The sequence below is a fragment of the Lycium barbarum genome, chromosome 1 (assembly GCF_019175385.1).
Source record: "Lycium barbarum isolate Lr01 chromosome 1, ASM1917538v2, whole genome shotgun sequence".
Taxonomy (NCBI): Eukaryota; Viridiplantae; Streptophyta; class Magnoliopsida; order Solanales; family Solanaceae; genus Lycium; species Lycium barbarum.
Window position 1 is genome coordinate 10,307,093 of NC_083337.1, and position 72,089 is coordinate 10,379,181.

At 34.7% G+C, this 72,089-nt stretch overlaps 2 protein-coding genes, 1 long non-coding RNA gene and 1 pseudogene across 6 annotated transcripts; 1 reads left to right on the plus strand and 3 right to left on the minus strand.

The window, feature by feature from the left end:
- Positions 1-5,541: 5,541 nt before the first annotated feature.
- Positions 5,542-45,180, minus strand: LOC132609388 (uncharacterized). The gene is made up of 3 exons (XM_060323364.1): positions 45,145-45,180; positions 11,493-12,550; positions 5,542-5,644 (listed from the first exon to the last, which is right to left on the minus strand). Exons 2-3 carry the CDS (start codon positions 12,368-12,370, stop codon positions 5,542-5,544), a joined length of 981 nt encoding a protein of 326 aa, XP_060179347.1. The 5' UTR covers positions 12,371-12,550; positions 45,145-45,180.
- LOC132627512 (equilibrative nucleotide transporter 3-like) lies at positions 19,143-30,334 on the minus strand (annotated as a pseudogene).
- On the plus strand, positions 21,982-26,166 carry LOC132627593 (uncharacterized). 2 transcript variants are annotated; one of them, XR_009577930.1, is made up of 5 exons: positions 21,982-22,284; positions 22,426-22,509; positions 23,097-23,184; positions 25,147-25,396; positions 25,745-26,166. It is a non-coding gene; the product is annotated as an uncharacterized LOC132627593 (long non-coding RNA). The 2 variants fall into 2 exon arrangements; XR_009577932.1 differs by having other exon boundaries at positions 25,147-25,287; positions 25,745-26,165.
- Positions 33,902-38,560, minus strand: LOC132631655 (equilibrative nucleotide transporter 3-like). Of its 3 annotated transcripts, none has more exons than XM_060347325.1 (10): positions 38,192-38,560; positions 38,019-38,119; positions 37,659-37,763; positions 36,955-37,110; positions 36,724-36,867; positions 36,340-36,454; positions 36,050-36,225; positions 35,563-35,726; positions 34,532-34,790; positions 33,902-34,432 (listed from the first exon to the last, which is right to left on the minus strand). In XM_060347325.1, the coding sequence occupies exons 2-10, from the start codon at positions 38,064-38,066 to the stop codon at positions 34,322-34,324; spliced, it is 1,278 nt and encodes a 425-aa protein (XP_060203308.1). In that variant the 5' UTR covers positions 38,067-38,119; positions 38,192-38,560; the 3' UTR covers positions 33,902-34,321. The 3 variants fall into 3 exon arrangements, with proteins under 3 accessions (XP_060203308.1, XP_060203302.1, XP_060203315.1); XM_060347319.1 differs by having other exon boundaries at positions 38,288-38,559; XM_060347332.1 differs by having other exon boundaries at positions 36,340-36,445; positions 38,019-38,556.
- Positions 45,181-72,089: the final 26,909 nt, after the last annotated feature.

Here is a 72,089-nt window from a genome sequence, read left to right on the forward strand (position 1 = left end):
AATGTACGCAGACCTTACTCCTACCAAGGTAGGATGGCTGTTTCCGAGAGACCCTCGGCTCAATAGAAGCATAAAAAGGGGGGTCAGATAAGATTAAAAGATTTAAAACGATATTGCAATGAAATAATGCAAGCGACACAGTAAAACAGGATAATCAAGGAATTCAAAGCGATATGGAAATGCAAATCACGAAAGCGGCACAGATAAAATAGAGTAATCAAAGTACAGAAAGTAGCAAATAATAACATAAATCAAAGCACAAGAAATTATAATGCGCTAATGCACCTACTAATGAGGAAAGATAACGAGACTTATATACTAGCCTTCTACCCTAATGTGGGTCCTCCACACCTTCCTATCTAAGGTCATGTCCTCGGTAAGCTGTAACTGCGTCATGTAACTGGGTAAATGAAATTGAATGTTGTTATTTTTTATTTTGGCATAACTGTGTTGCATTCTCCAATGATTTTGTTGTGTCTCATATGTTTGTCTAAAGAGATTGTAATTTTTTTTTGTTCCACATGGATATTTTGGATTCCATTGTTTCAACACGAATGCCATATTTCAACAATAATTAGTTGTGCGTGTTTCGTCTCTTTCAACGGTAATTTGTTAAATTGAAAAACAAGAGAAGCACATCAGTTGTCCATTTTGCTAAAAAGGTGGAGACTGAAAGGCAAGGGGATTTGGATTTAAGTGGTTCAAAAGGAAATTAGAGTCAATAATAAATCTTTTAAACTAATTTTTGTTGTTTATGAATTGTAATTTAGATAGATAACTTCTCAAGGGAGACCACTTGTTTGTTAGAAGGCTCGAGAGCAGCTTAAGGATAATAACTAGATATGTCAAATTTAAATTACGAAGATATAATTATCTGTTGAAAAGAACAGATATAATCATCTCAATCTGTTAAGACTTGGAATAGCTTAGATTGAAAATATACAGGAAAATTAGTCTATTATTCAAAAGTTACTCCTAAACGTGAAATTCTCTTGAAGAACGATTAAAATGTCATATATCTAGTCTAAGTTATTACATATTCACATATTTTGATTGAGAGAATGACAAAAATGATCTCGTATATTCGGGAGTATGTTCAAAATAGTCCCTAAAGTATGCTTTGAATAGTTTTGTTATATTAAGTTCGCCAAAAAATAACACATGATTCCGTTAAATACTTAACGATCTCGGATAGATTTGATGGGAACAAAAATGGTCCCTTAAGATACCAAAACTCTCTATTTCGATTGTGTGAATGATCAGAACATTATAATGCTTCCAAAGAAAGCAACTCTAAGCAGAAGGAACATTATAATGCTTCAACTCTAAAAACAAGAAGGACCTGAGCGACTAGATAAATATATTAACAAAGAAATTCTATGAGAATTGTAAATTTATGCACTTTGAATGAACATGAAAAAGTGGTAACAAGTCCAACAGAAATCTATTATTCAATGAGAATCTGGACTTTTAATGAACATGAAAAAGTGGACAAGTTAGATCCTGGATTTTGTTTCTTTCACCGTTTCAATTTGTCAATAGGAAAGGGAAAATCTTTTGTAAAAGTTTTGTTTTCTTAACACGATTCAGTGAGAAAATTGTTGAACAAGTATGTTGTAGAGCATCGACAACAAACCTACTACTGTAAATGGGCAAATCACATAGAGAAAGTGTATCTTCCTCTTCTTCACCTGTAACCAGATGAGACCATTTTGGGGCTTGTAATTCTTTGCTATATTACACCAGATTATAAGTGGGACATATATGAGCTGTCATTAGATTATTTAACTACGGTAAGTTACATTGGTTTGATGTAAACTTTGGTGTAAACACCTGGTGTGAGTAAGTATTTACCATTAACATTTAATCTTTGTTTCATAATTTTATTGCAATACTTACATATATTTATTTTGTAGATGGCGGGTGATAAAAGGGGTAAGACTATTGCGAAAGCCCCAAAAAAATCAAAAAAGAAGGGTCTGTATATACCACCAGAGGGCATAGAGCCAGGTCCCCTTCGGATTGAAGCTAGAGATCCTGCGCCTTGCCTCCCACCATTTGGCCCTCCAATGTCACAATTTGCAGATGGGTTGGCATGGAGTCAGCCGACTGGCCATGTCGCAGTGCCCCTATTTATTTGGCCTCACGGCCAGACAGAGCCACAGGCACGACGATCTCAGTCCCCTATCACACCTTTGACGATCTCGCATGGCCTCCCTGAGTTTTATCATGTATTACATCGAGCGACTATGCGCGGTACTCCGACAGCTACTCCTAGCTCGACTATGTCACAGCCATCGACATCATCTACTCCACATGTCGGGACGTCGGAGCATGAAGAAAGTAGCTCCGATTCTGACGAAGAGCGTCCCAGAAAAGGAGACCCTCCCACCGCTTTTGACTGTTGATAAGCATGGTCGTCTCATAATCGAGTCAGTTGGATACACGTAAGTTTATTTAATTTTCACAAGTTATTTACGTTATTTTAAAACATCTAATTTTATAGCATCTAATTATCTAATTGTTTTGATGCAGCTTTTGTTGACACTTAACTTTTGGCCTCCCATAATTTATTTTAATTGCTCAGAGTACTTGAATGTTAAATGGAGTAAAATGTGTATTCTTTTTAGAAATCAGAATGATTTATAAACTATGCAGGTAATATTTTACCCTTATTATCTGGTAAAATAATTTCTATAATAAACCATTTGGAAATTACTTTACAACAATTGTGATGCATTTTACTAAATTCAATCAAGAAAATAGTTTAAAATAACTATTTATTTAATTGTTCAAATTATCCGAAATTTATCACCAAATATTTAATTCAAGAAAATTGATTAATTAGAATAAATGGCCATTTTTACCCCTCAACTTTAATTTCTATATAACCATATTATTTGATAACTTTCAAATTAATTGTAATTGATTTAAATAGTTAATTATGGCTATATTTGTAAATTTGTGAAATTGACCGTGTCTTAATTAATTGTCTAATTTGTTTTAATTTGGTTATAATTTAATTGCTTTAATTGACCCTTTTAATCTTGCCCAATTTGTAAATTTTATCCATTTTTCTATATACATGCACATATATATATATATATATATATATATATATATATATATATATATATATATATATATATATATATATATACACACACACGAAAATGGGCTTTTTCTTCCTTTTTTAAAAATGGACCGAGTCGGCCCAATCGGACCAACCCGACCCAAATCATTTTCTAAAGGGGCAACGCCCCACTTCTATTTTCAGTTGGAACCAAACGATCCTTAAGAGTTGAGAAAGGGTTCCCTTGAGGGAAACCCTAGCCGCCGCGGGGCCACGCTCTCTCTCCTCTCGTCATCTCGCCATTTTTGGCAATGATTTAGAGGTGTAAGGCCTTAACAGGCCTGGTATGGACGATTTAGGGCAATGCATTTATTGTCTCCTCCAATTTTCACCAAACTCCACCCAAACAGGGTGTTATCTCGTCCTTTTTACTATTTTTCCTATATTTTCCTGAGTCTCAAACGGTAATACTCTGTTATCCCTTAATTATTTTTGCTTGTTTGTGGATTTGAATCCATGGATCTCATTGGTTCATGAAGAACCGAACGGATCGAGTCGTTAAGGGTGAAATCTGACCCTTTATTCGTTTTGCATCTAATCCTAACCCTACAACATGGATGTGAGGAGGAAACCCCTAAAATGGGGAGTTATCCCACATCAGCTAAACGAGGGTTTCGGGGTTTTCTATTTAAGGGATCCAATTTCTTTGTTGTAGAACAAGTTTTGAGCATATGAAAATTTGAATGTACTCATAGAACTCGAAATACTTAAGGTTTCAAAAAATATTTGAGATCTTTAACTTTTCTGAGTCAAGTAAAATTTTAAAACTTGTTTTCTATGTTTTGTGGCTGAGTTTTTGGGATTTGGAGGAGCAAAAAATCTCCCAAGTTCAATCTCGATATAAGGCTGCCCAAAAAAGAGGTAATTCTCCCTTATTCTTTATGTTTTCCTTTCTGTTTTCATTTCTTTGGGCTTATCATGTGTTATTAGGGTATTTTTGTTAGCTTAAAAGGGAGACCTATTTGTATGCTAGTATTTGTTCTGGATTTAGTTAGTCTTGTATGTTAGTGTAACTTAGTAGGTCCTTCTAGTTTAAGTCAGTAGTTAGATAATATGAATGTGTGCCAGTTAATTTGGTCTTCTAAAACATGTTGGCTATGTTGTGTTTAGTTTAACTTGTATTAAGTACACTTATGGGTGTTAGTCTTGATTTGGTTGTTAAGCATGTCTCAAGTATCACAGCTGTCTTAACATGTCTTGATTGAATTTGTGCCTATATCAGCAGGCTCAGTTTGTCCAACCTGCTTATATTAGTTTTAGTATACTTAGCTAAGTAGTTGATTAAGTTTTCTTAAACCGAATTTGTTTAGTCTAGCTTAGTTCATTCTAATCTATTGATGTATTCTGGATAAGTATATTGCGTTAGCTCAAGCATGGTGCTTGGTTTAAAGTTAATCATGTATATATGACAGTTTAGCTTGATTTGTACAACATACTTGTGATACCTTGATTTATCTACTTTAAGCATGAAATTCAGCCTGTTTAATTGAACATATTTTGCCTAACTTGTTTCTTTGGTGTAAATTGCTTACAAGTTAGTCCTTACAAGTATGACCATGTCAGATTAGATTAGTCAAACATGATAGTTAGTTCATTTGAGTACCCTTAGGTGTCAATCAACTAAGTTAGATGTTTATCTAGTCTCTTTTTGTATTGAGTTAATCTATGCAGCTATGCATGTTCATGGGATACATCAGTTTGTTAATTTGAACCTGTTTTTACATAAAGTCAAGGGATTTGAATTGGTAACAATGGCATGGTCAAGACACAGTTATGCTTGAAATCTTGTTGCTTTAACCCAGTCTCTGCTTCCTTGTTTATCTGAGTATGAAATTTGATCTTGGACTGTGTCAGATGTAGTTTTTAGTTTGGTTAAAATGGGACAATGTCCCTACAAATGGTTTTTTGAGTGCAATGGTATGAAAAGTCTAAGTCTGTTGAAATCATGTCTTTATTTTGCTAAAGTTAAACCCTGATCAAAATATGCAAGCCTTTGCTTCTCTAATATTGCTTGTTAAGATAACTGAGGAGATGCTGGTTTGAAGTCATACTTTGGCCCAGAAATCTGCTAAGAGTTTTGACCTGGTTAACTCCTATATATGTTTGATCATTTGATTAACTATTTTGCTTACTTATATGAGAGATTGGTCTATCCTAATCTGAATGCATCTTAAGCATATCTGCAAATTTGTGTGTTTTGACATCCTAATTGGCACATAAATTGATACATATCCTTGAAGTCTTGCCTGTATTTGGCTAATGTTTAAGCTTAGGGACCTGTCTAGGTATCGTGATCCCTTTGAGTCTAGTTCTGTGTTTCTTAAAATGTATGTGTGGTCTGATACATACTCATGCTTAGAACAATTGATGATTACTTGCCTCTATGTTTGTCCATGCCTATTTATTTGTTAGTTAAGTTTGTTGTCTGGTTTCCCATTGGTGTATGGTGAATATTCTGCCAACCTATCTGTTACACCTCGGAAAATTTTCCGTTGATGCACAGCGAATAGACTAAAGAAGAGCACAGGTATACGGTATTTCAATAAGTAAGGAATGACATTTGATGACCCTAATTAAGATTTCAAAGACGTTCGAGATAGGGGAAGAAAGTTTGCCAAGAGAAGGCGAGGCATACGATAAGTATCAAAAGGGAATTACGAGTAATAAGTTAACGAGGATTTAATAATTCTTTGGAGAAGAGTTATAACGTCCCTTAGATTGTTAATGAGGTAATAGACAAGTGTTAAGAAAGTTCTGTAAGGATTGGAGATCAAACGAGTCGACGAGAACGAACTTCGGAAAACTAGGCATTATACTGCCAAACATACTGGCCGTATAAAACATACGGGCCGTATGTTCCACCGTATAATCAGCCCAGATTAGCACCCCTCTCTGGACCAGATCTACAGCGCACCTCTGCAGTTGGGTACGGATAACCCTGAAGCCTTGGTAGGGCCAGGTATGTGTAACCCTGAGCCTTGGTAGGGCCAGGTATGTATGATAACCGAGCCTAGCCATGGTCGGGTACGTGAAACACCGAACCTTCGTGGTCGGGTATGCTATGTAAATGCTATGTATATGATATGGATATGTATATGATATAGATATGAGCATGATACGAATACGAATAAGAACATGTATATGAATACGACTATGAATACGAAATGTAAATGAGTACGGACATGAGTACGAATACGGATATGGATGTATGTACACAATTACGTGTTAGAGATGGAAAGTCCCTATGAGAAGCAAGTGCTTATGACGATGATACTACTATCTCTCATCCTATGCTATTTCTATGTTGTCTATTATGCTTTCATAATGATATTGATCATGCTTTACATACTCAGTACATTCTTCGTACTGACGTCCTTTTGTTTATGGACACTGCGTCATGCCCGCAGGTGGCCAGGGAGACAGGCTTGATCCATAGCTATATTTCTCAGGGACTACATAGCGGAGCTCCATTTCATTCGGAGCTATAGCTTTTGGTATTGATTCTTTTGTGTACATATTTATAGGCTTAGCGGGGTCCTGTCCTGCCTATATGATATGACATACTCTCCTTAGAGGATCGTAGACATGTGTATATGGTTAGATGTGTTTGGCCTTGTCGGCCTATATTTTAGATGTCATTTTGTTAGCCTCGTCGGCTTATGTACATTGCTATGAGCATTGCTATTAATGGTGATATGTATATATGTATTGTTGCCCAATGGAAATAGTATGAATGATGGATAGAAAGTATGATTTAATATGTGGCTCACCTAGATGTAAATGTAAAGGTATTTTAAGAGGTGCCCGGGTGGGCTAGCACCAGGTGCCCGTCGCGGCCCTTCGGCTGGGTTGTGACACTATCAATCACAGTTTAATATACAAGCATGTTTTAGATTAATTTAAAGATCACATGTGTTTTAAAGGGGTATGAGATGAAAGTAGCTTAGACCCAACATGATATCCTTTAAGATACTTGTTGTATGCCTATTAGATTGATGAAGTTCAACAGGTTACATGAATGTCTTAAGCTCAGTTTCAGAAACTGTGTACATGAAACTTGGTGTTTACCTCAACTATGTTTAATTTGCAGTGATTAATCAATCACTTATGTTTAGGTGTGATTAGTCCTTTTCTGCATCTGTTGGGAGGTCCCTATTTGCCTAAAGAGTATTTTCAATCAATATCCCTACTTGGTTTGGTTCTGCTTTAGTCTATAGGATTTGTTCTTTAAAAATAGCATCATCTCATAGTATGATGAAGAGTAATCTAAACTTGCATATAGGGATCAGAGTTTGAAATTTTCCTAGTTGTCCTTTAAAATAAATGAATGACAAAATATGAGTTGGTGGCATATTCCTTATTTATGTGGTATTATATTGAATCTGATAAGAGGCATGTCCACTATGCTAGCCAATTCCCTATGTAAAAAACCATGTCTATTTTGTTCTCATATTATCATGCCAATTAGTATGGTTTGTTTGATTCTAGACTTGGCATGAGGAGTAAGCTAGAAGCAGACAGATACAAAAACCTGTTGTGAAATTACTTTCCCTTCTTTTATTGTTTTGATTGCAATCTCTATTTGGATGTGTTGTGTATCCTTACTTCATTCCTGCCTTTACATAAAAGCTTGGGTTAAGTGTTTTGATCGTTTGCTCTCTCTTCTTGCCTCCTCTGGGTTTTGAATTCTCCAAACCTAGGAGGTATACATCTGGTATATAAGGTGTATCCAACTTCATATACACTCCAGTGTATATGAAGTGGCATAGTTATTGTATACAGATGTATACCCACCCTCCTATTTCCTTTAAAATAAATTGGTGATGTATAGTACTTATGTCATTGCATGACTGTTAAACCTCTTTTGTGTGTGCTTACTTAGAAAATGTCTTCCTGAAAGTTGGACAAGTATTGATGCTATGTATATAATATGTATACTGGTTCTGAGTCTGTGTAACCATGGATTGTTTCTTACCTTGTCTTGGCTGTGTGACAAAATTATTCAACTTGATATAGCCAAATCTGTTAGATATATACTTAGATAGCTTATTAGGGATTGCTTGTTGTCACCATTAGGTATACACCTCTTCTCCTATATACTATGAGCTTAACACATAAATGGAGAGGCAAAAATAGAACTTAGGGATTAAGCTTGAGCCTTCCCTGGTGTCTACCATGCCAGGGGTTCCTAGAAACCCCTTGGATCTTGTGTGACATCAGGAACAAGAGGGTGAAAGCTTTCCTTTTGGAGTTGTTCTAGTGTCTCCATGGGTGTGTATATCAATTGTATATTGGCTAATAGCTGTGTATATTTATTTGTGTAGCATTGCCTATTTTTTTTTTCTTGAGAAAATGATTCTATGGGCCTGCTATTTTTTTTTTCGCTTATTTCAATTTTGGGTTTGCTTCTGTGCTGTTACAATTTTTGTGGGCTTTAAAATTATAAGCCTACAGTTGTTCACATTTTGGGCCTGTTTCTTTGCTGTTTTCAATCCATGTGGGTGTGTATGTTTAGTTGAGTTTCTATTTCATCAAATGTAGTGTTTTGTTAGAATTATATGACCTATAGGTATTTATTACATCAAGTTTACATTAAGTCTTAGTTTCTTTTTTAGATGCTATCTAATCCATATTCCCCTTTTCTTCTTTGTTGCATGAAACAACCTTGTTTGGGTCGCATCGTTGCATGAAACCTGTTAGGCTAGAGGCCCAACTACCCTTTTTTTATTCGAGTCTGATGAAGAGAAATGGAAGCTAATATGTTGAAGGTCCAGTCATGAGTGAAAATGACACTGGTGGACTTGGGTAGGCCCATCAGTCAAAATTTGCCTTACTCCGCTCCTACTTTGCATTATATATATATATATATATATATATTCTTGTTTATATGTATTGTTGTAAACAACACTTGAATATTGGAACCCCTATGAATGTTAGAACTTATGACAATAATTAGAGTTTTAGGAAAGTCGCCTAGACACTTTTTTTTTTTATATAAAAATTCGAATAACTTAAATCTTTTTTGCATGAAATGGAGCCTAATCCAATTTTTAGTTAAGTTTAAAAAACTTGGCTGATGTTTAAATAAGGGCAAAAAATGATTTCAAAATAGATTCAATCGGTAAAGGGATTTGGGCCCTCCGCCCCTTGTTGTGAAACTTATTATCTTGAAGTAATTGGACTGTTTTTGGGCCTTAAGCCCACTGGTGATACTGGACTACTTACAAAGAAAATAAAATTCAGGAAGTAGCCTAATACAACAACAACAACCCAGTGAAATCCCACATCGTGGGGTCTGAGGAGGGTAGAGTGTACGCAGACCTTACTCTTACCAAGGTAGGACGGCTGTTTCCGAAAGACCCTCGGCTCAATAAAAGCATAAAAAAAAAAGTCAGATAAGGTTAAGAGATTCGGATAAGAGATTCAAAGCGATATGGAAATGAAATAATGCAAGCGACACAGATAACACAGGATAATCAAAGCACAGGAAATAACATATAATAGCAGAAATCGGAGCAGATAACACAAGATAATCAAAGCACAGGAAATAACAGATAATAACAGAAATCGGAGCACAAGAAATTATATTGCAATAACGCGACTACTAATAAGAACGGATAACGAGACTATCTACTAGTCTTCTACCCTAATTTGGGTCCTCCAAACCCACCTATCTAAGGTCATGTCCTCGGTAAGTTGTAGTTGTGCCATGTCGTGTTTAATTACCTCTCCCCAATACTTCTTCGGCCTACCCCTACCTCGTCTGAAACCATCCATGGCCAACCTCTCACACCTCCGCACTGGGGAATCTATGTCTCTCCTCTTCACATGCCCAAACCATCTCAATCTCGCTTCTCGCATCTTGTCTTCCACCGAGGCCACCCCTACTTTATCCCGAATATCCTCATTCATAATCCTATCACTCCTGGTGTGGCCACACATCCATCTCAACATTCTCATCTCGGCAACTTTCATCTTTTGAACGTGAGAGATCTTAACTGGCCAACACTCCGTCCCATATAGCATAGTCGGTCTAACCACCACTTTGTAAAACTTTCCCTTAAGTTTTGGTGGCACCTTCTTGTCACATAGCACTCCAGAAGCAAGCCTCCATTTCATCCACCCTGCCCCAATACGATGTGTGACATCATCGTCAATCTCCCCGCTGCCTTGCATAATAGACCCAAGGTACTTGAAACTACTTTTCTTCTGGATGGCCTGGGTACCAAGCCTTACTTCCAAGTCAGCCTCCTGAGGTGCTTCAATGAACTTACACTCCAAGTACTCTGTCTTGGTCCTACTCAGCTTAAACCCTTTAGACTCCAGAGTATGTCTCCAACACTCCAGCTTAGCGTTAACTCCTCTACGAGTCTCGTCAATCAGGACTATGTCGTCTGCGAAAAGCATACACCATGGCACCTCACCTTGAATTTGCCGTGTCAATCCATCCATCACCAAGGCAAATAAAAATGGACTAAGAGTCGATCCTTGATGCAACCCCATCACAACTGGAAAGTGCTCTGAGTCTCCTCCTACTGTCCTCACCCTGGTTTTGGCTCCCTCATACATGTCCTTGATCACCCTAATGTACGCCACAGGTACACTTTTAGCCTCCAAGCATTTCCATAGGATCTGTCTTGAAACTTTGTCATAAGCCTTTTCTAGGTCGATGAATACCATGTGTAAGTCCCTCTTCCTCTCCCTATACTGCTCCACCAACCTTCTCATAAGATGGATGGCTTCTGTAGTTGAACGTCCCGGCATGAATCCGAACTGGTTTTCTGAAATAGATACACCTCTCCTCACCCTCATCTCCACCACCCTTTCCCACACTTTCATAGTATGGCTTAGCAGCTTGATACCTCTATAGTTGTTGCAACTCTAGATATCTCCCTTATTCTTGTATAGAGGGATCATTACACTCGCCCTCCATTCTTCGGGCATCAATGCCGTCTTAAAGATGACATTAAACAACCTAGTCAACCACTTCAAACCTGTCGGGCCCGCGCTCTTCCAGAATTCCCCCGAAATCTCGTCAGGTCCGGCCGCTCTTCCCCTGCGCATCCTACGAACAACACCCTTAACCTCGTCAACCTTAATACTCCTGCAATAGCCAAAATTGCGACGCCTTCCTGTATGTTCTAAATCACCCAACACAATGTCTCTGTCCCCTTCTTCATTCAAGAGTTTGGAGAAGTATGACTGCCATCTCCGTTTAATGAGAGTCTCCTCTAGCAATACTTTTCCATGCTCGTCCTTGATGCATTTTACTTGATCCACATCACGTGCCTTTCTCTCCCTCGCCTTGGCTAGCCTGAACAATTTCTAGTCCCCTCCTTTCTCTTCTAGTTCAGCATACATGTGTTCAAAAGCTGTCGTTTCTGCCATCGAAACCGCCAACTTCGCCTCCTTCCTCGCCATCTTATAAAGTTCTGTATTCTTCCACTTCTCCACCTCATCCTTGCTTTCTATCAACTTCGCATACGCCACCTTCTTTGCTTCCACCTTCCCTTGAACTTCTCCATTCCACCACCAGTCCCCTCGATGCTGACCATGACTACCTGTCGAGACCCCCAACACTTCCCTTGCTACCACCCTAATGCAACTAGCCGTCTTATCCCACATACTGGTCGCATCCCCACTACTATCCCAGGCCCCCATATCCTTCAATTTCTCTCTCATCTCCAGGGCACTAATAGTGGTCAAACTCCCCCATCTGATCCTAGGTCGGTCCTCCACGACCCTCTTCTTCCTCATCATCTTGATCGCTAAATCCATCACCAAGAGCTTATGTCGGGTTGTAAGATATTCGCTCGGAATGACCTTACAATCCTTGCACAGACCTTTATCATCCTTCCTAAGGAGTAAAAAGTCTATTTGAGTCTTAGCCACCGAACTGTGGAAGGTTACCAAGTGTTCCTCATTCTTTGGAAAACTCGAATTGGCTATCACCAACCCAAAAGCTCTTGCAAAATCCAAAAGTGAGACTCCTCCTCCATTCCTGTCCCCGAAGCCGAAGCCTCCATGCACATCATCATAACCTCCCGAAATAGGTCCGATGTGTCCATTGAAATCACCTCCCACGAATAGCTTCTCAGTAGGCGGTATGCCTCCCACTAATTCGTCCAAATCCTCCCAAAAGCGCCTCTTCTCCTCGTCGCCTAAGCCCGCTTGCAGCGCATATACACTAATAATGTTCAAAGTGAGTCCTTCAACAACCACCTTAATCGACATCATCCTAACAGTGACTCTCCTAACCTCTACCACCTGATCCCTTAATTCACTATCTACTAAAATGCCCACCCCATTTCTATACTTCGACCTACCAGAGAACCACAGCTTATACCCGTCTACCTCCTTAGCTTTAGGACCTACCCATTTGGTCTCTTGGATACAAGCTATATTAATCTTCCTCTTCTTAAGAATCTTAACTAGCTCTATGGACTTCCCGGTTAACGTTCCAATGTTCCAAGATCCTACTCTCAACCTAGACGCTCCTTTAACCCACTTACCCCTCCTAACCCTCGCCCCCGTCCCCGAACGAGAACATGACCCTAGTCTACCATCACTAAGCAAAGCCACGAAAATGAGTATGAACTAATAAACTATTCAAAAGTCTAAAGTTAGCAAAAAATGCAACTGCAAGTGTATGGACAAATAATGGATATGGAAACCGGAGGTACCAACTCCAGTTGAAATGAACCTGATCGCCGTCGGAAAACATTGTTCAACGTTCGAGTTACTGTTCACTGTTCACTGCCGGAGTTACTGTTCACTGCCGGAATTATTCTCACAGAGACCTGAAACAGTAGCAGAGAAGAGGGGGACAAGAAAAGAAAAAGAAAAAAGAAAAAAAAGGAGAGAAAGAGAGGGCTGGCCGGAAAATGGTGCCGGAAAAAGTCTCCGGCGATGACGCAGCTGTGTTCTGGCAGCGCCAGGAGCAGCTAAAAAAGGGGAAAAGGAGAAGAGAAGAAGAAGAAGAGGAGAAGAGGAGAAGAAGAAAAGGAAAGAGAGAAAAAAGTAGATCTGGCCGGAAAAGTGGCTGGCATTACCTGGTCGCCGGAGTTACCTGGGCAGTGGTGCGGTCTGGTCGCCTGACGGGGTGGCGGGTGGGGTGGGAGGAGGGAGGGAGGAGATGTTACCGTTGGAGAGTTGGAGATCAGAGGAGAGAGAAAGCAGAGGAGAGAGAAAGCAGAGAGAGGAAAGAAATTATAGGGAAAATACATAAATTAGTCTCAGGAAGTAGCCTAATATTGTCTGAAATGGTGGAATTGTTTCATTTTGTAAAAGATGTTCTGAATACTTTGAGAAAAATCTGGGTTTTGGTAAGTTTAAAGTCTTGATCTTATTTGGGATAAAAACGGACTGCTTTTACTTTGACTTAAAAGGATTTGGAGATTATTTGGATCAAAGGTTTGTGAACTGAGGACCAAAAAAAAAAAAGATACTTGGGCCTGGAAGCCCAATACTGCATGCACTGATAAGAAGAAATATTTTGGACCAAAATTGAGATGATGGAATCTGGACGTGGAACACAGTTTGACCTTATGGGCTTTAAGAAAAAATAATAAAATTTGGACTTGATAAGATCTTTTTTTCCCTCTATATATATGTATAAATATAGGAGAATGCTCCATATGTTGTTATATAAAAGTTAATAAAAACCCGTAAGAACTAAACTCATCTTAGTAGGACTAGAATAGTAGCTACTCTATTCGGGAGGAATCCCGGGTGTCCTAGTCCGGCAATAAAGTGAGTTGAACACTTACGTGGATTTTCAAACCCAAAAATCCCTTTATAAAGGGGACTTTTGGCCGAATTTTTTAAATTATGATATGAACAAAAAATGACATTTGTGTGGAAAGTTAAACATTTTTTAAACAAATAAATACAGTTAAATCACACATTGAAGCTCGTAGGTCAACCGTACTCTACGGATCTTTAATACTAGAGTACGTAAAATAGGGGGTTACCAGAACCCTTACCTCGAACTTTGGTCCAAAAGATTTTTAATTATTTTGAAAAAATCTTTAAACCCGATTTTCCTAGTTTTCCATAATAAATTAGGTGGTGACTCTAAAAAAATACTAAAATCCAATTAGAGGACCAACAACATCGTAGTAACTTTTATGCCTTACCCGCAAAAGCAAACTGTAATAGCTTCTTTCCAGGCAAAGCAACTTAAAGGATTTCAAAGACAACCAAAGGACTTTATAGAGGCGTCGTTCCGTCTTGGGGCAAGGTGCCAGTGAAACTGAAGAAGCAGATGTTTATAGAGTTTAGGGTATTTATAATTTGTAGTAAAAAAATATAACTGTATCTTGATTGTTTATGGGATATTCCTTTAATATGCATTTCAATCATTTTAATTTCTTTGCAGACAAAGTATTCTTGGAAGCCGGAACATGAGGATTTAGTAGCGCAGAATTTTGAGAAAAAATGGGGGAAAATACTTAAGGATGTGTTACTTAGAGCCCGTCATAATTGCCTGCAGCCTGACTGGATCCAAGATGACTGGTGGAAGGACTTACTGCACTACTGGGCAACTGATCCGACGTTTTTGAAACGAAGTGCAAATGGGAAGGCCGCCAGAGCCTTAGTGAAGGGTGGATCGCTACACACTAGTGGGGCCACGAGCCAAGTGGACTTGATGAAGCAGCTGGTATGCCTCCTTCTATAGCTTTGACAAATGACATTTCTTATTCTTAAGTCTTGGTTCAGATTTTGATTTAGTTTTTAGGTTTAGTTTTGTTCAGTTTTGGTGCATGTTTTGTCCAGTTTTCAGTTCATGTAGTGTTTATTTTATGTGCAGTCATAATCTTCAGTTTTGGTTCAGTTTTTTGACTGTTTTGGTTCAGGTTTTTTTACAGTCTTGGTTTAGGTTTTGTTTAAGTTTTTTAATCAAGTTTTTTATTCATGTTTTTGCTTAGTTTTGACATGGAAACTTCTTAGTTTGAGTAATAGTAAATCCACATTTGAGTTTGAGTAAGTTGTTAATACATGGGTGGTTATTATGTAGCAAAGAAACGATGTTCTTGTGAGATACGTAACAACTAAGGAAAGTATTTTATTAGGGATTCTACAATCTGAGGGAAAGTTGGAACTCATGGTGTGGATAGAATAGAAGGATAGGATGGAATATCGACAAATCTTAAATGGAGAATGAGGACACAATATTAACATGAATTAAATAAAATGTGAAGTGGATGAACACTCAAAATTTTCAATTTTCCAATTGTTAAAAATAATTCCCTCAACAGCTTGGGTGATGCCAGTTTCACTTTTAGCTTCTTTTTTCCTTTAAATTAAGGACAGGTGATCTGCAAAATCTTGTCGATAGTAATTAATATTTCTTTAAGTGTTTAACAAAACAAAAAGAAAACAAACCACAAATTACCTTGATGAGTACATAAGTGAGTTAAAAGATTGTTGCGGTGTTGACACTTTATGTGTGGTGCATGGTTTATATTGCTACTTTACTGTGGCATAAATTGCTAGTATTTTATATCAAATGAACGTAGGGTAACATTATTGATCTGGAGATTAAGATTGATGTAGTGTTAATTGGAGTGTATCTTTTTTCACTTTATATACTTTATTTTTGAGACTGTCAATTGTCATAATCTTTCTTTATTGAGTGCATGAGGTTCGGATTGCTACACTTCGTAATAACTAATTAATCAGCTTTTCGTCGATACAAAGTGTGCTTGATTCTTTGTAACAAACCAAAGGGTTTTAAGTTGTCAAGCCAAAATCTTTATTTATTTCTTTCAACATCTTTTAACTTAAAATTATGTTATCTATGAGTGTTAAACAAATTTCTACTTAATAAGAGTGGTAAACTAAATTGCAAAGTCCTATCCAATATAAATCCCATAAGATCACATTTTAAAATTTAGTTGTACACCTTTATATGGTACAACATCACTATAAATTAAATTAAATAACAACTTGGCTTGGCCCTCCTTACTCAAATACTTCAAGACAGTAGCCTAGCTAGCTAGTCGAGGAGCGATCATGATACATAACAAAACTGAAAAACATTACTTTTTTAGTTGTTAATCTTGATTTGTTTGCAGGAGCTACAGAAGGGTCAGGCAGCACCTCAAGATGAGATCTTCAAGATTACTCACATGAGGAAGGAGAAGAACGCCGATGGTACAGACCGATGGGTTGAGCCAAGGGCTAAGCGAACTTGGGTAAGTCATTAGTTAACAATAATAATCTCTTTTTTGGACTAAATTAGACTACTAACATTGTATCCTTCAATTTCAGAACGAATTTGAATAACACTTTGGGGAGTTTCGAGCCACTCAGCCAAGTAGCACGCTGATGACCGAAGAGGTAATACAGCAACAGTGGATTGAGAAGGTTGCTCCCCCAATAAGGCATGGGATGCCTAATCGAGCCTTTTGTAGATACCTGTCGGCCCTTGAAGGCATAGGTGCTGCTAATGATGGGGCAATTGATCCTAAGGAGTGTGAAGCTATGAAGTATCAAGTTGCTCAGCTAACAACAACAAGGATGTTGGGTATGCAAGCCCAAATTAATAGCTTACTCAATTCAGGGGAGTTTCATATTCCCCCGTGTCCTGGGGATGCTCGTAGGTCACAGCCCCCCAACCAACCCCGACCTTCCCAAGGTAGACGACGTAGGTCACAGGCTGACATAAATCATGCTCTTGTCGATGAGTCTAGTGGGGAGGATTTGGATCATATCTCTAACACCCAACGTTGACCTTTTTGATTCGTTTACTTTTGGATTCTAATTCTGCTATGTTTAAATGGATATGTTTATTATGTTTAAGGGTTTGAATTTAGTTTTAATTCGAATTAGAAGTACTTTTAAGCTTATGATGTTTAAGTGTTTGAATGTAGTTTTAATATTAGGTACTTTGAGGTTGAATTTGATTGTTTATAAGTGTTTGAATGGACAATGTTTAAGTGTTCAAGTGTTTTAACATTGTTTATGGTTGTTATGTTGCACTATTGATGAATTGGATGGTTGTTTTAGTTGATGAATTTGGTTGTTTGGAAATTGGCAGGTGGGCTGCTAAAAGCAGGCAAATGCTGGAAAAAATAATCCAGTGATCGAAAATCAACCCAGATATTTCTAAATTTCGACCACGTGAGGTCGAAATTATATCCAGAAAATACAATTTCGACCACATGTGATCGAAATTTAGCAATATTGTCGCTAGATTTCAACCACATGTAGTCGAAATTCTGGGCGGACTTCACAATTTCGACCACATGTGGCGAATTGTAAATAAATTTCTTTTTATATTTAAATTTTTCATATTTCGACCTCACGTGGTCGAAATATTTAAATAATATTTAAAGATAAATAATCATTCAATCACGTGTAGTTGAAAAAATTAAATATAATTTAATTATAAAATAATATTTTCGACCACATGTGGTCGAAAACAGTTTCTTTCTTAATTTCGGTAAAAATTTCGACCTACGTGTTAGCGACCTACGCCTGTGGTCGAAATAAAGGCTTTTTCGACCTCGTGTGGTCGAAATTTTTGATCGAAAATTCCTGTTTTTTTTTTAGCAGTGAGAACACTTGGGAAATCAGTGGGTTAGCTTATTTTCTGAAAGAAAAAACTTAAATTCTACTATGTAGTGTAAACACTGCTGACCTATGAGCTCGAATGGAGTCAATTACAATTTTGAACTACCACAGACTACGCACTATAGTTTCATAGCTTTCAGTGAGCGAGAGACCTAATACTATGGACAGATAAGCCAATGTTAGCAACATATTTGCGATTAAAGAGCTCTGTTTCTATTCGCGTTTTGACAATGTGATCGTTATCTATATACAGGGGCGTAACTAGGTGAGTTGAAGGTGGTCATTTCCATACCCTTACTGCATACATATGTTAAATATTACGGCCTTCGGCTTACCTAGTAATCCCTCATCTCAATTTATGTGACATTTTTTCCTTGTTAGTCAGTTTTATATTTAGTAGCAATTTAACATTAAACACCCCAATTTACCTTCACTGAAATGATTTCTATCACACAAATAGCTATGACTTATTTTAGACCACAAATTTTAAAAGTCATTATTTCATTCTTTAACTTCATGCCTAGTCAAATACATTCATATAAATTGAGACAAAGAAAGTATTTTTTTACATATTTATTAAATTTTGAACACCCTTAGCGAAATTCCTCATTTCACCGGTGTCTATATGCACAATATTTTTGTAGAAACAGAAACTTCAAAACCTGGATATAAAAGAGAGCAACCAGCAGATATGAAGCCACAACACAATGTGATGGGAATAAAATAGACCCGCAAAATAATATTCACGGTATTAGTGATAAACGCGGAACACTAAGTTATGGTTAAATCAGCAAGAATAAAATGCAGCAATAATGACACCAAGATTTTACGTGGAAACCCTTCTGAATAAGGGAAAAACCACGGCCAAGAGGAGCAGCTGATATCACTATAGTAAGGAATTTTACACTGTGTAGTAACGAGTATAAATACTCCTAAGACCACTACACCCACAAAAGAAATAACACTCTTTTGATTTTCCACCTTACTACAATATCACTCACACTCTATTTTTCTTCACAGACTATTTTCTCACAGTCTATGGAACACCTCACTTTGCTCTCACTCAGATGTATTGTCTGAGATTTTGGTGTGTATAGCAAATGATCTTGGTGATGATACAAATGAACCATAAGCCGCCTATTTATAGGAATGAATTTCCTATAATGAGGTAAGCGCTTACATCACGACTATGATGAGCTAAGCGCTTACATCACGACTATGATGAGGTAAGCGCTTACATCACGACTATGTGAACAAAAGAATTGACTTGTTGGCCAATTCCACAATTGCTACCAATGTGATTTTGTCAAAAAAAGAAAAATCTTCCTTTATTAAAATATGGGATAGAGGACTGGACCCCACACAATGATCCCCACGCCATGATACAGATAGCTGTTATATTCTATCAATCTTAAAGAACTTAGTCTCCTTAGAACTTCCCATTACCAATAAGCCACAACCAATCCAGGGCAATGCCAGAAGATATTCCAGCTTGTAGGCATAATACTAGCAAATTACCCAACGCATTTGGCTCAGGTCCCTACACAAATAGAGTTCAAAATTTTAAGCTTCTTTTATAGTTCTATTTATATAAGAAATAACACCTTTCTATATTTAAAAACAGATCAACTTTAAATTTTTCATTTTACTCTTAATGACATGATTTTATAGACACAAAAATGTAAGTCTTTCTTTCTTTCTCAAATTCTGTGTCTATTCAAATACTATCACATCGAGGCCGAGGGAGTAATATCTTTTTTAGAAGAGACTAAAAGTAAGATTTTACCAACCTTGTATCCTTGAGGAGCAATCGTGAGGACACAAACAGTGAGATAACCATTGGTGAGTCCGAGGAAGGACACGAGCATTATCATCCAGCCCTGATCACCATACTTCGCGGTGAAATAGAAACATGGAATGAACAAGAAACGAGACAATGTTGCGATCATTAGGCCCTTTCGCGATTTCAACTTCAATTTCTCAACCAGAGGAATGTATCTTGAGATAAAATCGCACACATTGCACATTGTTATCAGGACTAAACCATACCTGAAACAAGCAAACCATTTTTATTAAATTAATTTTTCTTATGGAAGCATCTATTTATAAATTACCAGCAGGCATTATCTTGATAATACTTCAACTTATTTCAAGTTCAAAGCGTGAAGTTTAAGTGGAGTTACACTACAGAATGATAAGACTACTTCAGATTGAAATAATATTGATCATTTCTTTTTTTTTTCTCCTTCAAACTATTACTCCCTCCATCCAAATTTATGTGATACCGTGTAACTACAAATCATCCCAGTAAGGAAAGTTCAAAGTTAAATTATTTCAAAACAAACAATCAGACCTATCTATAAAATTCACAAACTATTTCACTATAACCCAAGTTTTTTTTTTTTTGAAAACTTTCACATGTTATATTATATGTACTACTATAAACGACGTTATTATAGAAAAGTTTGACCATATGACTTTTTTTTTTGGGGCAGTCTAGAAAAATATGACATAAATTAGGACGAAAGTGTTAGAAAACTATAAGAAGAAAACGAAACAAAGAAGGCTTGAGCCGTGAAAACGATTTTCCTTAAAAAAGATATTGCCCGTATACAGATTTAGAAAAAATACTGACAATTTTCTCTTCAGGATACAACAAATCACAAATATCATACTTGCAGATTTTCTCTTACTTTGTAGGGAACTCACATTCATTTATAGGGCAAAAGTCAAGCCTTTTCCAAAAGTCACTTTATTTCATGTGTCCTTTTATTTTAAATTTAAATTCAATAATTGATTTTCTGTTATAGAAAAGAAGAAGTAATTAATTTATTATGCGGCCCGGTCCAAGGATGTATATAAAAGGACCAAGAAATGGCTTTTACCCATCGATGTGGGATCACCCACTTTCCCTATATATAACAAACTATTTAACAGAAAGCGTATATATCTATATATTTTGCTTAAAAGCCTAATAATGATGACATGCATGGAAGCAAGCATTTGTAGCAAAATTTCATGAATGGCAGAACAACTTACCATGATCCTAAGTTGTGGGAACCAGTATTCTCGTACAGGAATCCAGGGAAAATTGAGAAAGTTAAGACATGTCCAACATGCAGTCAATGTTCTGGAAGATCAATTTTTTGTTGCTGAGGCGCTCCAATTGTTTAGCATTATTATCATCCTGTTCAATTCACAGGAGCATAACGAACGTACCATCAAAAAAAAAAAAAAAAAGGAATCAGTAATACAGTTTTTAGTTTGAGATTAAGTTTTGTGTAAATGTATATATTTTTATGCTATACCAAGCATTGCTTGAATATACTTCTTCTTTCTCAATTTATGAGGCACCATTCGAGTTTTGAGTGTCAAACTTTAGATTTTGATCGAAAATTCGGACATGGAATCTTTAAGAAATAAAATTTACATACTTTGAAATTACGTAAAAAGTACTAAATGTCGCAATAAGTTACAATTCAAAATATTTAAAAGACATAAACGGCTGCGATAAAAAAAAAAATCATTTGACTCTAGAAATTCGAACAGTAACACATAAATTGGGATGAAGGGAGTAATAATCAACTACACTATTCATATTAATAGTTTGTTTGGCAATTGAGAAGCCAAAAATGCATCTTTTTTTTTTTAAAGAAAAATGCTTATTTTAGGGACTTAAGGTGCTTAGCCAAAATTTTTGAAGATTTCTGGCTAGTACGAGAAACTGTTTGTAGAAGTTGAAAGAAGTAGCTTCTCCACCGAAGCATTGTTTGAAACCTTGGTAAAATGCACAAATTGCTACTCTCATATTATCAAAAGTATTTTTCTATTTGATTACCCAAACAAAAACTAATATTTTTCAAAAAATTATTTCACTACTAAAAAAACAGGATTTCCCGACCTCAAAAAACCGACCTCAATTTAGGTCGGAAAAAAACCGACCTCATGAGATCGGTAAAGTCGTAATATTTATTTTTTAATTTTTTTAAAAATAAACCGACCTGGTGAGGTCGGTAATATTGTATCAAAATTTGAAAAATTAATGTACCGACCTCACCAGGTCGGAAATTTATTTGATGCTAAATATATTATAATTTTAAATTAACAATAAAATTATTAAATATACCGACCTCATGAGGTAGATATAATTAATCAGTCTAATACCAACCTCACGAGGTCGGTATTATTTTAAATTAAAATTAAAATTATTAAATATAACGACCTCACGAGGTCGGTATAATTAATCAGTCTAATAAAATCAAAACGGACCCAGTTATAACCCGTCTCTTTCCCATTTCAATCTCTTCTCCTCTCATCACCTTCTCTACCCCCTCCCCCCTTCTCCGGCGACGTCACCATTATTGTTGCCAGTCACCGCCGCCGCCGTCCCTACCCAGCTGAAAAAAGCTTGTTTCAGATATAACATTGAAAAAAGAGTTTGCCTAATTGACTACTTCCTCCAAATCTGTCCCCCATTTTCTACGCTCTCACACTTTCTTCACTTCATTTTCCCCATATCTCACGCCCTTCTCTTCTTCCAATAGTCTCCACCTTCATTTTCCATCTTCTAGGTAAGCCCTAATTTCTCCTTTGATTCAGTAATTTCCTCTTTCGTTTTAATTCCCAAAGTTACTTCCCCTTTTTTTGTTACTCTAACTAAAATGTTTGAGTCTTGGACAGAATTGACCCAATCTTCCCTTTTGTTTTCTCAGTTGTTTGTGCTTGATTTAAGAGATCATTGTGCTGCCTCTATTGACAACTTTGACGATCAGTAGACAACATCCTTAATCTTTCTGGTATGTATTTTCCTATCTCAAAATGTGCTTTCTCTATTTTAATTGTTGAATTGATGCTTAATGTAATTTGGAATTAGAAACGCCGGAATTGTTATCTTGATGTCTTTTGTCTTCCATTGTTTTGTACAACTTTATTTGGGGCATGATGGCATCATTAACTGGCCAAAACAGTAGACCATTTTGTCATATTAGTAAAGTTCGTGTAGGACTTTGACAAAAAAAGAAATATAAAAAGAAAATAATTAATGAAGGATATTAAAGTTGTTGAATTGTAGAGAAAAAAATGGAGTACCGAAGTAGTCTTCAGGCTATGATTCTTTTCTTTATGAAAATTCAAGAATAAGTCCAGAATCATGACGTTCTTTACATATTTTCTTTACATGTTTGAAATTAGTAGCCGATTGTTTACTTCCTATTTATAGGTTCTATTTGGAATGGGTTTAGCTTTATTACTCGGTTTTCGAATACTATCAGTGTTTTGAAGTTGGCAACTTTTACGAAATTACATTTTTGTGTGTCTTTATTCTTCCTCCTTAACCTTTTAAAAACATCCTTATGTTGATTCTTTCTCTTTTGTTTCCTTTCAGATACCTCAACGAAGACATTCTTTGAGCCATTTCGACATTTTAGAGATCTGAGAGGGATAATGCACTTGACAATCTTGACGGTGTAGTGGTACGTTTTATGAATTTTTCCCTGTTGTAGAATTTTACCTTACTAATCCTATTGAGGCAAACTAACATAACTAGCAAGCATGTACAAAATATGAACTTGACAAAATGGTAGTGACCTGATATACCAGTATCCCCTCTGATAGGTTGTTGAGTTCCAAGATTTGCTATGACCTGGTTCTGCTTCTTGCATGGATTTGAATCCTTCTAAGATGAACAGGGTTTTGCAAATTTTGGAACTGTAAACATGGATGAATGTACTAATACCACTCTTCTATTTTATTCTTTTAGATTTCTTGCAGTGTTAATAGGATAACAAAAGCATTTAAGTCTTAACAGTATGTCATACATTTAACATAATCACCAGTATTGCTTTGTCAAAATCTAATTACTCTTAAAACTGATTTCTATTTGGATGAAGTAAGTGGTATTAATTTATTGCATTGTATTAATTTATTGCATCATCCTTTGAAGCTTTGAACTTGTGGCTGATTACAGAATCTTTAATGAGCTTAGACCACAATTTCTTAGGTCTTATATTATGGTTATCTCTGCAACTACTACTAGTGGTGATTTCAGTATTAGACCACTCAATTGGATTAAGTTCAAAACTCACCCTGCAAGATTGTGATGGGGAACAAATTGGGGTGATCAAGAAGTTTATGCAAAAACTTTCTTCTTCTTCTTCTAAATCTCCTTCTTCAAAGGAATCTGTTTGAAGTAATTTTGGGTGAAGAGGAAAGAATTTTTGGTGAAGAGAAAGGACTCTACCTCTGTAGAAAAGTTCATCTGCATGGGAAGTTGTGAATTTTTCGTCATTGGTTATTGAGGCCATTTGAAACTGAAATTCTCTATTTTGAGGGGAAGACTCTTAAAGCTAATCTTAGAGTCAACCTTATGGGGTCTGCTTTTCTTTCCCTTCCTTTTTTGTTTTGAACTCTTTTTTCCTTTAAAAAAAGATTATAAATGTTGGGTTTTGGGTTTAGAATCTTATGTAGGACATAGAAGATACTGGTTCCTCTCTTAAATGTTTGTAAAAATCTAAGCTTGATATGGTAAATCTTGATTTTTTAAGGATGTTTTATTATCTTTGTGTTTGGGGATTGGTTGTGAGATATGAGTCTTTGTCTACTCTACCTTTTTTGCCCTGTATCTATGTTGTTATTTCTCTCTCATGGGGTTTGGTAAAGGTCACTTTTTTGTCACCCATTTTTTTGTAGTTTAAAAAGAAGGAAAGCTTTTTTTCACATTTTTGTCCAATTTAAAGATTTGTTAATTTCTATTTGCTCTTTCGTCTCCCTATTGCTAGTTACTACAATCTTGATCTCATGTTTTTCAGTGAAATTTCATAGTTAAATGTTGGAGGTTCTGTGATTTATTTTTCTTCTCATCAGTGCCTTTTGATCTGTAAACTTTTGTTGTGTTTTTGACAGTGAGTTATCATCTTTTTTTCTTTTTTACTGAGAATTGGAAAAGCAAAAGTAGTGGTGGGTGAATTTTCATTGTTGTCACAAATCACTAGTCTCTTTCCAACAGTTACAAGTTTTTTTTATTTTCTTTGTCCTTATATGTAGTGTGATAGATTCACTAGCCATTCACCCACAGAATGAAATGTAAAAAGTAAAATGGGGTTTCAGCTATGGTGCTTTTAGATAGAGACATGGGTCCCTACTTTGTATAGGGAATAAAACTTTGATATTTATACTGAAACAGACTGGCCTTTGATCTTTTACATCCTTGATTTAACCAGAATGTTATGTTAATTGAAATTTTGAACATTTAGCTACGAAGATTGACAATTTGTTCAATGCCCAACTCATGTCAGCACATTCTCATGTTGCAATGAAGTTTATAGGCTATCATACTTTGACCAGTTACCTAATAAGTTATGATGTATTCTACTCTAAAAAAGGTTATCCTTCTGTGTTTTCATCTTTTTTAAAAATCCATCTCCAATACAATGCAGATATGACTATTCTGGCTATGGAATTAGCCAGGAAGATTTGATTCTTTATGGGCAATCTGTTGGAAGTGGCCCAACATTACACTTAGCAGCTAAATTACCACGGTTGAGAGGTGTGGTTCTGCACAGTGGCATTCTTATTAGGTGTGGTTCTGCACAGTGGCATTCTTATCAGACTTCTTATGCAGTGTTTACTTGATAAAGAAATTGACATTTCATTGGAAAATGATTGAAGTTTAAACAAGTGATGAGGGTAAGATTAAATTATCTAACATAGAGAAAGAGAATACATGGATATGAACTTTTGTGTCTTTTCAACTAAAGAATCCTATCTGCCATGACAGAAATCATATATATAAGAACAACTTCCTTTCACTTTAAAGTTTTGTTTCTTGATTCATGATATCCATATGTGACATTTCGTGGATATCCTTTTGGCATGAAACCTCTTGGCATGAAACCTTTTTCCTCTTAAAACTAATTACTCCTGGTTTGGTTTTGTGTAATACTTAAAAGTAAGAATTCAAAGTAGTTTGATTTGTCATAAAACTGATTACTCCTAGAAATCATTTCTAAGTGTTTAATTTTATATTTTTCGTAGTTGGTTACCAGACAACTTGCTTCGAGGGGGATTCCGTCATATCCTGATGATGCTCGTAACCCCCATACTCAATCTAGTGGTGCGGATGATGATGGGACTCACGTGTCAAACACACAAAGGCATGTTTGAATGTTAATGTTGTGGTGGATTTGTGGATTGTGTAAGTGTTTTGTGGATGTTTGCGAGGGGTGAAGTAGTCTAATGTTGTAGACTTAATGTAGACTTGTTTAATGTTTTGTGGATGTTTGCAAAGGTTGAAGTAGTTTAATGTCTCTTGTGAATGTTTGAATGATGTTTTGATTTAACTTTGAAGTAGTTTCGAATTGAATTTGATGTATTAGTGATTGTAATATATGTGTTTGTTGAAGTAGCTTAATGTTTTATGTATTTGTAGTAGTTTGGTGAATTGTTGGCAGCTATTTGAGCTGGTTTTAGTTGAATCTAAAATTGTTTTCATCTTGACGGGGGGCACGGAATAGCAGCTAGGTCCTACTAATTTTTTTACAAATTACCGACCTCATGAGGTCGGTTTTATGCAAAATTTTCCCAGAAATTATAAATTACCGACCTCATGAGGTCGGTTTTCTGGGGGTATTCATATAAATTACCGACCTCAGGAGGTCGGTAAACTCATATCATTATATTATTAATATAATTTACCGACCTCATGAGGTCGGTAATTTATTTAATTAATACTCGGCGTAAAAAATTATACCGACCTCATGAGGTCGGTTTTTTGCGACCTCACGAGGTCGGTAAGAATACTGACCCACTGTTTTCCGACCGAATTTTGAGGTCGGTTTTTGACCAAAACCGACCTCATGAGGTCGGAAATAGCCATTTTTTTTAGGTCGGGAAATCTTATTTTTTTAGTAGTGTTTATGACAAAAAGTACTTTTCAAATTTAACAGATTGTGAAAGTTTGGCCAAACAAGCTACAAGCCTGATATGACAACTTGATAAATAGAGTTACAACATATCATAATAATATAACTAGTTTCTTTCCTCATTATAGTTAATTATATTGATTGATGGTATAAAAATTTTTTACACTATCAGCAGTTTCCTTCTGAATGCCGGCTGCCGCTAGATCTGTTGCAACAGTTTCTGATCCTTCTTTAGCCGCCTTTGTGCGGTAGTACTTAACGATTGGCAGCTTTGGGAAGACGGATGCATATAGAACAATGCATAAAAATTCCAAGGATGTGGAAATAGCCAGAAATAAAACTGAGAAAATAACATTTGTATGATTTTGACTAAGGAAATAATCAATTGTATCAATTAAAACTACTACGATAATTTAAATGTTCTATTTAGAGATTACGAGGACTACCTCGAGCCCCAGTTATTAGACAATTTGTTTTAAATTTTCAACGAGAAGTCATTTATTCCTTCTTCTTTTTTTTCCTTCAGATTTTACCTTACAATTTTAATTAGTAGAGTATTAATTGGTTTAACATAATTTAATGTTAATCTTTTTTAAAAGTACAAATACTGTTATTAACAGGGATAACTCTAATAATGCTTAATGAATAACCGGCCTATAAGCAATGCTTATGGGCCGGTTATTTGGATAGAGGCTGGCCAAGTTGCTGGCCAGGGGCTAAAATGCGAACGGGCCAGTTATTTGGACAGTCCAACAATTTATTTGTTTGGGATCCAGGTTGATATAATATCTCGTCTTGTGGGAGCAAGAGGAGCATGTGTATTTCCGTTCCTCTTGTCTCCTTTCTCAGAGTCAAACTTCTCATCCTCATTCTTATTCTATATTAGTTACTTGATTTAGTATTTTCCATTGTAACTCAGTAGCTTGAATGTTATAGTTGCTATCAATGATTATATATATATATATATATATATATATATATATTTGTGTTGAGAATTCTGGTTTGTTACAAAAACATTAAAAAAGACAATAATATAGAGTACATACTAACTCCTTTGCGAAGACCGTTAGTAGTCCTTTCAAAGGCTGCTTTAGTAATCAGCCCTAGTGCAGCAGTAAGAGCTCCAGAGGCACCCAAACCAGCTAAGAATGACTGAACAAATAATGCATGACAGCCAAAATAAGCGCTTTCGCAGATCAATTTGAAGAACCATATACAATCAAACCTTTTTATAACGATATCTATTGTTTTGGTTGTTATAGCGAAATGTTGTTATAGAAAATATACAATATAACATAACATAAAAATTTAATTTAAAAACCACTTGGTTATTATAACAAAATGTTATTAAAAAAAAAATGGAGTAACTATTATAGAGAGATCAGACGGGTATATGTATAGGATTTCCAATCTTACTTGGATGAATTCAGGGCACATGAAGGATAAATCTCCCACCATGCCACCTTTAACTAAAGCATCTGCAACTCCAAAAGCAGCAACTAAAGCACATATACCAATGTAACTTCCTAAACCACCCTTTCCTGATGTGGCCAAATCCAACTGCCAAGTACATGAAAAAGAAAAATCAAGTGAATATGAACAAAAATTAGGCAATAAAAGAAAGGGATGATCGCAGTATCGCACAATTCCTCTGCCCTCCGGGTCAATGATAAGTAAACTTTCTTTTTAGTCTGTCCTACAAAAATGTACTCCCTCCGTTTCAATTTATGTGAACTCATTTGACTGTACACGACATTTAAGAAAGAGTGAAGACTTTTAAAACTTGTGGTTCAAAATAAGTCTTAAATATTTGTGTGGCTGTAAATCATTTCATAAAGTAAATTTGTTTTCAAATTAGAAAAGAGATCATTCATTTTGGCACGAACTAAAAAGGAAATAGGTTCACATAAATTGAAACAGAGGGAGTATTTAATAATAATTTTTTATGTATTTGGTATGAAGGAAAATATTTTTCTGAAAGATAAGTAGTTTTCTTATTTTTTGATGTTTGATAAGTAAATAAAAGATATTATCTTTTAAGCATTTACATATAATCTAGGCAAAATACTATAAGAGTAGAGGTTGGAGTCAGAGCGAGGGTAGGGTGTGGGGTGATGGAGTAGGGGCTAGGGCTAGAAGCGGGGCTAGAATTTAGAGTTTCCGGGTTTTGAACTTGCCATCAAACCTATAGTCGTCATACTTACTGGGTGTGCAACTAAATGTTCATACATTTTCAATGATATTTTTAATATAAATGTAGGATCTAAACAAAAGTTATTGGGTTCGTCCGAACCCATAAATAATACTCTCCCTCCACCCCTGACTATGGGGGTGGGGTGAAATGTGGTATGTTGGAAGACGGGGAGGAGCGGAATGCTACTTGTGAAAAAAAAAAATTCCTACCTCTATCAGAAAGTCATTTTTCTCATTTTTAAAGAACTTATATTTTTAGAAAGAATGTTTTCCAAATATTTGACTAGTCAATGTTTTCCAAATAATTGACTAGTCAAACATGGAAAAATCCAAGACATATTTTCTAGATAATATTTTTCTCCACACCAAACACATTTTTAATGAGATAATTTCTAGCAACATAAATATTATGACAAATTTTAAATTGCAATTTTTTTTTTTAGTTCCTTACCGAGTCAGCTTATGTTATATAAATTGAAAGTGAAGGAGTATACATACCACTAGGGGTGCTAAAGTTGTTGAGAAGAACATGGTATATCCGGTTAAGTTGCGCTTTCTTGTGTCTATCTTTGCCTCATTATGTGCAAGAATTGCAATTGTTGCAAGTGCAAACGGTTGATAAATGATTGTGAGCACCCTTGAAGGATGGTATTTCTTCATTACAATTTACATGACAAAAGCAAATTAGTCAGAAGGCAATCTAAAAGTCAAGTCTGTTTACTTGGAAGTACTAATTAACTAATCCAACATTGAATAATTCTAGATTGTTTCATGCATGTATGTGTTTATTCAACTTTTAGTTAATTATATCAATGTCACAAAATTAATTTCTATAATGATAATGACTAAATATATATACAACAACAAATAAAAAATAACATCGAAAAATACCAAATTTGATCCTAGAATCACATGTAGGTTGTCACACATATAAAATTATCACGTAGTTAAGTACAATCACCGTTAGCAACTCACCTAACATAATATACGTGTACATGACACCACTTCAAAAAACAAAAAATAAATCATGTTTTGGCCCGACCTAATACTCCTTGGATAATAGTTACATGTAGTTATTTTTTAAGTACATAATCGCGTAAGAAATATTTTACTCTATAAGTTGTGTTGATGTTAATTAAAACACATAAGAAAACGATGGTTTAAGGGACACTCACCGGAAGGAGTTCATAATAGTAATCTCCAATAGTGAGCATACTATTCCAAGAAACAAGAGACCCAAGTCCAAGAATCCAACATACCACCATTCCACTATATTTCCCCTGAAAATTCAGATACATACATACATATATATATATATATATATATATATATATATATATATATATATATATATATATATATATATATATCTGTCAAAAGCAGAATTTTGAACTGTAAAACTCCATTTTGGGATTAACAGTATATATTAAGGGTAACAATGATTGAGACTCAAAAACAGTACCTCTAGCCTGGCTGGACTTGGAATTCTGGTTGAATCAGCAATTGTCATGGCCGCTTTTGGCTCTGAATAAGAGATTGCACAACAGTGTTCACCAGTTGCAAATGACAACTTAATTAATATAGATATATAACAAGCAGTGATGGAGCAAGAATTTTCACTTAGGATTTTTACTGAGGACAATGAAACTATGAAGAAGTAAACATACAAAGAAACCAAGGTATTTAGCATCTACTATATATACATAAAAAATAAGTTTGACCTTATATATACAGTGTAATTTTCAACAAAAGACGACAAACCTCCAGAAAATTATATTATATAAGGTCAAAATTATTTTTATGTATATATTGTAGATGTTGAAGCCCCTAATTAATTTCTTTATGTATTTACTTCATTATATTTTGAATTCCTAAAAATCCTAACTCCGGTACTGCTTGCGTCCACCTAGCTCTACCCCTGATATAGTATAGCACAAACCATATACTACTCCCTCCATCTCATAATAAGTGTCACCTTAGCCAAAAACACTCATATTAAGAAACCAATAATGCAATATGAAGTTTACTAAATTACCCCTATATAATGAAAAAAAATATTTTTTCCTCTTGATTAGAACATGCACAAGTAGTAAACCTTTTGACATTCGAAATCCAACAATACCAAGTAACAATATCAAGTTACTATATGGCTTTTCCAATCCATTTTTTTGTGTGGATTGCCCTTCAAAGGCACTGGTCTTTAATTTTCTCCCCTCAATTTGCTGGTCTTTAATTTTTGCCCTTCACCTAATACCATGAGGTTTGGGGTTCAAACCCCGACTCAGTAAAAAATAAAATAAAAAATAGCAAGGCAGAGTTTCGTAGCAAAATTAGGCCTATTCGGGCAAAAGTTAGGCCTTAGGGCAGAGTTTTGCAAAATTCCAACTGAGTAAAAAAAATAAAAAATTGCCTTATGCCTGAAGGCAAAACTCTGTCTTGAGTAGAGTTTGCAGTCAAACTCTACCTGATCAGGTAGAATTTGCAGTCAAACTTTCCTGATCAGCTAGAGTTTGAGGCAAACTCTGTCTAAAGGTAAAGTTTGAAACTCTGCCTGAAGGTAGCAAAACTTTATCTTGCGAATCCAAACTCTACCTTGCGAATTTTTAAAAAATTTTGACTGAGCGGAGTTTGAACCTAGAACCAAGGGGTTTTTAGCGAAGGGCAAAAATTAAAGACCACCAATTTGAGGGGCAAAAATTAGAGACCACCCCCCAAATAAGGCCAATCGTGCAAATGACCCTTTCCAATAACCATTTAGATGTTACTTTAACTTGTCAATTTTTGTCTAAGGGTAGAGTTGGAAAAACTAGTCAATTATGTCTTGGTTTCCTAAGGTGACACTTATTATGATACAAATTTTTTGGGTTAAGGTGACACTTATTATGGGACGGGGGGAGTATATGTTACATGGGAATGAAATTAGGAATGGATGCATATATATCTTGCTGATATTTATTCCTCAAAATAAGTGTCAAATGTGAAAAGCATGCATATCGAACTAAAGTTGAAATTCAATAATAATAATAATAATAATAATAATAATAATAATAAGGAGGACGAGGAGGAGAATACAGGACACTTACGATATTATATTACAATATCTGAAAAGTAAATAATATGAAATAGAAGCATTTCTAGTGTAGATTAACTATGTAAAAAGAGATAAATTGATGAACACCTTATCAATTGTCAAGAAAGGAGGAGCTTGCTTTTGTTAGGAAGACAGAACTGCTTAAGGAAAGTGAAGTCAAGATAATTGATCCTTTAATATACTTCTGTGTATTTTGGCATCTTTTCGATCAATCATTGTTGATTAAAAGAAAATTTAATATGACGGAGATATTAAAACCTTCTAAATCAAGACTTCCAAAATTTATAAAGACTCAGATGATCAGCATGTTTATAGGGGTCCCTTGATGATGTAAATACATATTCGGCGACTCAGTGAATATTAGATATCGAATATCTAATTAAAGGGGAAAAAAAAAATCCAACAGCTCTTCTATATTTAGAGTTACCTGTCTCTATTTGATAAATAAAACGAAATTACAGAAGATTCCATTGTTGGAATTTTTATTAAATGTGGACTATCATTAATATGATTATTGCGTTTATAAAACAGGCAAAATAAATATAATTGGCGGACATGATTTTGGCCGCTTAATTGTTAGGTTTCTTATAGGGCCTGAATCACGTCATGTATTGGTGTAGGCTGACAATAGACCCTGTTGAAGACCTAATAACCCTAAAATCTATTAGGGGAGGCCCTTTAGGTCAAGACCAGATGCCTATAAATATATAGCTAGGTTCTCTCTTATTTTGTCGAACAATAAGAGGAACAAGTAGCCACACTTGCCTATTTACAGTATTCTTGACCTGTGCAATATTAATCCTTAATTGGGCTATAATAAATTTAATTACATCCGTCCCAAGCAAAGGGATGGTTAGCATCTAACTTCAAACATAAAGACAAAATGGAGGTTTCATTGGAAAATAATTGATTTTTCAGTATGTCTATATGAGATTACTAAAAATAGATGAGTTGGATTAAAGATCATACGATCATGTATAATCATTGGCTTAATGCTTTTGGAAGAGGATCCAACAGAATATACAAATGAGAAAACGTTGGTTAACTTCAAAGTAATTGCATCAGATTGTGTTATTTTATTGGATACATATGGACCTATAATATGTTTGGTCCCTCGGTAATGGCATATTAAATAGGCAAATGGTTGATTTATTATTATTCATTGGACTAATTAATTAGTTTGATTTGGAGTCGTTTGTATAATACTATTTCAAATTTTCCATGTTGAGGTGTACAGACAAATCTTTTCTTTTTATCTGATCCCTCATGCAATTATTTAATTGTTACCTCTCTCTTTCTTTTTCTCTCTTGGTTGTTAATTGACTATGATTGTACTACTTCACTAACTTCAAGTTTACGAATTTACCTCCATTATATTAATTTCCCACACTTTTAAAAAAAAACTCAAAAGCATCTTAATTCCTTCCAAGTTGCCCACCCATATATCCACCACTTGCTGTTGGGTGATTTACAAAAATGGTCCTAGAGGTAGGACGTGGCCTTGAATTTTTATTTTGACCTTGCTTGCTTCATGGGCAAAACATTAATAATCTTACAAGTTTTGATTTTTGACATTGAAGGTTTGCCAACGAGGCAAGCAGATGTAAAAAATTCAAGACCACCCACTTCCAAGTTCATCTAGTGTAATTTGAGGTCCACAGTTGAGGTGAATGGTAATATAGGAGTTAAGAGTTGAAATTATTGTTAAAGAATTCAGCATATAAAGGGATTCTAGGGGAGTAGGGGTCGGGTATTGGGTTGGGTAGGAGGTTTTTGGTTAAGACGGGTTGAATTTAGTGCTTTCAATTCATAAAATTAAAAAATCAGTTGTCATGTCATTAAAAAGTGATGGAATATTTTATTTTTCAATTAGAGTGACTTTTTAAGTGCAATAGCAAAAGATCAGTGACTTTTTCTGATGCAAAAGAAAGAAAAATTATTTTGTTCACTTATTTCCAGTAGTTCAGTAACTATCTAAGCAATGAATTCTCAAATAGAAATGACCTCATATTCTTTTTTTCTAAAAGAAAATCATTACATAGAGGAGGATTATGGAAGGGGAAGCTGAAAAGAAGAGAGTGAGAATTGAACCCACCCCTATTGTGCTGGAGACTTCCGCGAGTTAAAAAAGATATCCTAATATTTTGTATAACTTGGTTAACGATATCTATATATAAACCATTATGCCAATGTGTTTGTAGAAGCTGAAAATTGAAACTAGGTTATGGAAAAAAAGAGTAGCAATACATTCAATCAATTTTACATTAATCTGATTAAGGTAGGGAATACTTTACCCCAAAGTGGGACTTTCCGGGCCGAATCTGACTTAGCCGGGGGCAAAAGCGGGTACCTTACATGGGACACCGGATGGGAAACTAAGAAATACATTTACAGATTCTGATTTGGTTAGAACTTCCCATTACCAATAATCCATAACCAATCTAGTGCAACGCCAGAGAATAGTCCAGCCAGTAGGCATAACACTAGCAAATTACCCAATGCATTTTGCTCAGGTCCCTGTTGAAACAGAATCCAGTAAGTTCAAAAAATTTAAGTCAAAACTAACAATGAAGAAATGTTTTCGTGTTTTTTAAGACTGGAAAGTAATTTAACAACCTTGTATCCCTGAGGAGCAACTGTGAGGACACAAACGGTGAGATAACCGTTGGTTAATCCTAGGAAGGACACGAGCATTATCATCCAGCCCTGATCACCGTACTTTGCAGTAAAATAAAAACAAGGAATGAACAAGAAACGAGACAGTGTTGCGATCATTAGGCCCTTTCGTGATTTCAACTTGATTTTTTCGATCAGTGGAATGTACCTTGCTATCAGATCGAACATATTGTAGACTGCTATCAGGACTAAAGGGTACCTGAAACAGGCAAGACATTTCCTTTTAGCTCACATAGTTTATGTAGCGGATCAACCAATGTGTACACTCTATTGTAATCTAGTGTTCGGTATGAGAGTTACAAAAGTAGCAGTAGTTTCCTGGGAGGCGTCTTCTTCTAGCCATTTTGTTACTCAAGTTGCAGTTAAACGACTTTGGTTTATCTCAAAAGCATGTATATCTAATTTCTGTTGGTTTTGAAAAAGATGTTGCAGCAAATAAAGTTGGAAGTAACGATTGAAATTTTCTCTTGTAATGTGTTAAGCATGGAGCGTTTCTAACTTGAAAACAGAAAATCTGTGAAAAAATATGCAGAACAAATTCAAAAGCCTAAAATATCTCAACTAAACTTATCTAAGTTTAAATTTAAACGAAGACTCTTCCTACAACTAAACTACTTATTATTCTAGTAAATCAGCAGTAACCGAAGCAAACATTCAACATTTTTCGTTAAGACTTCGAGGAACCTAGTTGACTCTGCACATGCCCGAAACTTAAGACTATGAAATGGTGTGCTATTTGAGATTCAAGTTCAAAGCATGATATTCCAATTTACTTATACTACAATACTACTTCAGATTGAAATGGTATTGTTCTTTTATTTTTCTTTTTTTTCTCGGTGTCCTCCTATGCATTTTTTCAGAAGCCTATTTTTTATGAAAGGAAACAATTCAAGAGGTCTTGCAAATATTATAGCAAAAATAGTATGCTGGATATGAAAATTAGCCAGCAGAGAAGAGACAAGCAAGCTTACCATGAGCCTAATTTGTGGGAACCAGTATTCTCATACAAGAATCCAGGGAAAATTGACAAACTCAGGACATAAATCAAGTACAAATCCAATAAGTAATCGACGTTCTGAAAGAACAGTTGTTTGTTGCTCAGGCGCTCCAATTGTTTAGTGTTATTATTATCAGCCTGTTCAGTCGACAGGAGCATATCAAACGCTAAGGTCAAGAAATCAGTAATAAATTTATTACCGTTTAATTTGTTTGTCTTACTTTCCTTTATAGTTTATTTCAAAAAGAATGCGTCTTTCCTGATTTGGTAACTTTTTAATTTCAACATCCTGCATGACATGTTTAAAACCACAAGATTAAAGGGTATTTTAGTACATTATACATCTCTTTATTTAAAACCACAAGATTCAAAAGTCTTCTTTATTTTCTTGAACTCTGTGCCCAGTCAAACTAAGACAAACAAATTGAAACGGAGGGAGTAGTTAAGTATAAGTTACGTACTCTTTCGGTTGCTTCAGACTTGATGCCTGCTGCGGCTAGGTCTGCTGCAACAGTTTTTGATCCCTCTGCTGCTGCCTTTGTGCGGTAGTACTTAACGATTGGTAGCTTAGAAAAGATGAACCCATATAGAAGAATACATAGAAATTCAATGAACGTGGAGATAGCCAGGAATAACACTGCAAAATCAACAACCACAAGATTCTGTCTAAGGAAATGACAAATTTTATCAAGTGTTTTCTTTTTTTCTCTCATTTTGCTAACGAACATTGGCATTATTATAAATCACTTACTAACTCCTTTGCGAAGACCGTTACTAGCCCTTTCAAAAGCTGCTTTAGTCACTAGCCTTAAAGCAGAGGTGAGCACCCCAGAGGCAGCCAGACCAGCAAAATATGACTGAAAATTCTTAACGGCAATAAAACATTTCAGAAATGTTATTCAAGAATTATACAGTCAGACCTTTCTCTAATAGTCATTCTCTATAACAACATTTTACTATAACTCCCAAGTTTTCTTTGGAGCTGATTTTCATGTTATGTTATGTTATATTATATGTTCTCTAGAACAACATTTCACCATAACAGTAAAAAGTTATCGGAACAAACATCGTCGTTATAGAGAGGTTTGACTGTAGTAGCAACTCATTGGAAAAAAAGTAGAAGTTTGAACCTTACTTGGATAAATTCAGGGCACATGAAGGATAAATCTCCTACAATCCCACCTTCAACAAAAGCATCTGCAACTCCAAAAATAGCGACTATAGCACATATACCGATGTAATTTCCAAGACCCCCGGTTCCTGATGTGGCCAAATCCAACTTGAAAAATATGAAAAATAAGGTCAAGTCAGGATGAACAAAGATTTAAACCTATAAAAAATGACTGCATTAATCACTGTAACATACCACTAGGAGCGCGAATGTGCTTAAGAAGAAAAGAGTAAATCCAGTTAGGTTGCGCTTTCTTGTATTGATTCTTGCCTCATTATATGCAAGAATTGCCATTGTCACAAGTGCAAATGGTTGATAAACGAGGGTAAGCACCCGTGAAGGATGGTATTTCTTCATTGTACATGACAAAATAAAACCAGTTAGCAGATATCTAAATTTCAGCTCCCTTTCGTTTGAAGTACTAACTAGTTATTTGGGATTGCATGAATTCAACTCTTTTATGATTATAATGTAAAGTAGCTATTATTAATCATTTAACTACAGGATTTTCACTCTATGCAACTCTCACAAAAGATGGATTTACATTAAAAAAAACTGTTCCCATTTATTTCAGAAATTGCTCTCACCATTTTTCATGTCAAGAAAACATCATAAATCAAGCAAGGTCATAATCTTACAACCTTGGTCTCAACTTCCATTCACACAAAAAGCAGAGATCGATCCAGAATTTAAAATTTATGGGTCTCTACAACGATCTCAAGTTAATATTTATAGATATTTAGAGATTTCTTAATACACTGGACAAAAGTTATTGGGTTCATGAGAACCTGTAACTTATAAGCTAGTTCCTCTCCCGACAAAAAGGGCCCCTAACATTCCTAAGTGAAAATCAATTGACAGAATCAAAAGATCAGATGATAGATTAAAGGGACACTTACCGGAAATAGCTCATAATAGTAATCTCCAATAGTGAGCATACTATTCCAAGAAACAAGTGACCCAAGTCCAAGAATCCAACATACCATCATTCCACTATATTTTCCCTGAAAATTCAGATACATGTATAAGTCAATATCATTTTTACTGCAAACTCCATTTTGGGATTAACAAAATTAAGGACAGAGGCGGAGCTAAATTTTGAGTTTATGAGTTCTGGATTCTAGAAAATGCAGCTTATTAGGTTCTTGATAAGTTATTTATACATATTAAGTGAAGTTTTAAACACAAATACAAAGTTTAAGCCAAACAATACAGAGTTCTATTTAAGGGTAACAAAGATTGAGAGTAAAAAACAATACCTCTAGCCTAGTTGGACTTGGAATACTGCTTGAATCAGCAATAGTCATAGCTGCTTATCTCAAGAAGAGATTTGCAAAAACAGAATTCACCACAAATTGCACTGCACAAAGTATCAAAAAACACTAATTAACTTTTTCCTGTCTAAACATTCGTGGACAGAGTTACTCAGAACCTGGCCTGGCGGGAAGTTAAAGGTACTCGGTGAAATAATTGAATGTGTGCAAAATGACAGATTTCTTCCCGTCTTTCTAAGCCTGAGTACTAGTACCTGTACGGATGAGAGATAGCACAATATTTAGTCGAAAAGTGAAAATTGACTCGGACAGTGATGTTATATATAAAATCTTTTATCAATAGTGCAACTATATGCTCTATATTTGGAGGATATTTTCTCAATATAATGGTCATGTAAAGAGCATTAATTTATCTCGAAGTGAAGTTTGAAATTGAGAAGAAGAAGGATGAGGATGAGGTTGGAACAAAAGATAAAATAAAGCATAATTTGTATGTGAATGCAAGATGGTTGGAGTATTATTTATATTATAAATAGTCCTAACTATTTTTGGTCAATCATTGATGATTTTGCCAGAGAGATCAAAACCTTATAAGACGGCAAAAGTGGTTGGCTGGACTTTATACAAACTGACATATCTAAAATTATATACTTAAACACAATGCAATTATTATATGAACTTTTTTTTGCGCTCACATGGCTCATTGGTTACTTTTTATTTTGCGTGACAGTATTTAATTGGATTTAAAAAAAAAAGATTTTGAACACATAAAAAACTTATACTTAAAATTTGTGATGTTAAACAAGTTAAGATATTTTTATGACGGTAAAATTTGTTAGGATAAAATGGAAAGTCTTTACTTAATTAAAGAGTTTTTAAATTTTGGTCCGACAAGAGTTTTTAAATATAAGAAGATATTATTTTTTAATAGATAAAAAAAAGTGTAATATAAAATTTTGAAAATTATATTAAACTTTTTTGTGCCACTACCATCTCCTCTGTATCATTAATTAGAATTTAGATGGTAGTAGGTTCAGAGTACTAAAATATTTGTTCTATTCTTATTATTTTCCTTTAGTCGAGTCAAATTGCCAAATTTCTTAACAGTGTTAATAGATAAATTGGCTACCAAATTGACTCTTAATTTGGACTACGATATTAAAGATTATTTAAGAATTTAGATTAATAAATTTAAGAATATAAGATGAACCTAATTGTAATATTAGTTTCCTTATACGGAAAATATAGTTTTCATGGAAAAAGAAGCCAACTGTCCGTATTCCTAAATTAGATAGGTAACTAATCGAATTGGTTAAATGTCTTAATCATTACTCCCTCCGTCTCATGCTAATTGGTCACTTTCTTCTCTACACGCTTTTTAAAAAATCATAAATAAAAGATATATTTTTACTATATTACTTTTATATCTCTCCAATAAATTATACTCTAATCAATTATGATTATTTTGAAAAATAATTAATGTTAAGGATAAAATAGGAAAAAATTAATTAATTGTATCTTGATTTTGTAAATGAATAAGTATTTTAGGATATATATTTTTAATAATGTGACCAACTAATATGGGACGAAGGGAGTAATGATTAGTGTAAAGATTTTCAAGACAGAATTTAAACTATATAGAAGCATGGGTTTGCACCCATGCTTCGTCCGTCCATCATTAAAAAAAATGGTGTGGGCCCCATACTAAACACCAACTAATTAATTTTAAAAAAAAAAGGTGAAACCCACCATCTCCAAACTCACGGAAAAAAAAGTTGGACCCCATATTAACAAAATGAAGCAATATAAAAAAAAAGTGAATCCCATAGTAAAAAAACAAACAATGTCAAAAAACAAAGTGCATCCCATATTAAAAAATCAAACAATATTCATGTAATTTCCAAAGTATCTCATTAAATCAATTATGATGGATTCATTGCCACATGCGTATCAACTCATTAGTGGGAGCAAACAAAATTATTGTACAACAACATACTTAAAATACGTATATATTAAAATAAGATAGAATTTAATTACTTTTTCATTTTTTACTTACTCTAATAAATGTGAAAAGAGATTAATATCATAAAAGAAAAAATAATATTAAATGGAGATAAAATAATTAATAAGGTAAATTAGTGAAATTATAATTCTAATTGACATTGCCTTAAAAAATCGTGCAAAAGACAACATGACAAGTAAAATGAGTTAAAAAAAAAATATTTACCAAAAATTAAAAAATAGTAGTTCTTCATTTCAAATTTCTACTTTGTTTCATTTTAAACATGTAAAATTAATATAATAATTTGAATTAGAATTATCCAAATCAAAATTTGATAAAAAAAATAATAGGTATTGTTTAGGCCCAATCTACATACATTAACAATAGAATATTTTACACCTTTAAATTAATCGAATTAAAATTCAAAGTATAAACTAATGCTTAAATATTGCTATTATTTATCTCAAAGAGAGGAAAATAGTTTCCTTTTAAATAAGTCTTCTCTTTTAAAAAATATTAATAAATTTTTGCCAACTTCGTATTCGTAGCAAACACTAATATAATAAAGTTTTGGATACGGAGCACAAACTACAATGTTATATTAATCGTGTTTTGAACATAATATATATATATATATATATATATATTACTTATAGAAGAGTCGGTTTATAAGCAAGATCGTCGTCCGTCCTTTGGTCCCATTTTTTTATTTAAGGGCAAACAAATCCTTTGTAGTCCCACCCACTTTTTTATTTAAGGGCAAACAAATGACATTTTATACTTTATATTACCAACTCTTCTAAAGTAGATAGAAATACTTTATTGTATTTCTATTTTTCTACTATATAGAAGCATCGGTTTACCCATGCTTCGTCGTCAGTCACTCTTAAAAAAAAAAGGTGGACCCCATACTAAAAACGCCAAGAAATATTAAAAAAAAAAAAAAAAAAAATGGATCCCACCCTCTCCAAACTCATGAAATAAAAAAGTGGATGCCACCCTCTCCAAATTCATGAAAAAAAAAGTTGACCCCATATTAAAAAAACAAGCAATGTCAAAAAAAAAAAAAAAACGTGCAGCCCATATATTAAAAATTCAAACAAAATTCATGTAATTCCCAAAGTATCCCCATCAAGTCAATAATAGTGGATTCATTATTATTGCTTTTTTTCAAAAGGTTAAGTAGGCAAATACATACAATTTCCTTCCTTTTTTTTTATATTAGCTTGAGATCTAATCTAGATATTTAATTGTTGTATTTGTTATTCCGCCATGTCATTTATTTGTTATGTTTACTAAAATAAATATAATTAAAATATTTATATTTTAAAATAAGATAGAATTTAATTACTTTTTCATTTTTATTCTTACTCTAATAAATGTGAAAAGAGATTAATATCAAATGGAGATCAAATAATGAATAAAGTAAATTAGTCAAATTACAATTCTAATTCCCGTTTCCTTAAAAAACCATGCAAAAGACAACATGACAAGTAAAATGAGCTAAACCGAGAATATTTACCAAAAATTAAAAAATAGCACGTTTAAATAGAAAATCAATTTCTATTTTGTTTCGTTTTAAACATGTAAAATTAATTTAATAATTTGAATTAGAATTATCCAAATCAAAATTTGATAAAAAATAATAAGTATTTTACACCTTTAAATTAATCGAATTAAAATTGAAAGTATCAACTGATGCTTAAATATTGCTATTGTTTTATCTCAAAGAGAGGAAAATAGTTTTCTTTTAAACAAGTCTTCTCTTTTAAAAAGTATTAATAAATTTTTGTAGCAAACACGAATATAATAAAGTTTTAGATACCGAGCTCAAATTACAATGTTATATTAATTATGTTTTGAACATAGTGTATATATATATATATAACAACAACAACAATAACAACAACAAGCCCAGTATAATTCAACCATGTGGGGTCTGGGGAGGGTAGAGTATACGCAGACCTAACCCCCACCTTGAAAGGTAGGGCGGCTGTTTCCGAAAGACCCTCGGCTCAAGAGAAGAAAACAAGACAAAAGGTCAGATAGGACCAAGCATATCGAAAACAATATGAAAACAAGGAATACCAAAAGCAAGAAAGTCATGGTAGAACAGTCCGGAAAGAAAGGAGCCGTAACTACTATAAATAAATAAGATAACCAAAGTACAACGGCCCCACAAATAAAAGCAGCAATCAAATGCAGAAATCAAATGGCAATAAACAAATGAGCATAACTACAACTACTCTGGTGGAAGGATAAGCCACCTAGCCTTCTATCCTAATCTGAGTCCTCCACAACCTCCTATCTAAGGTCATGTCCTCGGTGAGCTGAAACTGTGCCATATCCTGTCTAATCACCTCTCCCCAATACTTCTTCGTCCTCCCTTTGCCTCTCCTGAAACCGTCCATAGCCAACCTCTCACACCTCCGCACTGGAGCATCTGTGTCTCTCCTCTTCATATGCTCAAACCATCTCAGCCTCGCTTCCCGCATCTTGTCCTCCACCGATGCGACTCCCACCTTGTCTCGGATATCTTCATTTCTAATCCTATCCCTCCTAGTATGCCCTCACATCCACCGCAGCATTCGCATTTTCGCGACTTTCATCTTCTGAACGTGAAATTTCTTGACTAGCCAACACTCCGCCCCGTACAATAAAGTCGGTCTAACCACCACTTTGTAGAACTTGCCTTTAAGTTTTGGTGGCACTTTCTTATCACACAGCACTCCGGAGGCGAACCTCCATTTCATCCACCCTGCACCAATACGATGTGAAACATTGTCATCGATATCCCCATCCCCCTGTATAATAGACCCAAGATATTTGAAACTTCCTTTCCTTTTAATGGCCTGGGTACCAAGCCTCACTTCTTCGTTAGCCTCATGCGGTAGGCCACTGAACCTGCACTCCAAGTATTCTGTCTTGGTCCTACTCAATTTAAATCCTTTAGACTCCAACGTCTGTCTCCAGCCCTCCAGCTTATCGTTAACTCCATTGCGAGTCTCGTCAATCAGGACTATGTCATCCGCGAACAACATACACCAAGGCACCTCACCTTGTATTTGTCGCGTCAATTCATCCATCACCACGGCGAATAGAAACAGGCTAAGAGCTGATCCCTGATGCAACCCCATCATAATAGGGAAGTGCTCCGAGTCTCCTCCTACCGTCCTTACCCTGGTCTTAGCTCCATCATACATGTCCTTTATCGCTCTAATGTACACCACAGGTACACCTTTAGCCTCCAAGAATCTCCATATGACCTCTCTTGGCACTTTGTCATAGGCCTTTTCTAGGCCAATGAATACCATGTGCAAGTCCCTCTTCCGCTCCCTATACTGCTCCACCAATCTCCTTACAATATGAATGGCTTCTGTAGTCGAGCGCCCCGGCATGAATCCAAACTGGTTCTCTGAAATAGAAACACCTCTCCTCACCCTCATTTCCACCACCCTTTCCCACACTTTCGTAATGTGACTTAGCAGCTTAATACCTCTATAGTTGTTGCAGCTTTGAATGCCTTCCTTGTTCTTGTACACAGGAATCATTGTACTCCACCTCCATTATTCCGGCATCTTCGCTGTCTTGAGAATGACATTAAACAACCCAGTCAACCACTCCAAGCCTACCCTGCCTGCATTCTTCCAAAATTCCCCAGGGATCTCGTCAGGTCCGGTCGCTCTTCCCTTGCGCATCCTACGAACAGCTTCTTTACCCTCCTCAACCTTTATACTCCTACAATATCCAAAGTCGCGACGCCTATCCGAGTGCTCCAAGTCTCCCAACACAATGTCTCTGTCCCATCCTTCGTTCAAGAGTTCATGAAAGTATGACTTCCATCTCTGTCTAATGCGGGTTTCCTGTACCAACACTTGGCCATTCTCGTCCTTGATGCACTTCACTTGATCCAAGTCGCGTGCCTTCCTCTCTCTCGCCTTGGCAAGCTTAAATAGCTTCGTATTCCCACCTCTGTCCTCTAGTTCTGCATAAAGGCGTTCAAAAGCTGTCGTTTTAGCCGCCGAAACTGCCAACTTCGCCTCCTTTCTCACCATCTTATACTTTTCCTTATTCGTCCGTTTCTCTTCATCATCCTTGCTATCTACCAACTTCACATATGCCTGTTTCTTTGCTTCTACCTTCCCTTGGACTTCTCCATTCCACCACCAATCCCCTCGGTGCCCACCACGGCGGCCTCGTGAGACCCCCAATACCTCTCTAGCTGCTTCCCTAATGCAACTGGCCGTCCTATCCCACATACTGCTCACATCCCTACTACTCTCCCACGCTCCCATAGCCATCAACTTCTCCCCCATCTCTAGGGAACTAGGCAGAGTCAAACTTCCCCACCTAATCCTCGGTCGGTCATCCACGACCCTCTTCTTCTTCTTCCTTTTTATCTCCAAATCCATCACTAATAGCTTATGTTGGGTCGTAAGATTCTCACTCGGTATGACCTTGCAGTCCTTACAGAGGCCTTTATCATCTTTTCTAAGAAGCAAAAAGTCTATTTGCGTCGCAGCCACCGAGCTACGGAAGGTTACCAAGTGCTCCTCCTTCTTCGGAAAACTCGAGTTGGCTATGACCAATCCAAAAGCTTTTGCGAAATCCAGGAGTGAGACTCCTCCACCATTCCTGTCCCCGAAGCCAAATCCTCCATGCACCTCGTCATAACCCCTCGAAACAGACCCAATGTGCCCATTGAAATCTCCTTCTATGAATAACTTCTCAGCAGGCGGTATACTTACCACCACTTCGTCCAAGTCCTCCCAAAAGCGCCTTTTTACCTCCTCGTCTAAACCCACTTGTGGCGCGTAGGCACTAATAATGTTCAGGGTGAACCCTCCAACGACTAACTTAATCATCATCATCCTGTCATTGATCCTCCTAACCTCTACCACCTGATCTCTAAGCTCACTATCTGCTAAGATCCCTACCCCATTCCTATACCTCGACTTGCCCGAGAACCAAAGCTTGTACCCGTCCACCTCCTTAGCTTTAGGTCCTACCCATTTAGTTTCTTGGACGCAAGCTATATTAATCCTCTTCTTCTTGAGAATCTTAACTAACTCTATGGACTTTCCCGATAAAGTCCCAATATTCCAAGACCCTACTCTCAACCTAGAAGCTCCCTCAACCCCCTTAGCCCCCCCCAACCCTAGCCCCCGATCCCAACCGAGAACATGATCCTAGTCTACCATCCCTCACCAAAGCCAGTAAGGCAAATATACGCTAGTGAAAGGTTAATCTAAGATAAATGAAGGATCACTACTAAAGCACAAGTTAGCAATAGTCTATAAGCAGTGAAATAGATATTTAATTAGGCGGAGCAAACAAAATTTATAAGGCTAAAAAATAGGAAATGGGATATTGGAGGTACCAACTCCAAGTAAATAAAACCTGTTCACCACCGAAAAATCTCTGTTTGCCGCCGGAAATGCTGTTATCTGCCGGAAAATACTGTTCATTCGCCGGAATCACTGTTCACCCACAGAAACTGCCCGAAAACCTACTGGTGGAGGGTTTTCCGGTCGCAGGGTAGAAGAGAGAGGAAAAGAGGAGAAAAAAAAAAGGGAGAACAGAGGAGAGAGAGAGAGAGATCTGGTCGTCAGTAGTCGGTCGCCGGTGGCCATTTGGGGTGGCTTGGTTGGGGGGTGGGTGGGGCGGGGGTTGGGGGGGAGGGGGAGCAACTTACCGTTGTGTTGGTGAGGATGAGAGAGAAACTAGTAGAGATTGGAGAAAGCAACCGAAAAAAAAAAGTACTTCACACCAGAGAGATAATGTTGTGTATATATAGTGTATATATATATATATATATATATAAAGTTTGTACTGTTTATATATATATATATATTATCACTATCCAAACACAACTACATATACATATATACACTATAATCCAAAGTGTTGGGCCCGTGCGCAGTACGAGCATAGGCCATCTAGTCCAATGAGAAACACGAGTATGAAAACGACGTGATGTTGACTTAGATTTTTTACCACCATATTGTGTGCTGGATTTTTTTATTTTTTTTTTGGACATGTGGCTCTTATAAATTCAAATAGGATGAAATGGAGCAAAAAAAATTCACTAACGAGTTTAACTTTTAAATAAAAGAATTTTTGAATAATTACATCAATTAAAAGATACCTAAAGTAATACTCCTTCCGTCCCAATTTATATGACATCTTTCGGATTTTGAGATGCAAACAAGTCTTTCTTGGACAATAATTTTTTCATATATTTTTAAATATTTTGAATAGTCTATTATTATGACTTATAATACTTTTTACATAGTTTTTAAATATATAAATTTTATTTCAAAAAACTTTAAAATCTCATATTCGAATTCATGATAAAAAATAAACAGTTTGACTTTCAAAATTTGAATTATGTCACATGAATTGGGATAGTGAGAGTAGTAGTCTGGTATTAAATAGAAATGGATAACCTGAAATAAAATAGATAAATTTGTTAGTTTATCTTATCACTCTCTTCGTCCCATTTTATGAGATAATACTTAGCTTAGCCCATTAATTTTTCTAAAAACATTTGTCAATATCTAAAATTAGTTATAAACTATATTTAAACCATCTTATTAAGAGTAAAATAAAAATAAAATAAAATAAATTTTTAAAATATAAATAGATAATTTTCCAAAAGATTGTCTTAACTTGGACTACGAGGGTCAAACTAACTAATGTTCGGTGTGAATACGGATATATAATTAATTTTTTTGAAATGAAAATTACATATAGAAACTATATAAAAAGTACTATTAGTCACAGTAGTTAACAATTTAAAATATTTAGAAAGTACTTGAAAAAATTATGATAAGAAAAAAAATTCTTTAACTGTTCAAATAGTAATTAAGACAATCTTTTTAGGACAAAAAAAAGTAGTTTTTAAACGATGAAGTGTCGTGAGGGAAGTAATGTATAATTGTATATACTGATGAGAATTTTGTGATAGATAAGAGTTCATTGAAGATTGTGCAATGGCAAGCGAACTTTAGGTTTCTCGCGATTTGTTTCCAATGTAGGTATCGGAAAATTTTAAAATTCGCTCACACAACTGACATCAATTGTGTAATCTTTCTTGTGAGACAAAAAAGTAAACTCAAAATTTGTGGACACAAAAGTGTAAGATGTGGATCTACTTCTTTATCTCATAAAAAAGAGTCCCACACAACTAATATCAGTTGCGTGAGGCACATAGTAAAACTTTTTGTCGGTACCTACTCTTTCCTCCAATGACGCTAAGCCGGTCAACGGGTTCAGTTGAACCGGTCAAATTCGATAATCGGACCGGGTTTAACCGGTTCCGTAACTGGACCCGGTGGACCGATTTACCTCTACCGAGGTTCAATACCGGACCAATTTTCAAAAATTGTGATCGATTAACCGGTTAACCGGACCCGGCCTGTTAAAACCGGTTAACTGGTAATTTTTTTTTTTTAATAAAATGTTGCACCTACTGGACCGTTGGCAATGGCTAAAAACGGCCATTTTGGCCTCCCTTTGTTCCCCAACCCCTCCAAACTTTTTTGTTATACACTTTGTAGACACGTAATTTTGACCCTCTCGGGATGTTTTTATTGTCTTATTGATTAATTTTTCTTTTTAGTCTAATCTTGGACATTTTTAACTTTATTTCTTTTTTTTAGTAGGTTTTTATTATAGAATTTGAAAACTGAAAAAAAAAAAAAAAAAAAGGAGTCTCATTTTAGAATATAATAAGTTTTGTTTTCATTTGTGACAAAAGAAAGAAAATTTCCCCAAAAAAAAATACATTTTTTTAATCTATTTTTAGTTAATTTCCAAGTTAAAGATTGTAATAAAAGAGTATCGAGTAACTGAGTATTTTTAATCTTGCTTTTAAATTAGGAGTAGTATTTTTATTAATTAAATCAACAATAGAACTAATAGTATATTGCCACTTGGTAAAATTTCACTCTTCCACACAAAAAGCAGAATCCATTTTGGGAAGGAATATTCCATTAAGATATTTTTTATACACATGGGCATTTTGGGAAAAAGGAAAAGAATGAGCACACTCAAAACCCTATACGAGCACACTCAAAACCCTATACCTAGACACACTATAAAAAAAAAAAAAAAAAAAAAAAAAAGAGGGATAGAGAAAAAAACCTAGTCGCCATTTTTTCCATCCTACATCTACGCACAACATCACGGCCGCACCTAGCAGCTAGAAAAAATCCACCACACCTAAAAATCATTAGCCACAATTTACCAAAAAGAGAAACCATAAAAAACCTACACTAGACATAAAGAATAAGATTTGAGCAGTGAACAACATAAAAACCACAGCTAAAGAAAAACCATGGAGAGTTTATTCATTTTTGGAAGAGCCTTAGTAGCTTGCTAGCTTCTTTGAAACCACAACCATTTCCTTCGTCCTTCTTCTCCGAACCAAATACCATCAAACCACCAGCCATAACTCAAAAAAAGAACATCATGAAAACCAGTCCAACGTTCCATCGTTAAACCACCCCGAAACCACCAAAATACTAGGGGAGACAGCAGCTGTTTGGGGTTTTAATTTTTTGGTCGAGTTCGGGAGGTCCAGCGAGGTTCCGCTTCAGTTCCGTCGAGGTTCTGGTCTTGAGAAGCTCGCCATTAGAGGTGTGTTTATTTCTCTCATTTTTTCAGCTCATTGTTTTTAACGAACTACCATGTTGATGTATAAGTTTGGATAAAACTCTTGAGGTTTAAAGTTGAAAGCCTTCTTAGTCACTCTTTATCCCTTTTCTTCTATCTTACTTGAATGATTACTTTGTCAAACTTTCTGATATAAGGTTTACTGTGGAATATGGCTCATTGTTGAAAGATTCATATATTTTAAATGATGTCGGCTTTTTAAATGCAGTATTTTTTGTTGTGTTGTTAGCATGATTAAAAATATGAGGTTAGCACGTTTGTTTAGATTCCAACAAGTTTTGCTAAAATTAGCTTTCTTTGTTTTTCAATGTTAACAAAAATAGTATAACTTGGTCAAAAAATTATAAAAAATAAAATAAAAAAAGCCTTTCCATGCTTCAACTACATTTTTGGGTGTTGATTATTAGTGCTAAGATCGTGCATTATTTTGCGTAGAAAACATTTCTTTTGTTATTTAGTGTTCTGAAATGTGCAATTAACTAAAGTTAGAATGAGGTTTTATCTTTAATGGTTACGTAAGTGATTATTTGTTTTGACATGAGTTGTATAAATTAGGTGTCATTTGTTTGAGTGTGTTATTTTATTTCTTTATTTTCACCTTATCTGGTTCAGTGCTTTAAGAATTGGACGAACTAGTATTTCATTGTTTAACTTTGCATAAAATTAAAAGGTTTTGTAACTTATCCAGTAAAAGAGTAGTAAAGAATTTAAGGCTAAAAGTGAGAAAGTTCATTCCTTTACTTTGATGCAATTTAATCAGGTACAGTAATTAATATCTACATGTGCCTTGTTTAGGTGTTCATTTTTATTTGAATATTAATTGAAAGGGAAATCCAATGGTATCATGATTTGATTTTATGCACAAATGAAAAATGCAACTTCTGGCATTAATTGCATAAAACAGCCGCTACTATAATCACGTGATTGTGAGATGAGCGAGATGGGGCGCGAATTATTTCAAACCCATTATCAAGAATAAAAGAAAAGAGCGGAAAAATCAATTTTAAGGGAGCGAGATGGATTGCGAATTTATTCAAAACCCGTTGTCAAAAGAGTGAAAATTAATAATAACTAAATAATTTTTAAGTCTCGGATTTTAGAGACAAATAATTGTCTTTAACGCTAGACGAGCTTTAGGCACGTTTCAAAACGTTTGTTTCGATTAAGAATGCGGTTACACATCTTATTTCGAGACGTTCTTTTTAATAACTCAAGGATGCGGTTACGTACCTTGGCCAAAATCGTTTTAGTAATTAATCTTGTTTCGAGTAAGAATGCAGTTATGCATCTTATTTTGAGACGCTTAAAAGATTCGGAATGCGGTTACTCATCCGGTTTAAGACCAATAAATGTTCAACAATAAAAGTACGAGCAAATCAAGGCTCAAATACATAATATATTCAAAGATTAATTTAAGCTAAGTATAAATCGATAAAGCGACCGTGCTAGAACCACGGGACTCGGGGAATGCCTAACACCTTCTCCCCGGTCAACAGAATTCCTTACCTGGTCTTCTGTTTTCGCGGACCATAATAAAAGAGTCATTTCCTTTTGATTAGGGATTCATAAGGTGGCTTGGAACACCAAAACTCAATTTCAAGTGGCGACTCTGTAAATAAAATAATCTCTTTTCAAAACCGTCACTTCAAATGGAAAACCCCTCTAATAATAAACCTACGTTCATTCGCGCGGGCCTAGAAAAGGGGTGTGACACACTTTAACCCATCCCCCACCCCTATATAAACCCCTCTCCATTTTATTTTCATCCATACCAATTCACTCTTTTCTTTCTCTCAATTATAGCTACTTTGCAACAATTAGCCACTTTAAATTCCTCTCAATTAAATACTATAAAGTTTTATTCTAGTTTCAATTTTATATTTTGCAATTATAAAAAAAAAAAATTGTTGGTGGAGTTGGTGATTTTGCAACAATCCGAAGTAGCTCCAAAGCTTTGGTGGATTTGCAATTCTAGCCGCCTTCACTTTGGTGAAAATTAGTCCGGCAATTTGGCACCTTCGTTCCAACTCTGTCTTTATTTTTCGCTATTTAATTTGTTGCAATTTATTTTCTTGTGATTTATTTGCTTGTGATTTAAATTATTGTTATTTAATAATGTCGAAGAGAGTGAGACGTGGTGGTGGTAGTAGTGGTAGTGGTAGGGATGGGTTTATGGAGGAAACATTTGTGAACGAAACACCTAATTTAGGTATTAATATTGGTGGAAATAATCCACTTTTAGATCATGAGGTAATGGAACACTATACCGGCACTTTTAATGAAATTGATGATGATGATGAAACACAAGCCCCCGAAAATCCCATAGGAGATACACATCCTTCACAATCACATACACAAGACAAACCGGCAAAATCTCGTAAGCCAACCTCTGGAATTTGGAAAATTGTGACTAAAGATAAGGAAAGACAATTAGCTATATGTAATATATGTGGAAAAGAATTTACTTTCAAGCAACAAACTAGTAAGGATGGTGGAACGGGTTCACTAACGAATCATATGAGAACTAGACATAAGGATGTTTGGGGAGAGCAAACGGGTTCAAATGTGGGGGGTATTCAACAAACAATAGACCCACGAATCGGTAAAAGTTTTAGCTATAACAAGAAAAAAGATCGTATAGAAATAGCTAAAATGGTTGCTTTTGATGTCCTACCATTTTTCTTTCCTTCGGGTTTGGGTTTTGTTACTTATATTCAACGTTGTTATAATCCGTTGTTTGAGGGTATTCCTAGAAGTACTTGTAGATCGGATATTATTAATTTATATAAAAAATATAGATTTTATTTGCGCCATGTATTAATTCTTTAAATTATAGTGTTTCTCTTACCGCCGATATTGGTCTCAGTCTTAACAAGTTAGATTTTTTTGTTATTATATGTCATTGGGTTGATGATAATTGGGTGATGCAAAAACAAATTATAGCTTTTTTATATGATGAAGGGAAAGGTCGTCATGACGGAAAGTTTTTAGCAGATTCGATGTCAACTATTATGAATTTTTTTTAACATTTATAGAAAAACACTTTGTATTGCTTTAGATAATGCTTCTAATAATACAAAGGCGGTTGGTCTTTTAAAAAGGGAATTAAACCCTCCGCTAGAAAATATTTTTCATGTGAGATGTAATTGTCACATTTTAAACCTGATTGTAGAGATGGTCTTGACTATTTTGAAGATTCTATTCAAAGAGTTAGAAATGCGGTTGCTTTTCTTTTTTGTAATACTAATAAGCAAAAAATGAGAGATTTTAAGAATTCTTGTTTGCAAAATAACCTTAGACCTAAGAAGTTATATACTTGGAAAAATAACTTAAGTTATAATACATATAACTTTTATATATATATATATATATATATATATATATATATATATATATATATTATAAGTAGCTAAGCATATAAGTTAAGTTTTTTCTAAGTTTATAAATTTCTATTTTATAACTTAAGTATATTTATATTATAAATATATTCTTAGTATATTTTAGGTATATCTAGTATAAATATACTTAAGTTATAAATAGAAAGTTATAAACTTAGAAAAAACTTAGCTTATATGCTTAGCTACTTATAATATATACATACTTGAGTTATAAAATAGAAATTTATAAACTTAGAAAAAAAACTTAAGTTATATAGTAACTTAACTTATAAACTTAGAAATAACTTAAACATAGTGTATATATATAAGTGTATATATATATATATATATATACTTGAGTTATAAAATAGAAATTTATAAACTTAGACAAAAAACTTAAGTTATATAGTAACTTAACTTATAAACTTAGAAATAACTTAAACATAGTGTATATATATAACTATATTTATATAACGGAAAAGGTCCAAAAATACCCCTAACGTATGGGAAATGGCTCACAAATACCCTCCATCCATCTATTGGTCCAAAAATACCCTCCATCCACCTATTTGGTCTAAAAATACCCCCAACCTATTTTTTTGGCTCAAGAATACCCCTCAAACTAACACCCTAATTTTGATGGTATTTTTTCAATTTTAAAATGCCACGTGACTTGTTTTGATTGGACACATATATTATTTAATTTAAAAATTAAACCCCACCCATTTAATCTAACCCATTTTGTAACAAGTTGAAGCGAAATGCAACAATTTTTTTTTTTTTTGGTATTTCGTGAATTAATCAACAAATATGAAATGACGCCACTCTCTTGAAAGTTTGACACTAAATTTAGTACGTAAATCTTTTATTTATGTTAAAAAAAAATAAGAGAAAGACACATTTTTAAGTATTCAAAAAAGACACATTTTTAAGTATTCAAAATAACTTGCAGGGGAATTGAAAGATCTTAGCGAGAGCAAAAAAAAGAATTGAACGATACACTGAGCTTATGTAATTCTAGCTCCGTTTGATCATAGATTTTGGAAGCTTCAAAAAAAAAAAAATATATATCCGTTTGTCCATAGTATTTGATTAGTTTTTAAAAAGAAAAAATTGAAGAAAAATTTTCAAGTTCCAAAAATTAATTTGGACCGGATGAAATTTTCTTCCACTCACGAAATTTTAATATTTTTTTTCATGTAAAATGCAAGTCCAACCGCAATTTCAAATTTCAAAAACTATTTTTCAACACAATTTTAAAAACTTTTTTTTTCTTCAAAGTTTCACAAAATTTATGACCAAACGCTAGCTAAAAGTTGAAAAGTACGGTCAATGGTACTATCTCATTCTCTTGTCTACTAAAGGGTCGTTTGGTTTGAAACCGGGATGTCTCGGAATTATAATCTCTAAAATTATGATTATAACGTAAATGATTTATTCACCTTCTATCTGAGACAAGTAATTCATATTATAATCTGATTTTAATGGCGAGTTTAGCTAATATATATTTTCGATCAAATTTTAAACCGGGATAATTGATCATCTAACCACCACACCCCCGCCCCAAAGAAAATGACCCCCAATAGTCTATGTTACGAATGTGGCACGGTTGCAGACTGATTTGGGAAATTACCAAATTACGTTTGAGACCTTGTTTAAAAAGGAACATTTGCTTTGTGTAAAGATTTATATATACAGGAGGAATCAATTCTTTTAGGGCTATGCAGGAAGTTTGTCTTTTTTTTAAGGGCCCGTTTGTCCATGAGAATTATTCACTTTTTTTCGGAATATTTTTTCACTTTATGGTGTTTAGCCAAAAAAATTTCAAATACAACTTAAAGTTGTATTTGGAATTTGAAAAACAATCAAAACTTGTTTTTCAATTTTTTTACTTTTTTCACTTTCAATACATTCAAACAACCAAATATTCTTTGTAAAAATTATAACCAAACACAACTTCATCTTCAACTCTAACTCCAAAATACCAAATAAAGTGAAAAATATTTAGATTTCATGGCCAAACGCCTACTTAGTTATTTGTAATAGTATCTGGAACCTTCCACCCTTCTAACTTTTTTCTTTTATCTCTACATTTTGTTGCAAAGAAAAGAGCAGCATTCCTCTATCAGTATATATATATTTTTCATTTCTCCATTGCAATATAAACCCTTGTTCATTACAATCTAATTCCAACTACTAAGAGTACCACATAGGTAGAGGCGTAGAGCAGAGTAGTGATAGATAATAAAAACCTATTAACATCCTACTCTGTTAATTAGACCGATTAATTCACAACAATGTATTTTATCCATTTGTCACACGTTATTTGTATTAAGAAAATTCTCTAAATATGATTTAGTTCCATCATACATGAAATAAATTAAATTTCAAATTTTAAATCGTAATAAATCACCTAATTCCTCCAACCAAATGACCCCTAATATTATACTCTTTTCGTCCCAAAATAAGTGTCACCTTAGCAAAAATCACGCCTATTAAGAAATCAATAAATACAATGTGAAGTTTACTAAACTACTCTTATTTATAACTCAATATTTTTTTAGAATTGAGTCATATAAAAGAGGACTACTTCTTTAATGTTAATTAGAGTATAGTTGAAAACACTTGTCAATTTTTGTCTTGAATTCCTAAAGTGATAAAATTTTTTTTGCTAAGTTGCGCCTTACTTGGTTAATCAGACTAATTAATTAACTATGTAGTATTTTATCCATTTGTCACACTACGCTTTGAAGTGTGTGCACTATCCATGGATAACTATATTAAGGAACCTTCCCCACTTTCAGAATGTAGTCCTTAATTTTGTGCATTTAACGTTAGTAGTCTAACATTAAATTATATCACTACATTATTAAACTTAAGAGGCCACATGAAAGGTCAATGCGAACCTTCTGGATTTAAGTAAGTGATCTTAACATGGTATTTTTTTTTTTTTGTCGTGTGGTTGTAACCGTTTGTAGTGGTTATCGATACACTAGATAGCCTATGCCCGTGCTGCGCACGGGCCCAACATTTCAAATTATAGTGTAATGTATATATAGTTGTGTTTAGATAATGATAATATATATATATATATTCAAAATACGATTAATATAACATTATAGTTTGTGCTCCGTATCTAAAACTTTATTTTATTCGTGTTTGCTACGAAAATTTATTAATACTTTTTAAAAGAGAAGATTTGTTTAAAAGAAAACTATTTTCTTCTCTTTGAGATAAAATAATAGCAATATTTAAGCATCAGTTGATACTTTCAATTTTAATTCGATTAATTTAAAAGTGTAAAATACTTATTATTTTTTATCAAATTTTGATTTGGATAATTCTAATTCAAATTATTAAATTAATTTTACATGTTTGAAACGAAACAAAGTAGAAATTAATTTTCTATTTAAACGAAGAAATGCTATTTTTTAATTTTTGGTAAATATTCTCGGTTTAACTCATTTTACTTGTCATGTTGTCTTTTGCATGGTTTTTTTAAGGAAACGCGAATTAGAATTATAATTTGACTAATTTATCTTATTCATTATTTGATCTTCATTTGATATTAATCTCTTTTCACATTTATTAGAGTAAGAATAAAAATAAAAAAGTAATTAAATTGTATGTTATTTTTTAAATATATATATTTTAAGTATATTTATTTTAGTAAACATAATAAATATAATAAAGTATTTCTATCTACTTTTTAGAAGAGTTGGTAATATAAAGTATAAAACGTCATTTTTTTGCCTTAAATAAAAAAGTGGGTGGGACCACAAAGGATTTTTTTACTCTTAAATAAAAAAATAGGACCGAACACGGACGACGATGTTGCCTCTATAAACTGACTCTTCTATATAGTAGTAATAGTAAAGTAATACATATAATTTTTTTTATCAAAATTTGATTTGGATAATTCTAATTCAAATTATTATATTAATTTTATATGTTTAAGATGAAACGAAGTAGAAATTTGATTTTCTATTTAAATGAAGAACTTCTATTTTTTAATTTTTAGTAAATATTTTTTGTTTAACTCATTTTACTTGTCATGTTGTTTTTTACATGTTTTTTAAGGAAATGTCAATTAGAATTAGAATTTCACTAATTTACCTTATTAATTATTTGATCTCTATTTAATATTATTTTTTCTTTTATGACATTAATCTCTTTTCACATTTATTAGAGTAAGGAAAAAAATGAAGAAGTAATTAAATTCTATCTTATTTTAATATATAAATATTTTAAGTATGTTGCTGTACAATAATTTCATGTGCTCCCACTAATGGGTTGATACGCATGTGGCAATGAATCCATCATTATTGATTTAATTGTTTGATTTTCTAAGCACTTTTTTTTAACATTGTTTGTTTTTTCAATATGGGATTCATTTTTTTTAATATTAGTTGTTGTTTAATATATATGGGGCCCACATTTTTTTTCGAAGAGTTTGGATGTGGTGGGTTCCACTTTTTTTTTTTTTTTTTTAATACTGGTTGGTGTTTAATATGGGGCCATGAAGAACTTCTATTTTTTTTTAATTTTTAGTAAATATTTTTTGTTTAACTCATTTTACTTGTCATGTTGTTTTTTACACGGGTTTTAAGGAAACGTCAATTAGAATTATAATTTCAATAATTTAGCTTATTAATTATTTGATCTCCATTTAATATTATTTTTTCTTTTATGACATTAATCTCTTTTCACATTTATTAGAGTAAGGAAAAAATGAAAAAGTAATTAAATTCTCTCTTATTTTAATATAGAAGTATTTTAAGTATATTGTTGTACAATAATTTCATTTGCTCCCACTAATGGGTTGATACGCATGTGGCAATGAGTCCATCATTATTGATTTAATTGTTTGATTTCTTAAGCATTTGTTTTTTAACATTGTTTGTTTTATTAATATGGGATTCACCTTTTTTTTTAATATTACTTGATTCTATTAATATGGGGTCCACTTTTTTTCCCCGTGAGTTTGGATGTGGTGAGTTCCCCTTTTTTTTCTTCCTTTTTTTTTATTGCTCGATGTTATTTAGTATGGGTCCCACCCTTTTTTTTTTAAGGGACAACGGACGATGAAGCTTGGGTCTAAACCCATGCTTTATATAGTTTTTTTTTTTAAATTGGATTCACATTTTTTTTAATATTGCTTGATTCTATTAATTTGGGCTCCATTTTTTTTTTCCCGTGAGTTTGGATGTGGTGAGTTCCACTTTTTTTTCTTTTTTTTTATTGCTCGGTGTTATTTAGTATGGGGCCCACCCTTTTTTTAAGGGACAACAGACGATGAACCCATGCTTTATATAGTTTTTTTTTTTTTTTTTTTTTATATTGCTTGGTGTTGTTTAGTATGAGTCCACCCTTTTGAACATTATTAGTTTGCACTATTTTTATGCATAATATATATATATATATATATATATATATATATATATATATATATATGTTCAAAACACGATTGATATAACATTGTAATTTATGCTCCGTATCTAAAACTTTATTATATTAGTGTTTGCTAAGAATACAAAGTCTGAGCTTTTTTTTTGACATTGTTTATTTTTTTAATATGGGATTAACTTTTTTTTTTAATATATTGCTTGATTTTGTCAATATGAGATACTATGTTCAAAACACGATTAATATAACATTGTAGTTTGTGCTCCGTATTTAAAACTTTATTATATTTAGTGTTTGCTACGGATACGCATGGTGTTTAATATGAGGCCCACATTTTTTTTTAACATTATTTATTTTTTTAATACGGGATTCACTTTTTTTTTAAATATTGCTTGATTTTATTAATATGGAGTCCACTTTTTTTTCCCGTGAGTTTGGATGTGATGGGTTCCACTTTTTATGGGGGGCCCAAAATTTTTATTTTTTATTTTTGTGGGCCTGTTTAATATTGGGGGGGGGGGGGGAGATTTTTTTTTTTTAATTTAAGGGGGGGGGGGGGGGGCAAAATTTTTTATTTATGGGGAGGGGCCATGACGGACGACGTAGAGTGAGTAAAACTCACTCTTCTAAATAGTAGAAATATTTTGTGTATAGTAAGTGTAACATAAGTATATAATCAATGTATATACACACTGATTATATACATTAGTATATAATAATTATATTGATTAAAAATTTAAAATTTTATAGAGAATAAAAGTTAGATCATTTTTTATCATGAGCTTTGGCGGACTGCTATGTAATGGAATAAATGAATAATCTCATATGCTAAACGCACTTGCTAGATCCTACATCTTCGGCCAGGACATTCTTATGAATTTTGAAGCAAACCAATAAACATTCAGTTTTTTGCAAAAGTTAGGAGCTGGCAAATTCGTTTACCTCTCTTTTATTTCTAAAGAAAATTATTAAGTAATATTCACCATCAAACAAATTTTATGTAATAAGTCAAACTTTCATTTAATTGAGTATTTGTGTTCCGCTTCATAATTTGAACACGTTTATTCGTAAGTATGACTCTATTAATGTCCTTTTGGTGTGTTTGAAGGCCACATATTTCTAGCTCTAATTTTCTTTCACATTATGCTAAGACCTGTAACTTGATAACTCGGACATATGAATTTCGTTCTAATAAGCCTGCCTTAAAGAATCAAAGTCAAAACCGAAAAATTTGAAATATCCAAACTGATTAATTCGAAACCGAATGTAAGAAATCCAATGCGATCCGAGCTTATTTGAATTATAATTTCTTCAATCCCAAAACCTTAATTCTAAAGTGAAATTTTCATATCCAATCCGAACGACCGCTCACCGCAGGATAGTGAAAGAGGACCTTGGTCAACAGTTGGTGAAAGCGGTAACATTGGCCCAGCCCAATGGCGCGAAAGGAGGTTTGGCCCAAGCCCAGACTCTGAGATCATAGTGGCAGGGCCCACGATAGCAATAGTTCAGAAAATTTAAAAGGAAACTATTTTGGAAAATTTTGGAAAAAGAGCTTACGATGAGGACTAAGAAAATGCAAACTTTTCTTCACTAAACTTTGAGGTAATGATTTCTTACTACCTTAGTAATGATCATTCATAAATTTGGATGATTCCAACCATAAAAACATGAGATTTAATATTATAAATGGGGGATTTTAATCTAGGTTCCTAAAATGCAAATTTGAGAATTTAAACGAGTAAATGTACTCTAATTAGGAATCTACTCATATATTTGGAATTGTTAGGCAAATGGGTAATTCGATTCTATAATTTTTTTTGGTGGTCAAGTTTGACTTTGACTTTGATTTTGACTTGGTAAAAAATTATATGAGTTTGGGTAGGGTAACTGACACCCAATCCGTTCGGGTTGGATGAGTGATATTTTCAAGGGCAATTTGCATGATTGCCCTTATTTGAGGGTGGTCTTTAGTTTCAGCCCCTCAAATTGTAGGTCTTTAAGTTTTTTCCTTCGCTTAAAATATTTCAAGGTTCTGGGTTCGAACTCCAGCTTAGTAAAAGGAAATATTCGTAAGAAAAAATTTCGTAGAAAAATTAGGCCTATTCGGGCAAAATTTAGGCCTTAAGGCCTAACTTTTGTAGAATTCCAGCAAAATTAAAAAAAATTCTGCCTTGCAAAATTTCGCAAGGTAAACTTTTGCCTTAAGGCAGAATTCTGCCTTATAAGACATAACTAAGTTCTGCCTTAAGGTAGAATTTTAAGGCAAACTCAGCCTTAATGCAGGCTTTTAAGGCAAATTCTGCCTTATAAGGGAGAATTTTCGCGAGGTCTTGCCTTGCGAATTTTAAATTTTTTTTTACTAAGCCTGGGTTTGAACCCAGAATCTCGGGGAATTTTCGATCACTTTTTTAAGCGAAGGGCAAAAATTAAATACTAGCGCCTTTGAAGGACAATCCGTGCAAAAAAAAAAAAAAAGGGTAAAATTTGGGTTCCAACCTAATTCGCACGATTGCCCCTATCTTGGGGTGGTCTTTAATTTTACCCCTAACATCGATTTTTTTTTTTAGATCTATGACCTAATTTCGCGAGGCAAAGTTTCATAAAAGTTATGTCTATTCAGGCAAAGTTACATAGAAACTATGCCTTGTCCGATATAGTTCTATAGGATAACTTAATTTCTACAGAACTATGTCAGACAAGGCATAGTTTCTCTGTAACTTTACCCGAATAGACCTAGTTTCTATAAACTTATGTTGGATAACCTAATTTCTACTGAACTATGTCGAACTCTGCTTGGGTTCGAACCCAAAATCTCTGGTTTCGTAGACCAACAAATAAAGGTACTTTGGCTCACAAATTTTCATAAATGAGAAGTAGGGACGAAAATTGAAGACCGTTGATTTGAGGGGCAAAAATTAAAGACCAGCACATATGAAGAGCAATCTGCGGAAAAAAAAGAAAAGATATTCAACCCGTAAAAATATGGTATTCATGGTTAAAATACGGATTAGTCTAAATTGTCAGTGAGAAACTGATTGTTTCAAGGTGTGTCTCATTCCAGAGCTACAAAAGGCATCTACATACATTATAGATTTATGGTCCGTTGAACTCATCTGATGTATTAGATGTTGAACAAAATATTATATCTCAAAAAGAATAATTATATTTTCATTAATCTCCTTAATGTCTTTCATTCAATTTGGTCAAAAGTGTTTGTTGCCAACGTCTCCTTCATTCAATTTGCTAAAATGAATGGTCTTTTATTACCAATAGCCTTCATGGCTTTTTAACTCCTCTTAAATATTTGCACGTTGACAGATGATAAGAAAAAGATCTTTTTGCTCTATATATGAGATCTCCGAGTTCATCTTTGGGGAGTAAAAGCTGAGAACAAATTTCTTTCTTCTTCTCATATTTTTGCTGGATTTTATATTATTTAATCTTTATTAGATTTTGGCTCCTAGTTTTATACTAAAAGAACTTGTTGAATCCTGGAGTATACACTCATATCGGGTAAAATATCCTTAAGGACAGTGTCTTAATTGACACGCCTCAAGCTATGAGATCGTTCAAGAATTCCGTACAATGTTCGTGATCAAGTATTTTTCGTAAGATTTCATTCTATTTCTTCTTATCTTTTTGAGATAGTGGAAGATTGTTGAAAAAAAAAATTAATATCTCAAAAAGAAGAGTTCATATTCTTGGCTAAATTCATTCTTTTAAGACCATATTAATGAGGACTTTGATGGCTAATCTGTATTGTTGTAACAGACCTTTATTTGATGTGTAACAACACTCTTATTTGCATTAAACCCTTTTATTAGCCAATATTACTCCATATTAAAACCAAAAACCGTTACTCTTTGACTATGGTAATTTGACCATTGAATTGTCATTATTTCCTATTCTTCTGACCATTGCTGGCCTTTCATCCAATTCTCATGATATGGTTCCTTAACCCTATACATACTATATATTGCCGTTATTGGCAATCGGATGGACAATATTATCAGCTATCAAATTAGCCTACAATGATTTGTGTTCTTCATCGATGGTTACTTATATGCTGAAATATTTGAAAGTGTGGGGGTGTTCAGTTAATGTTATGCTACTCGTTTTTTGAAGAAAAATATACATTTGTGAGGTACCATAAGTATGGTACAAATGTAGTGGATTTATTTTTGTTGTACTAGAGGGTACAATAATGCTAAGTGAATATCAAAATTTACAAGTGGTTATGAGTTTATTCTTGGTGAGGTTCCATAACATGGAAATCAACTAAACTGAATTTACTATTTTGGGGTTGGTTGGTAATGAGGTTGAAGGGTTAAGAGACCTTTTAACAAGTATTCCAATTTGGAATAAAATCAACATTAATTTTGTGTCTATACATTGTGGTTGCCATAGCAGTAGGGAAAAAATAATTTTTCAATAGCAAAAATAGACATATATATTTGAGACATAATGTGTTGAAGCAACTGTTTTGAGATGACATTATTTACGTAAATTATGTGAAGTTAGAGGTGAACTTGATCAATTCACAAACTAAAAGAAATATCGAGGGGAATGAGACTTTTGTCAACTTGAGTAGATCAACAATGATGGTAACCCAACGTATGTGATTGGAGATCCCATGAATTAGGTTCATATGGGTAATAACAAGTCATTAGTTGATCAAGTATGCACTATTAAATTATGTCTCTTCATATGGTGTGTGAATAAAGTGCAATACTGCAAGGCAAAGTGAGGCTGAGTTAAACTCTTAATCCAATTCATATCATTTATAAGTTGTGTATTGCTCTGCAGAATACACTTGATGATTGGACCTATATGAGTGTGGAGTAGTGCCGCTCCTATGAAATTGTGACAGATTTCTAGAGCACTCATGAATACCAGGACACGCGCATGGCCTCCTAGCGCAAAACTGCGATAACGACAAAGATTGTGCGAGTATAATGTGATAAAATGAGACACTGAGCTTACAAAAGAATTCTTGGTTCATAGAAGTTTCAAACTTCACCATTTGTTCTGTAAGTTTAATCTTGTTTTATCTAGGTCTGGTTCATACTCTACGAGACACCAGATTCGACGCATGATACTCATATGTGAAAACCCAGCAAAATTTCTCATTTTATTCTATTCCGAAACTCTTATTTCATTATATTCCTTATTATTCATTTTGAGGTATGTGGGGGATTGTTGAACAAAATATTATATCTCAAAAAGAATAATTATATTTTCATTAATTTCCTTAATGTCTTTCATTCAATTTGGTCAAAAGTGTTTGTTGCCAATGTCTCCTTCATTCAATTTGCTAAAATGAATGGTCTTCTATTACCAATAGCCTTTATGGCTTTTTAACTCCTCTTAAATATTTGCACGTTGACAGATGATAAGAAAAAGATCTTTTTGCTCTATATATGAGATCTCCGAGTTCATCTTTGGGGAGTAAAAGCTAAGAACAAATTTATTTCTTCTTCTCATATTTTCACAGGATTTTATATTATTTAATCTTTGTTAGATTCTATCTCCTAGTTTTATATTAAAAGAGCTTGTTGAATCCTGGGGTATACACCCATATCGGGTAAAATATCCTTAAAGACAGTGTCTTAATTGACACGCCTCAAGCTATGAGATCGTTCAAGAATTCCATACAGTGTTCGTGATCAAGTATTTTCCGTAAGATTTCCAACATTAGAAGATTAATTAGAAAAACTGTTGCTATATTTTATAAACTCAATAATATCGCCATAATTTGTTTTTAGGGACATAAATAGTGCTATTTATGAAATTTTACCTTTATATTTTTGCTTTGCATGTGTCTTTTTATGAACAGACGTTACTTGATAATAGCTGGTCCGCTTGGTAGGAGTAGGTGTTTATTATGTATCAATCACGACCTTCGAATTTTGAACTGTGACATTTTCATTATATACTAGCAATATATGCCCGTGCGATGCACGGGCTGAACGTATTTATTCGCTTTAATTAACCAGTTTTTAAGGTTTGTATTTTGTAAATAATTGTTAAAAATTTGTCATTTGTCATAACAAAAAAAGTTGTTCATAGACGTGAAAAAAAAATTAGTAAGAAGGTGAGGGAAAATTAATATTTTGATCCTAGATCTTTTCTTTTAAATTCTTTAATATCTCATATGTATACCGACAAGTTAATATCCATCTCAATTAATTAACTGTTCAGACCCAAACATAAGAACCATTGTGTTGTATATATTGGATTTTTTAAAAGCAAAACTAATAAAATATTTTTATTAAATTAATTAAAAAATATGTTAATAAGGGGTAAATTAGCTACATTATAATTTTTTATATTAACAATTATAGATAAAAAAAAATGTTACAGAGAAATCAAAATTAGAAGATATATGCTATATCGTAAATCACCAAATTAATTCTTAAATAACGTGAAAAGTCAAAAGTAATTTCCACGTTAACATATCAATAGAAAGAAAATTTTCTTCTTCTTATTTTACCCTTCACATTAATTGCTGATTTTCAAATCATTTTCTAAGGCTAATGAGACTATACTACACTAATAAATATGAATATTATGAGAAAATATATACTTCATTTATTAATTCTTAAAGAACGTGAAAAGTCAAAAGTGGGCGGAGGAAATAAATATGTCGGAGAATTATTCGTTCTCTCTTCACATTTAAAGTATTGAGAAAGAAAGAAAACGGAGATAAAAGTCGCTCCCTTTATTAGATAGAGATAGGAATATGATAGTAAAATACATCTTTTATTTATGATTTCTTAAGGGCCATGTAAAATGGAAAGTGGGCAAGTAATATGGGACGGAGGGAGTATATATTTTACCATAATATTCATATTTATTGGTGTATAATGTCAATAGCCTTAAGAAATGATTTGAAAATGAGTAATTAATGTGAAGGGTAAAATTAATAATAAGAAGAAAAATCAACGTGGACAGTAAAAGGGCACGAACGGTGCATACATGTATACATGAGAAGACAATAAATATTGAGTACTATGACATATGTCCACATGGAATTAAAAAATAGTTGGTTAAAGTGTACAATTATTGTCCACGTGGAATTAAAAGTAATTGGTTGAAGTGTACAATTTATATAGCTCTTGGTGCAAGTATTCATTGCGTATGCAATTTGTAAAGCTTGTGGTACAAGCATTTTATGCTGTGTTCGTCCATTCACCACACTTATATATAATAGAAATAAAGAAAAATATAGAATAGAAAAATAGACATATTTTTAGAAATGTAGCCAAGTAATATGGGACGAAGAGAGTACTCCATTTATTAATTCTTAAAGAATGTGAAAAGTTAAGTATAGTAATGTAGCCAAGTAATATGGGACGAAGGGAGTACTTCATTTATTAATTAATTTTTAAAGAATGTAAAAAGTCAAGTATAGTAATGTGACCAAGTAATATGGGATAAAAGGAGTACTTCATTTATTAATTCTTAAAGAGCGTGAAAAGTCAAGTAATTTGCCCAAGTAAAGAAGAAAATAAATATTCAGTACTATAATATATGTCTACGTGAGATTTATTAATTCTTAACAAACGAGAAAAGTCAAAAGTGAACAAGTAAAAGTGCACGGAGGAAATAAATAAGTGCACACGTGTATACATGAGAAGAGAATAAAGATTAAGTACTATGACATATGCCCACGTGAGATAAAAAAGTAGTTGGTTAAAGAGTACAAAGCCAAGTAATATGGGACGGAGGGAGTACTTCATTTATTAATTCTTAAAGAACGTGAAAAGTCAAGTATAGTAATGTGGCCAAGTAATATGGGACGAAGGGAGTACTCTATTTATTAATTCTTAAAGAACGTGAAAAGTCAAGTAATATGGGACGGAGGGAATACTTCATTTATTAATTCTTAAAGAACGTGAAAAGTCAAAAGTGAATAAGTAAAAGTGCACGGAGTAAATAAATATGTGTCGGAGAATTAAAATTAAAGTGCATACATGTATACATGAGAAGAGAATAAATATTCAGCAAGAACGTGAAAAGTCAAAAGTAAACAAGTAAAAGTGCACGGAGGAAATAAATATATGTCGGAGAATTAAAATTGAAGTGCATACGTGTATACATGAGAAGAGAATAAATATTCAGTACTATTGCATATGTCCCCGTGGGATTCATTAATTCTTAAAGAACATGAAAAGTAAAAAATGAACAAGTACAACTGCACGGAGAAAATAAATTTGTGTAGGAGAATTAAAATTGAACTACATACGTCTATACATGAGAAGAGAATAAATATTCAGCAAGAACGTGAAAGTCGAGTATAGTAATGTGGCCAAGTAATATGGGACGAAGGGAGTACTTCATTTATTAATTAATTCTTAAAGGACAAGTTGTCACGACCCGACTAGGGGACCACGACGAGCACCCGGTGCTACCCCACCCGGGCACCCCCTTATCATGCATATCATAACATCTAGGTGAACCATAATTCATTTCATGCATTTTAAATCATTAATCAAGCTAGTCCCATTGGACGACCATCATCAATTAACATATCATGGGCATCTATGCCATGTCAAATATACAAGGCCGACGAGGCCAACAAAAGATATACAAAACATAGGCCGACATGGCCAAACATCTCTACCCACATACACATGACTACGAGCCTCTAAGAGTATGACATATCATGAGCGGGACAGGACCCCGCTATGCCCATAATTATATACACAAAAGAATGAGTACCCAAAAGATATGGCTCCGAAGGAAATGGAGCTCTCTATGAAATCTTCAAATAGGCAGCTATGGGTCAAATCTGTCTCCCTGTGCACCTGCGGGCATGACGCAGCGTCCACAAACAAAAGGACGTCAGTACGAAGAATGTACTGAGTATGTAAAGCATGATTAACATTGATATACAACATAATGAACAATATATGGAATAGCATAGGAGGGGAGACAATAATATCATCATCATCATCATGTCGCTTACTTACTCACATCGTCATTCGTGCCCCATAATAAAACTCGTACCATGCTTGTGCTCGTATTAGTGTACATGTCCTCATTCGTATTCTTATACATAGTCTCATCACATTCTTTTACATAATATATACATACATAATCATTTCATATACATGGCATTTACATAACGTACCCGACCTCATTGGATCAGTATTTCATATACATACTTGGCCAACCAAGGCTCAATGTTACTCATACCTGGCCCTACCAAGGCTTCAGGGTTATCCGTACCATCTGCAGATGTGTGCGCGCGTTTCGTAATCGTATACATATTCTATACATATTCATACACATATATTCTACCCGGCGTTATAAGCTCGGGGTTTCATTATAGCCCTTCATAGGCACGTATGAGTATAACAGCCCATAGGCACCTTTAGCATCATTATTATCACCATCATCATTACTATCATTATCGTTATTGTTACTTCTATATCGTAGTCTTACTCGTCACCTGAGGTGCGTAGCGCATTCGTAGTACCAATCAAGGATAGTGAGCTTATGAGCTCGGAATGTGAAACATTTGTAGTCAACATGCTCATATAGAGGGATTAGGAGTTTGGCCAAAGAACCATGCCTTATGAAAGAAGGGTTAGCCTTACATACCTCTTTGTCGAATTATTCTACACTTGCACGTACTCCTTCGATGCTCACGTTTCTACCTTCATTAAGGCCATACTATCATTAGTATCGATAACTAGTGCACATGGCTAGAACTAGAGAAAATTGGACAGCATCTCCTTTATCTATACAACATTTGTCCATATCATAATTCAACCCCAAACGTCAACAACACATTTATAATATCGTTTCCATGGCCATTAATCATCTACATTATCCACATTCTCAATTCACTTCCATTTGTCCCTATTTATGGTCACAACACCCAACTTCGTTCATCCATATACAATGTTTATTTCATGATCTTAACGTCATTTATAACACACTCATATCACAATACAACAACAATCATGATTCAATTCAAACTATGTCTCAAAAACGTCACTATTCATCATTCATGTCCTAGTGGACCATGTTTTCTACAATCCATGCATTTTAATTCTCCAATACCGTAAACATCATATAAAAATCATGAATCTTACCTTAGAAGTTGTAGGGACAAGCTTTTGTTGATAATACTCCACTTTGAGTAAAACCCTAGTTTTTCTCCATTTGGGTTTCTTGACTTTAGATGATCCTTGATGGGTTTCTACCTTGGATTTACTTGTTTAATGTGGTTGATGGATTAATACCCTTGAAAACTTGTACAAAAGTTGTAGAGAGATGTTTTAGAGAGAGAGAGGAAATGTGGAAATGATTTTCATGAACTTGGTCTTTATTTATTAAATCATCACCGAACTGTCGGGTTCCATTATACGGTCCATTATACGGTCCGTATAATGGTTATACGGTCCGTATAATAGACCGTGAAATGGGTCTGCCCAGCACCCCTTCACTGTGACTACTTGACGGTCCGTTATACGGTCCGTAAAACAGTTTTACGGTCCGTATAACTGACCGTAAAACGTTACCAGTGAGCAACCTTTCACTGTGACCATTCGACGGTTCGTTATACGGTCCGTATAAATTTTATACGGTCCGTATAACTGACCGTAAAATTCCACCAGCAACCAACCTTCACTGTGATGGTTTTACGGTCCACTATACGGTCCGTATAACATTATACGGTCCGTATAATGAGCCGTAGAACTCATCAGTCACTGAACTTAGTTTCGCCACTTCGTTTGATCTCGGATCCTCATGGAACCTTCTTAACACTTGTTCAACACTTCAATACTAATCTAAGGGACGTTATAACTCTTTCCCAAAATGCCCTTAAGTCATCATTAACCCGATACTCGTATTTCGCTAGTTCATTCACTTGCGTACCAACGGAAGATTTTTTTTATTTTTTTTTCCGAGGTGTAAGATTCTCCCCCCCTTAAGAACATTCGTCCTCGAATGTCGAGAACACCCGGGATTTTATAAAAATTTCGCCAGAGTTTCCCCTATAACATGGCACTAACAACCTGTCACAACAACCCATAATATCGATGCCACACAGGGCCACATCGTAACAACATGAAAATTTTGGCCACACACGACCCAGAAGCATAAAAGGAAAACATCCATACCTTATGATTTTTGACGTCTCATCTTGGACTTCTCCCAAGGGCTGAAATAAATGCGGGTACTTGGATTGCATATTTTCTTCCGCTTCCCATGTCATTTCCTCTCGATTATTATTTTTCCACAAAACTTTAACTGAGGCCACTTCTTTGTTTCTAAGCCTCCGTACTTGCCTATCTAATATGGCAATGGGTATTTCATCATAAGTTAACTTTTCTGTCACTTGAATATCATTCACTGGGACGACCCTCGTAGGATCTCCAACACACTTCCGAAGCATCGAGACATGGAAAACCGGGTGAACTGACTCCAAGTCTGGAGGTAAGTCTATTTCATAGGCCACTTTGCCTATCTTTCGCACAATTTCATAAGGCCCTATATACCGGGGACTAAGCTTCCCCTTTTTGCCAAATCTCATAACGCCCTTCATCGGCGACACTTTCAAAAACACCCAATCCTTAACTTGAAACTCTAAGTCTCTTCGACGATTATCTGCATAAGACTTTTGGCGACTTTGAGCCGCCAACAACCGATCTTGTATGAGCTTGACTTTCTCTATGGCTTGTTGGACCAAATCGGGCCCCATTAACTTGGCCTCTCCCGTTTCAAACCACCCAATCGGGGATCTACACTTTCGCCCATATAAAGCTTCATATGGTGCCATTAGGATGCTGGAGTGATAACTATTATTGTAAGCAAACTCAATGAGTGGCAAATGGTCATCCCAATTTCCCCCAAAATCTATCATGCATGCCCGTAACATATCTTCAAGAGTCTGGATGGTGCGTTCAGCTTGCCCATCGGTCTGTGGGTGAAATGCCGTGCTAAGGCGCACTTGGGTCCCTAGACCCTCTTGAAAGGACTCCCAAAATTTGGCCGTAAACTGAGTTCCTCTATCGGAGATAATAGACACTGGGACACCATGGAGTCTCACTATTTCTTTAACATAAAGCCTTGTATAATCTTCTGCCACATAGGTCGTCCTGACCGGTAAGAAATGAGCTGATTTAGTGAGTCTATCCACAATCACCCATATGGAATCATACTTGCGTCGAGAACGAGGTAGCCCTGTAATGAAATCCATATTAATCACTTCCCACTTCCAAGTTGGGATTTCTATAGCTTGCAATAAGCCACCCGGCTTTTGGTGTTCTATTTTTACTTATTGGCAATTGGAACATTGGGCTACAAACTCCGCTACATCTTTCTTCATCCCATTCCACCAATATATAGACTTAAGATCATGATACATCTTCGTCGTTCCAGGGTGAACGGAGTAACGGGAACAATGAGCCTCTCTCAAAATCTGGTGGCGTAAGTCTGCCACATCGGGGACACATAGCTTGCCTCGGCATCGGAGGGCTCCGTCTCCCGAAATATCAAATGGTGACCCCCCTTTCTGAGCGAGCGTATCTCTGTACTGCATTAGCCTAGAATCCTCACCTTGCCGCTCTTTTACTTCCGCTACTAGCGACGGAACTGCCGAATTCTGAATGGTAGCTCTGCTGCTACCTGAGTCCACTACTCGGACCCCTAGGCTGGCTAGCTGCTGAAGCTCACGGGTCATTTCTCTCTTTTCTTGTCGCACATCGCATAAGCTTCCCATAGACCTGCGGCTAAGAGCATCGGCCACAACATTTGCCTTTCCGGGGTGGTACAGGATTTCGACGTCATAGTCTTTTAGCAACTCTAGCCATCGTCGTTGCCGCAAATTTAACTCTTTCTGCTTGAAAATGTACTGGAGACTCTTATGATCTGTATAAATATCCACGTGGACACCATATAAGTAATGTCTCCATATCTTTAAAGCATGGACCACCGCGGCCAATTCTAAGTCATGGGTAGGATAATTCTGTTCATGTTTCCGTAATTGTCTAGAAGCATACGCGATCACCTTACCATTTTGCATCAATACACAGCCTAGCCCGACGCCTGAAGCATCACAATAAACAACATATCCTTCCACTCCCTCTGGAAGTGTCAAGACTGGGGCAGAAGTCAATCTGTCTTTCAACTTTTGGAAACTACGTTCACAAGCATCTGTCCATTGAAACTTAGCTGACTTCTGAGTCAACTTTGTGAGCGGTGCAGAAATAGAAGAGAAACCCTCAACAAATCTTCTGTAATACCCGGCTAAGCCCAAAAAGCTACGAACCTCTGTAGGGGTTGTGGGCCTTGGCCAAGTTTTCACTGCCTCGATCTTTTGACTATCCACTCGAATACCATCAGCTGCAACAATATGGCCCAGGAATGATACCGAGTTCAACCAAAACTCACATTTGGAGAATTTTGCAAACAACTCTCGAGCTCGAAGAACTCCAAGGACGGTTCGCAAATGCTCCGCATGCTCAGCCTCGGATCTAGAGTACACTAGGATATCGTCGATGAATACAATCACGAATAGGTCCAGAAAAGGCCTGAATACATTGTTCATTAATTCCATAAACACTGCCGGTGCATTAGTTAGCCCAAACGACATTACTCGGAACTCGAAATGGCCATATCTTGTTCTGAAAGCTGTCTTAGGGATATCTTTCTCCCTAACTCTTACTTGGTGATACCCGGACCTCAAATCAATCTTTGAAAACCATTTGGCACCATGCAATTGATCAAATAAATCATCAATCCTCGGGAGGGGATACTTGTTCTTAATTGTCACTTTATTCAATTGCCGATAATCAATGCAAATTCTCAAGGAGCCATCCTTCTTCCGGACGAACAATACGGGTGCTCCCCACGGGGATGAACTAGGCCGAATGAAGCCTTTTTCAAGCAAGTCTTTCAATTGCTCCTTCAACTCTTTCAACTCTGCGGGTGCCATCCTATAGGGAGGAATAGATATGGGATTAGTGTCTGGCAACACATCAATCGCAAAATCTATCTCTCGCTCGGGAGGAAGGCCTGGAAGCTCTTCCGGGAACACATCCGGAAATTCGTTCACTACCGGAACTGATTGAAGAGTCGGCGACTCAACTTCTACATCTCGAACTCGCACTAGGTGATAAATACACCATTTAGTGATCATCTTCCTCGCTTTTAGATAGGAAATAAACCTACCCTTTGGTGACGCCGTATTCCCTTTCCATTCTAAGACTGGTTCGCCCGGGAACTGGAAACGAACTATCTTCGTTCTACAATCAACATTGGCGTAGCAAGAAGCCAACCAATCCATGCCCATAATAACATCAAAATCTACCATTTTTAGTTCATGCAAATCAGCTACTGTACGGCGGTCACATATCACCACTACGCAATCTCTATACACTCGGCTAGCTATCACCGATTCGCCAACGGGCGTAGACACCTCAAAAGGCTTAATAGACTCCGGCTCAATTATAAATCGACCCGCAATATATGGAGTAACATAAGACAATGTGGAGCCCGGATCAATCAAAGCATATACATCATGAGAGAATACCGATAATATACCTGTGACCACATCGGGAGAAGACTCAA

Coding starts and splice junctions, on each gene's coding strand:
- LOC132609388 (XM_060323364.1), bottom strand. CDS start 12,370: ATGATGTCGATTAAGGTGGTTGTTGAAGGACTCACTTTGAACATTATT. Junction 5,645..11,492: donor ACGACAGCTTTTGAACACAT/GTATGCTGAACT, acceptor GCTCTTCTTTAG/TCTATTCGCTGTGCATCAAC.
- LOC132631655 (XM_060347325.1), bottom strand. CDS start 38,066: ATGACTATTGCTGATTCAAGCAGTATTCCAAGTCCAACTAGGCTAGAG. Junction 36,868..36,954: donor GCACATTCGCGCTCCTAGTG/GTATGTTACAGT, acceptor ATATTTTTCAAG/TTGGATTTGGCCACATCAGG. Junction 34,791..35,562: donor TCCCACAAATTAGGCTCATG/GTAAGCTTGCTT, acceptor TGCCTGTTTCAG/GTACCCTTTAGTCCTGATAG.